The 71,281-nt window shown below is 35.7% G+C and overlaps 3 protein-coding genes across 3 annotated transcripts; 2 read left to right on the forward strand and 1 right to left on the reverse strand.

Annotated features, from left to right (window-relative positions):
- The first annotated feature begins 9,776 nt into the window (after positions 1-9,776).
- Positions 9,777-24,147, forward strand: LOC100915598 (vomeronasal type-2 receptor 26-like). Its single transcript, XM_003766989.2, has 6 exons — positions 9,777-10,000; positions 12,442-12,730; positions 13,249-14,052; positions 16,165-16,392; positions 20,678-20,801; positions 23,243-24,147. Exons 1-6 carry the CDS (start codon positions 9,777-9,779, stop codon positions 24,145-24,147), a joined length of 2,574 nt encoding a protein of 857 aa, XP_003767037.2.
- Positions 24,148-28,837: 4,690 nt separating this feature from the next.
- Positions 28,838-29,815, reverse strand: LOC100932363 (vomeronasal type-1 receptor 4-like). Its single transcript, XM_023501353.2, has one exon. The coding sequence runs from the start codon at positions 29,813-29,815 to the stop codon at positions 28,838-28,840; it is 978 nt and encodes a 325-aa protein (XP_023357121.2).
- Positions 29,816-48,005: 18,190 nt separating this feature from the next.
- Positions 48,006-52,375, forward strand: LOC100921345 (vomeronasal type-1 receptor 3-like). Its single transcript, XM_031961705.1, has 2 exons — positions 48,006-48,086; positions 51,392-52,375. The coding sequence occupies exons 1-2, from the start codon at positions 48,006-48,008 to the stop codon at positions 52,373-52,375; spliced, it is 1,065 nt and encodes a 354-aa protein (XP_031817565.1).
- Positions 52,376-71,281: the final 18,906 nt, after the last annotated feature.

The following is a 71,281-nucleotide window of genomic DNA, read 5'->3' on the forward strand; positions in this document are numbered from 1 at the left end:
CTAATTGAGTATGATTGATTTAATCTTACAACAAATAGTGGTTCCTTAGTAATATAATGATTGGTTTATACTTAGTAAACTGTAATGATGTAATTGTAATAGAGTACATAAACTGAGGACAAAGTTAGGCACAGACATTCCATCCTTGATCAGCTTTGTGGTGGCTCTCTTGCCTCCTGCACTTGGAGAGACTGGTTCAGACTGTAAGACAGACTCAGATATAGACAGAGAAGACAGAGGACTGGAGGCTGGAGACAGACTTCAAGATAGAGACCATCCTGGTGGCTCTCCTGCCTCCTGTATTTACTCCACTGAAACCAAGACCCATCTGGAGAGCTTCCAAAAATCTAGCTGGGCCCAGGGTGAAGAAGACAGACTGTAAAGGAGATAATAAAGACTTTGGAATTTATCCCTGACTATTCTCATGGTGATTGTTCCCTTGAAACTAAGGCTGGTCCCGAGTTTTCCAGAAAGCTAATCAGAACATCACAATTTATGTGGATTTATTTTGTATCCTGCAACTTTGCTAAAGTTGTGGATTATTTCTAATAGCTAACCTGGGCCCCACACAGGGAGACAATAAAGAATTTGGACTTTAACATCTGGCTATTCTTGTGGTGATTAATCTGCTGAAAAGAAGGCTGCTCCAAGACTTCCAGAAAACCAACAAGAACACTATAGTCCCATAGTTCTAAAATTTAGCCACAATGTTGCTTGGAATTTTAATTTTGGGATCTCTTTAAGGAGATGCTCAATGATTTCTTTCAATGGTGGTTTTACCTACTGAGTCTATGACATCTGGGCAGTTCTCTTTGATCATTTCCTGAAAAAGAGTCTCTAGGCTCTTTTTTTCATCATGGTTTTGAGGAAGTCCAGGAATTCTTAGATTATATCTTCTAGATCTATTTTTAGGTCAGTTGTTTTCCCGAGTAGGTATTTTACATTTTTTCCTATGTTTTTCATTTCATTTTGTTTTTCTTGACTGATTCTTGATGTCTCATTGAGTCATTCATTTCCATTTGTTCAGTTCTGATTTTTAATGAATTATTTTATTTATTTACTTTTGAAAATTTCGTCATCAGGCGATCATGGGTGTCTTCAACAAGAACAACCAAAGACTAGTTTCATTTGAGTAATGAGGTCAAAAACTAGACTGCAACAAGTTAAAAAAAATGAGAAGGAAAGAAAGCACTGAATTTAATATAATGATTTTATGTCATAAGAGTGTCTAGGCATGTAATGGGCTGAGGCTTGAACTGATGCACTGAGGTCCCAAGCACGTGTGGCTAAATAGTAATTGGACTATACTCTATTAATATATATGCTTGGAGACAGAATGACCCTGCCTCACCTCTCTGTGCAAGTCCTGATGTGTATAGAAATGAAATTTGGTGGGTGGAGGCAGAGGGGCAGGAAGAGAGGTGGAGAGAGACTGCTGTTGGGTTCTGCTCTGTGGCTGCTGGTCTGTGGCTTCTGGTCTGGCTAGCTTCTTGACTCAGCTACACATTGCTATTGCCAATTCCCTTTACCTGACCCTTCTTTACCTCTATGAAAATAAAGATTAAAGGTTTTCCTTAACCTGAATTCCTGACTCCAGCTGATTTTAAATACTGGTCATCACATTTAGGGCCCAAGTGTGGGAACCAAGGACCCTACTTTCACTGAAGAAGTCTCTGGTGACCAGGAACTTGGGTGAGTATTGTTAATAGACAAACAGGGAACTTATTTTCTTAAAAACTAAACTAGTAATCTTTTTTTGGTTGCAATGGGACAGATACTAGCTAAAGATTCTCCATCCCCGCCCCCAACCCCTTCAACCACACCCAGGAATGGCGCTATAGAAAGCATGCTTAAGCTGATAGAGGACAAGGGGTACTTATAACTTAGGAACAGATAGCTAGACTTAGTACATTAAACCACACCTCCCTTGGTTAGTAGAGGAAGACAAATCTCTCGAGATAATTGGACATTAATTGGTCAACAGTATCCACATATTACAACGAAAACGGTCCTCATTCAATTTCCATGAGGCATTCTATTTATACAATATAATACAGTTAGGCCTAAGAAATCCTATAGATTCCTAAAAGAAAGAAAATAAGTGCTAAAAATACAAATGTGGAAGCCTGAGATTAAGGAGGAAGACAATGAAGAGATTAATGACCATATCCCCACAGGGCATGGAGACTTAAGTGAGGCTCACTGGTGTGGTGAATCTGAGGCAGCTTCACCTGAGGAACAGGTAATTGACTCTCCTCGTCAACTCCACCCCGGATACAGGGAAGAGGGTAGTGGGGAAGAGGCAATGACAGCACCAGCTCTCTTTCCTCCCCCAGCATCCAACTACTCCTAGACTAGATTGCAAAAGGGACTAATGAAGGCCAAAGTGGAAGGGATTGATGTAGCAGAAACAACACCATATTTTCCGTAATACAACAGTTTAATTCTTCAGGTCAAGAAAGTCGAATATACGCTCCTTTTAACATAGAAATCCTCAAAGATCTGAAAAAGCCTTGCACTCTTTATGGGGATACATTAGCTTATGTTAAGATGTTATTACAGAATTTGGCTTTTGAAATCTTGACCCCTAATGACTGGAAATCTATAGCAAGGGTATGCCTAAAACCTGGACAAAAGTACTTGTGGCTTTCTGAATATAGTGAGCTCTGTAGGATACAAGCCCAACAAAACAGTCAAAGTGCAGTTCATGCTGCAGTCACCTATGACCCATTAACAGGTGTAGGTCCCTATGCAGATGTTGTAGTACAGATTAATTATTCCATAGCAGCATATGAGCAAATTTGAATGTATCAAAGCGTGGGCTTTGCTCCACAATAAAGATGACAAGGGTGAGGCCTTTACAAAAATAACACAAGGGCCAAATGAATTCTTTGCTGACTTTGAGGACATTTTCAGACATCTATCACAAGAACTAATGGTGAAAATGCATCAACAGAAGTTTGGATAAGGCAACTTGCTAAGGAAAATGCTAATGAGGTTTGCAGAAGAATTATACTAGGACTGCGCAAGGATGCTCCTTTAGAGGAGTTCATAAGGCGCTGTGCCACAGTGGGCACAAATGTCTTTTATAGCCAGGCTATGATGCAGACTTCCCAAGATCCCAACATGGGAAGACAGGGTTCCTTAAGGCAAGGGACTTCCAGAGAGACTTGTCAATGCTTTCAGTGTGGTAAAGTAGGGCATCTGAAAGCTCAATGTTGGTATAGAGACAGAGTGAGAAAACAGGGTGAGAGAACAAGACCCAATACCCCATGTCCAAAATGCAACAGAGGCTTCCATTGGGCCTCAGAATATAGACAGCTTCAGGGAAACAGGATGAGAGGCCCAGCCCCAGGGCCCCAGGCAAAAAACGCTTGGGGCATGATGGCAGCTAATGGTGCACCCAGAGAGTGCCTAGAAGTCCAATACCCCGATATGTCCAATCAGCCAGGAAGCCATATGATGGGAGAAAGGGATTACACAATCAATCAGCCAGGAAGCAACCTAATGGGAGAAAGGGATTACAATTAGGGAGAATAGAGTTGTATGCAGCTGGGACAACTGAGATACCCCCTGGAGAGATGAAATCTGTTCCTCTCCAGCCTATGGATCCCTTGCCTCCAGGCACAGTAGGCTTGACCATTTCACCTCCTTTTTGTACATACAAAATAGTGTCCATCCATACCCTGATGTGGGAAACTGGAGAATATGTAGATAATATCCCAGTCACAATACAGGCAGACAATGTGTGACTTATCACCCAGAGATAGTAGCATCAGGTTTACTCATACAGAATCCTAATAGCAACCTGGTGAAAGTCACCCAGATTCTGATTCCAGACCACAAAATCAGCAATATACTGGACAGCAGCTGTAACAACTGACCGACCTATGCTCACGATCTATATAAATGGCCTACCATTAGAAGGATTGGTAGACACAGGTGCAGATCATGGTCATTAGAGTGCCATGGCCCAGTCACTGGCAAAGATTAAAGCAGACACCTACATGTCTGGTGTAGGAGGATCAATAGCAGCTGAAGCTAGTGCTGCCCCTATGAAATGGACTTTTGAAGGCAAACAGGAGTTTTTACTCCTTTTATAGTTGAAAAATCCCCATCAATCTGTGGGGAAGAGACGTTTACAGCAATTAGGGTTAAAATGAGTACTTTGGTTTTTTAAGCAGGGCTGCTGTTGAAGGCCTGCCAACACTTTCACCTGCTCCTGTCCAATGGAAAACTGATACACCAGTGTGGATAGAACAGTGGCCCTTAGATAATGATAAAATTCAGGCCTTATTAGATATAGTACAGGAGCAGCTTGACCAAGGACACTTACAACCTTCTCTAAGTCCTGGAATTCCCCAGTGTTTGTTGTAAAAAGAAATCTGGAAATGGAGGATGTTAACTGGATTTAAGAAAAGTGAATGAACAGATGGAAACTATGGAACTCTTCAGCCTGGACTTCCATCTCCTACTCAATTGCCTAGAGATGGCCTCTTTGGGTCATAGATATTAAGGATTGTTTCTATTCTATCCCTCTGGATAAGGAGGATATGAAAAGATTTGCCTTTTCAGTGCCCAGCGTTAACTTAGCTGAGCCTTACAAAAGATATGAATGGACAGTTTGCCACAGGGAATGAAAAACAGCCCTACTATGTGTCAAATGTATGTTGCTGCTGCTCTTGCTCCAGTAAGAAAAGCATTCCCAAAAGTTATGCTATTACATTATATGTATGATATATTGGGACTGTGCACCTGAGGAACATATGTTAGAAGCATGTCTACAAAAGACCATAGAAACACTAAGGAATTACAAATTATACATAGCACCAGAAAAAATTCAAAGACATACTCCTTTTCAGTATTTAGGATATGAAGTATACCCTAAGGTGCTTACAGTACAAAAACTGTCCTTAAGAACAGAGAAGCTAAACACATTGAATGATTTTCAGAAATTGATAGGAGATATCCAATGGATGCGGCCAGTGTTAGGCCTGACTACCTATCAATTGCAACCATTATATGATATTTTAAGGGGATACGGTGCTTTAAATTCACCATGCCAGCTTACAAAAGAAGATCAAGAGGCTTTGAGAAAAGTTGAACTGGCTTTATCGAATGTGGTTGAAAGAGTCACTCAAAAACCCTTGGAAATATCAGTTTTTGCCACACAAGAGGCACCCACAGCAGTCCTTCATCAAAGAGACAGTGTGATAGAGTGGGTGAATCTCCCGGCACAATCAGAACAAAGTGTTACTCCCTACCCAGTACTTGTGGCTAGAATTTTATTAAAGGCCATTAAGCGAGCAGTACAATTATCTGGGACAAGACCTGACAAGATATATACCTTTTATACCAATACACAAATTAATGTGTGTTGTGAGACCATCCAGAGTGGCAAATTTATTAGCCATGGCTCCAAATTTTACACATGGGTCTCCATTAAAGATAACCAGACTATTACATAATTGGCAATGGATTCTTGAAGAAAAAGTTTCTAAAGTTCCTCTTAAGAGGATCAACTATCTTCACAGATGCATCCAAACATAATATTTGTGCTGTGTACTCTCATGATCTAACTATAAAGAGAGTAGTCAGAACTCCTTTTCAATCCACTCAGCAGAATGAATTGTACGCAATCATTCTAGCTCTTACTTATTATCCAGGAGACATAAATATAATATCTGATTCGGCCTATTCAGTAGGTATGGTACAAAGAATTACCACAGCCCAAATAAAATTTGCAGCCTCTAATATATATCAGCTCTTTAAGAAACTTCAAGAACAAGTGAGAAAGCATCGAGGTAAGATCTATATCTTGCATGTCCACTCTCATAGTGGTCTTGCGTCCCATTTTTGATGGCAATTCAAAGGCAGATAGCCTTCTAACTATGTTGGTCAATACTCCTTTATTCCAAGAAGCCCAGGAATCTCACTCGAAATATCATCAGGCTGCTCGAGCTTTACATTTACAATTTGGAATAACAAGAGAGGAAGCTAGGAGCATAGTAAAAGCCTGTATGGCGTACCTTCGTTTCCATGATCCTACACTGCCTCCAGGGAAGAACCCTTGTTGTTTGAGACCCAATAAAATCTGGCAAGTGGATGTGACCCATTATAAATTTTTTGGTTGTCTGTCTTTTATCCACGTTGTGGTAGACACCTTTTTGGGATTCACTTTTGCAATACCAGCAGCAAAAGAAACAGCCTGAGTAGTCACTGAATTCCTCACATAAGCATTTGCCATTATGGATGTGCCACAAGCAATAAAAATAGACAATGGTCCTGCTTATACTTCAAAACATTTTGCAAACTTTTGTGCACAGTATAAGATTTTACACACCACTGGCATACCTTTTAATCCTCAAGGACAGGCAATAGTGGAGAGGAGAAACAGAGCTATTAAGACGCTCCTCCAAAAACAAAAGAAAGGGGAAGCCACCGGTAACCCTAGAGAACTTCTAAATCTAACCCTTTATACTATTAACTTCTTGATTTTTGACAAAGACGCACTGGCTCCAGCAGACAGGTTTTATAACCCACCATAAGGTCAGTGTCCAGTGCGAGCGGCTCCACTATCTTTAGATAATCACCAGGTGATGTGGAGAGACCCAGAAAGTGGTGAATGGAAAGGACCAAATAGACTAATTGCTTGGGGGAGAGGGTTTGCTTGTATCTCTACAGGTGGAGAAAGAATCAGATGGGTGCCAACGAGCCGTATTTGCCTTGTCCATTGCAGAGAGATGGAGCAGACCCTTGAAACGAAGGAGAAGACCCAAGAAATATCGGGTGGTTCTGTTGCTGATTGTACTCACCATTGAAAGAGCATGGCAGTTATGGCGTTTGACTCATGGACATCAAAGATTGTTGGACTTCAAAACCCTCAGGAATCATTGGATTCTCTGAGAAATAAGACTGTTACAGGACTTCAAAATCTGCTGGAATCATTGGATTCCCTAACACATAAAAAGACTTTTGCAGGACTTCAAAAACTCAGGGGAATCATTGGATTCCCTGACATGTAAAGCAATGGACAATAGATTGGTTTTGGACTATCTCTTGGCTGCTGAAGAAGGCGTACGTGTGACTGTTGTTTACATACCCTCCTTCTAGGACTTCTGGTGATCTTTTACAACACCATGTTGATTTATATTGTTTGTTATTCCGCTACTTGTATGTACAATTCATGTTTGTTACACCACATCAAGCCTGCACTGACTGAGGGGAGGGTCATCCCTAATAGCCTCTGCTATGTGCTTATTGCTATGTGCTTGTGTAATACCTCCTATGTTGATGTATTTGTGCATACTAAGGCCCTTCAGCCCAGAAACCTGCTAGTAACCCCCACTTCCCTTTGGTGCTTTTCATTTCCCTTCCTGAGATGTCAGGGAGGGCATGATCATCTCCTTTTTAGTGCTTTCACCTCCTTTCCTGAGAAGTCAGGGAGGGTGTGATCACCTCCCCTTGGGGGTTCTGACCTCCCTGAGGAGTCAGGGATGGCATGACCACCTGTGTTCTAAAACAAAAGAAAGTGTGAGATGTAATGGGCTGAGGCTTGAGTTGATGCACTGAGGTCCCAAGCATGTGAGGCTAAATAGTAATTGGACTATACTCTATTAATATACATGCTTGGATAAAGAATGGCCCCCGCCCATTCTCTGTGCAAGTCTTGATGTGTTGTATAGGAAATGACGATTTTGGTGGGTGGAGGCAGAGAGACAGGAAGAGAGGCTGGGAGAGATTGGGCCTGGGTTCTACTCTGGTGGTGCTGGTCTCGTGGCTTCTGTTCCAGCTAGCTTCTTGGCTCAGCTGCACACATTGCTACTGCCAATTCTCTCCCACCTCTGATCTTTCTTCACTGAGAATAAAGATTGATGATTTTCCCCTAACCTGAATTCCTGACTCCAGCTGATTTTAAAACACATGGTCATCACATTCTGGGCCATAGGAAAAAAAAAAGATATAATTGAGGAATATGATGATAACCCCATGGTGACACAGCCCCAGTAAGAAAAAAAAATTGTGTTTATTTTTAATACTGTTGAGATTGGACAAAATTAGGTTAGAGGGAGTCAGTAAAAGGCTATATAGAATACTGAAGTTTCCTGAATCTGGGCCAAATAATGATGCAAAGATATAGATAAATATTTCAACAAGGCATTAGCTATAAGAAAAGATTGTCTCTATACTCTTCAAAAGCAGGAAAATGAAAATGTTGCCAACTAGAATTCTCCACCAATAACTCTCATTGTCAATCTATCCAAAACAATGGAACAACAATTTAGTTCTCTTGAGATGGTAGTTAAATTCTCTCTTTTCCTCAAAAATTTTCTTCAGAAAGTTCTCATCAAAATCAGAGTTGTTTCTGGCTACAAGAAGTACACAATTCCTCATTGAAATTATGCTAAGACATGACTCCAGAGTCTGTATATTAGTAGACTTTAGTAGAAGAGAATGCCAAACTCAATATGGCGGGTAAAGACATGAAACAACTCAATGTGAATCAAGTTCAAAGCATCCTCACTGATTAAAAAGAAAAGTATTTCTTCTTAAAACTTTGTTCACACTAGAATGAAAACTATTTTTGTGGAGGGACTATGTAGATTTTAGTTTTTAGATCCCCAGAACCCTGCATATACAATTTAGGATTAGAAACTAGACTTAGAATTTCCTTGGTATAAAGTCTTCCCCATGACAAAATTCTATCTGCCTTTGTAATAGTAAATTGTTAATGAATTTTCAATTTAACTCTTTCACAAGTTTAAATTACTTATTTAATTGTATCACTGATCTTTTAAGTATAAACATTTATGTAAGTAAAGTGATATTATATGGTCTTTTGTTATACAGAATTGAGATATAGTTCAAAATGAGGTAGACATTAAACTGAGAGATTAAGTATCGAGTGACTGTAGAAAACAAAGATGGAAAATGGGTTCTTCTGCAATAGAATTTGTTAGAAACCATGCTCACATCACCACTTAGGGATCTTTGTCAGGCAATAAGTGCAGGAAAAATTTCAATGTGCTTATGGAAGAATTCGTAAAAAGATACTTGGAATAAGACCCATGTTTAAGAACATTATTTAGAGAATAACCCCACAGTCTATAAGACTTCCTGAATTGTGTGTATGGGGGACAGGAAGCTGAGATTATCTTAATCTTGGTCACCCAATCACTCCCATTTTCTGACTTTGTCACTTCTCATAGACTCTACTCTGATGCACCAGACCAGAATTATGCAGTTTCCTACACAGAATCTCATATGGTATGAAATTCCCTTGTCTATGGAAAGGTCATTGGGGCTCCAACTCACTTGATGAGAAAAACAAGTTTTTTTTTTATTTTTTTCACTCAGATACAGGAACACAGGTGGAGAGCTGCAAGCAACAAGAGTCCCTCATGGACTAAGCTCCATCTCTCAGGAGTGGGGGGAAAATACAAACACAGGATCCTATCTACATATAATAACATGGCTTTTTCATGATCTTTTAGGCAGAGCAAATTCTTATACATTCATTCTGGAGTATCCAGTAATACCTCTGCCTTGGTTATGGGCCACAGTTCATATTATGGTCTGTATCCACAAGTATGAGAATCAGAGCAAAACTTGAGCAGATGTTCAAGAAAGAAACCATTAACTTGAAGAAGAGTTTTCTCTTCCCAAGAAACCTGAAGCTGCTACAGTGGCTGTTGTTCTGCTTCCTCCACAGCACATCACAAACTTGGCTAAAAGGCTGATGGACTTTGGTTGGGAGGTGGAGAGCAGTCTCCTTGATGTTCTCCCTGCTTTTCTTCTTCCTGCTTTTGCAGCTGCTATTCTCTGTGGGCAGGGAGCAAGGGACTCCATGCTGCCTAAAAAGGACTTTCAGCCCAACATATTACAGAGATGGAGATCTTGTTGTTGGAGGATTTTTTCCTTTATTTATTCATAAAGTAAGCACATTTAAATATTGGAAAATGTTTTGGTTTCACCCTCAAAACAATATCAAAGACTCTCAGTAAGTACTTTTTCTGTTTTATTTTTTTATCTCTTTATCAAGAGATTTTTTTTTTCTTTATCACTTCCAAACTCCCATTGGAAAAAAAGAAAAAAACAACTTGTAATAATTGAGGATAATCAAGCAAAACATATTCTCATATTGGCTAAATAAAAAATGAATATCTTTTTTTTGTTTGGAGTTTTTAAATGCTTTAATCTGTATTCAGACATAATCAGTTCCTTCTCTGAGTGTAGACTAGATTTTTTATCATAAATCCTTCAGAGTAGTCATGGATCACTGTACTGCTGAGAATAGCAAAAAACATTTACAGCTTATCATCCTAGAACACTGCTATTACTTTGTGTAAAGTACATTTCACTTTACTTGAGTTCATGACTTTCCAGCTTTTTTTAAAGCATCCTGATCATCATTTTCCATAGAAAAATAATATTCTATCATAATTTGCTTGCCACAATTTATTCTACCATTTTCAAATTAGTGAGCATCCCCTCAAATTCCACATACTTTTTTTGTCCTGAGAAGAGAACTGCTATACTTATTTTTATACATATAAGTCCCTTTTCTTTTTAAAAATCTTTTTCAGATACATGGCTAGAAGTGGTATTGTTAGATTATCGTATGCATGAATTTAAAGCCCTTTCAGCATAAATCATATCTTTTGATCATTTATCAATTGGGAATGGCTCTTATATTTTGTAAATTTCACTTAGTTGCTTCTGTTTGAGAAATGAGATCTTATCAGAGAAACTTGCTTTAAAATTCTTTTTACAATAGTTGTTGCTAACTGTATTTCCCCCATTTATTCTATTCTCTCTCTTTTCACCCTGTCCATCTTCAAAAGTGTTTTGCTAGTGGCCACTCCCTCCTTCAATATGCCCTCTCTTTTATCACCCTCCCCACTTTCTGTATCGCACTCCCCTCCTACTTTGCTGCAAGTAAGATAAATTTCTATACCCATGCTGAGAGCATATGTTATTCCCTCTTTGAGCCAATTTTGATAAGAATAAGGTTTACTCACTCACCCTCTCCTTCCCCTCTTTCCCTATAAAAAGCTTTATTTTGTCTTTTTATGGCAGATAATTAACATCATTGCACTTCTCTCTTTCCCTTTCTCCCAGTGCATTCTTCTCACCCCTTAATTTCTTTTTTTTTTTTAGATATTATCCCTTTATTTTCAACTCACACCTGTGTACTCTGTCTGTGTATATTCCTGCTAACTGCCATAATGATGAGAAAATTCTAATGAGTTACAAGTATCATCTTTCCATTTAGGAATGCAAACAGATAAACCTTATTATCAATACTTTATATCACTTCTCCTGATATGCTTCTCCTGAGTCCTGTATTTGAAAATCAAATTTTATATTCCGTTCCAGTTTTTTTTCATCATAAATGCCTGAAAATCCTCTATTTTTGAATTTCCACCTTTTCCCTGAAGGGTTGAGTTTTGCTGGGAGGTGATTCTTGGTTATAATCCCAGCTTTATTGCTCTCCAGAATATTATATTCCAAGTCCTCTGGTCTTTTAAAGTAAAGCTACTAAATTTTGTGTTATACTGACTGTTGCTCTACTGTACTTGAATTGTTTCTTTCTGGGTGCTTGCAATATTTTCTCCTTGAGCTGACTGTTCCAGAATTTGGCTATAATATTCCTGGGAGTTTTTACTTTGGGATATCTTTCAGGAGGTGATCCATGGATTCTTTCAATTTCTGTTTTGTCGTCCAGTTCTATAATATCAGGACAGTTTTCCTTGATAATTTCTTGAAAAAATGATGTCCAAGTTGTTGTTTTTTTTTTTATCTGACTTTCAGGTAGACTTTTCTCAATTATCAAAGTTTTTTATCATGCCCAATCTCTTGCTGAAAAGAAAGAAAAGAAAACTGTAACAATTAAGCAAAAGAATTCTCATTATGGACAAATAAAACAAAATGAGTCTTTTCTTGCACATCAGTCCATCACCTTTCTATGATGATGTGAATATATATTTCAGAATCAAACATTTGCAATTATTGTAGATCATTGTATACCTCGGGTTGCTGACATCTTTTGGAATTATTTGTTTTTATAATATTGCTGTTAAATTATAAATTGTTTTCCTTATTATTCTATCTTCAAACTACTTCAGTTCTTACAAGTCTAATGGTTTTATGAAATAATGATTCATTTTCAACAACATAATAACATTCAGTTACACTGGTATGAGATAATTTCTTCAATCATTCCTTAATCAATGGCCAACTCCTTCCTGTCCAAATCTTTACCACTGGATATAAATTCATATATAGAATTTTAAAAGTAGCTGTGGCCAGACATTGTGGACCTACAATTGTACTTTCAAATGACTAAGGAAATTCTTCTAATGAAAGTTTCAGTTTCAATTCAGGATTAGGTAGAACCAGAAATATTCCTTATGCCTAACAATCTCTCTCCCACTACAGATGGCTGCCCAAAAACTATTATCAGGTTCTAGCCTTCATGTTTGCTGTAAAAGAGATCAATAGGAACCCTAGTCTATTACCCAACATTACTCTGGGATTCCACATCTACAATGCCTATCACAGTGATGAGAGGACCTTGGAGAGTTCCCTCATGTGGCTGTCAGGCCAGGGACAGACCATTCCAAATTATAGCTGTGAGAAGGGGAAGTCGGTGGTGGTCATTGGAGGAGCCACTTCTCATTTAACTATCTCCATGGGAAGCCTACTGGAGCTCTATAAGTTCCCACAGGTAGGAAAGCATAGGTTCAATTTATCCTATACTAGTTGGAGGGCAGAATAGGGTCTTTAAGGGTCTGCAACTTGAAATATAAACTTCAAAAAGTTTGGGGAGAATTGTAATGCTTGATTTATCTTTCAAGTGATCCTCACAGAAGAAAAAGGAAACACAGAGATCTGAGATCAGAATAAATTCTTTCATCTTGTCTTGTAGTAAGCAGCATATTTTGACCTACAGAGTTTTTGAAATTATATAATTGAATCTTGCAAATATTTAGTAAACATCTGTTTGCAATCCCCTGTGTTTCACTAACATTAACATGTGTTTCAGCTAATGCATGTATATGAAGGAGATGAGATGCCCTCTGGATGGAGGTCTCAGTGATAAGAAAAGCTTTATCAGTCAGAGATAAAGATGAATCCATTCTAAGTAGACTGGGATGGAAAATAATTTCAGATTTAAAATGGTGGAGTGGGTTACTATAATAAATTCATTACACTGAAAAAGGCTCATATTTGCTTTCTATTCAGATCAGCTATGGTCTCTTTGATCCACTCCTAAGTGACCCACTTCAGTTTCCTTCTGTTTATCAGATGGCCCTGACAGACACCTCTCTTGTACATGGCATGGTCCGATTAATGCTGCATTTCAAATGGACCTGGGTGGGTCTTGTTGCCTCAGATGATTCAAGAGGTGAGAAATTCCTCAGGAACCTTCAAGAAGAAATGGCCAGAAATGATGTCTGTGTGGCCTTTATAGAAAAGATCATCACTGGTCAGTCATTAAATATTGGCTTATATCAAAGTTTTGTCAGCAGAATATTATATTCTACTGCCAAAGTGATTGTTATTTCTGGAGATACAAATTCACTTCTGAGTCTGATGTTTACGCCAGATCCTTATATCTTTGTAAGAAGAGTGTGGATCACTACCAGTCACTGGGATATTGACAAAAAACCCGGTTATATCTATTTTGATAATTTCCATGGGGCTCTGATATTTTCAGACCAGACAAGTAAGATTCCTGGATTCAAACATTTTTTGAAAACCATTCATCCTGCCAAATACCCAGAGGATCTCTTCCTTAAAAACTTCTGGAACTCGGCTTTTGGGTGTACATATAAACATGGAGAGGCAGATGAAGGGGTCTGTTCACCAAATGCTTCTTTAGACACTCTACGTTTGAGCTATTTAGACATCACAATGTCTGATCAAAGTTATACTGTCTACAAAGCTGTGTATGCTGTGGCCTGGGCCCTTCATGAAATGTTCTTTGTGAAATCAGAAATGGAATCCAATATAGATGGAGATAAAAGAGTTTTTCACCCCTGGAAGGTAAGATCACCTTCCCCCTAAGCACTGATGTCCAAATTTTTTATTGTGGGAACTGCCTTATTCAGAAAAGAAATAAGGGATTAGTATCTCAGCTCACCTCTTTTTGCAATGAGTAAACCCTGTACAAGCAGATTGATGGCATTAGACCTCATTTCTGATTATTTCAGAGTTATGTTCATTTCAGACCCCTGTGATGGGGTGTAGAAGTAAGAATTCAGATGAACTTGTTCCTGAGGGTCTTTGATGAGGATATTAGGGAAGGGTAGGAGGATGGATACTATAACCCACCAGAGGCTGAGGAAATCAGAATCAGGCATCTTTTCTTATCCTGGCAGTTCAGTTACTCCCCTACAGCATAGCACAATGGACATGGTAATTGTTCTGATGTCACAGAAACTGGGATCAAATCATTCCTCCAAAACTTATCCCCTCACTGCCATTGAACAAGTTACCTAATTTTCCTGGGCTTGATCTGTTAATAAAGTTGAATGAAATAGCCTCTGAGGTCCCTTCTAGCTCTAGATCTAACTTTTATTCTTTTTTTGTAAGACAGTCCAAATGAAGTGACTTTTCTAGGTTTACACATCAGTAAGTGTCAAGTGCCTGAGGCCAGATTTTAATTTAAGTCTTCAAAACTCGAGGGGCAATACTCTATCTACTTTGCTACCTGACTGTTCCTTTCAATGTCAATCTTAACATGGGATGTTAAATCTCAAAACAAAAATTTATATATTAGCTTTTCTAAAATATAAGCTCTTTCAGAACAAGGATTGCTCTTAGTTTGTATTTAGTTTCCAGCTGTAGCATGATGCCTAAACTATTTGGGAGCACTTAATAAGACATGTTGAATAAAAAAAGTATCTTAACTATTCTTTTAGATTCTCATTTCTTCTATGTCCAACTCACCATTTCCAGAGCTACCATTCAATTAATAGACGTGTATAAAAGTTCTGATAAGATAAAAGTAAAATAATATGCAATAGAAATATGAAAACATAGATAAAACAAAAATCTCTCTCAAGAACTTAAAAATGGGGCAGCTAGGTAGTGCAGTGGATAGAGCACCAGTCCTGAAGTCAGGATGACCTGAGTTCAAATCTGAACTCAGACGCTTAACATGTGTGACCAGGGCAAATCACTTAACCCAATTGCATTAGCTAAAAAAAAAAAAAATAACTTGAAAATGAGAGAGGCAACATAAATATATGCATATTTGATATAGATATAGCTATGTAAATTTATACTTATTGTGAACATAGAAACAAAATTAATATAAAATGTTTACATATTAACATTACATATTATGTATTTGTATCATATGTTATATGTAATATATATTTTATAAATTATATAGATTCATCATATTTATGTACATATACAAAATAAGTATGAAATACATAATGCAAGACTAAAAATACCAAAAAATACAAGATCCATGAGTCAAAGAAGTCTAAGATCAACAAGATAATGTTCCCTTAGAACATCTGAACATGTCACTCTCCTGACCCAATACGATAATATACTCTTTGTCAGGAGCCATAAATGGCACCCTAAAAGTCTAAAAGAAAATTAAAAGTCCTCAGAAATTAAAATTCCTGCACTCTCTGGTTCCAGCTTTCCAAGCTAATTTCATATTATATCTTTTAACATAATTTATGTTTCAGCAAAACTACCTTACTAGATGTATTCTGAATTAGGATTACATCACCCAACTATACACGCAAGTGCACAGGTACTTAAGATTAAGACATATTGCTACCTCACATCTGGCTCCTAGAATTTCTAGATTCTTTATAGTCTGAAGTTCTTTGCTGCCACTTTAAAAATACTTCCTGATTTCTCTTATCAAATGAAATAATATTGGTTTTTAGAACGTATTTAGCACAGTGCATTGAATGCTAAATTGCAAAATAGATGTGGAGTCTTGAGAACTTGAATTAAAATCCAATTTATTAGCAATCCATGCCAATTCTGTGACAATTGGAAAATCTTAGGAATGTACAATCCATCCTCATTCCAAGACATTGAAGAAAATGTAAACAGCAAAGGAACTAGAAAACATCCCTTAGAGAATCTACTGGTGAACTTCCAACTAATTTTCTTCACTTTCAGCTCCATCCCTTTCTGAAGAACCTTCAGTTTAATGATAGTGCTGGGAATCTGGTGGTCTTGGATAAGAAGAGGAACTCTGTGGCAAACTATGATATTCTCAACTATGTGATCTTTGGTAATGATACCGAAGTCCTGGTGAAAGTGGGAGAGTTTATACCTCAGGCTCCACTTGGCCAAGATTTCATCATTCAAGAGAAGGCAGTAGTGTGGTCCACAGAGCAGAGAAAGGTGAAGTATGATTAAAATATTGGTTTTATGAAAAATATAAACATAAGAATATAGGCCATCAAAATAGCAGCATTTTCAAACTTGGGGTAAATGTCACAAAACCTACTTGGAGGAAACAATGTGCAAATTAAATTTTTATGTCCGATTCACTTGAGCAAAGGTAAAGACAAAAAGCCTAGAACACATGCAAATTTCGGTGAAAAACCCAAGAATAGTGAGATTTATAGCTGAAAGAAGCAGGAGAATCTCTGATCCATGATATCCAAAGGAGAAGGAACTGGCTGTTAGAGTTATTGATGCGTGGTCATTTGTTACTAAACCCAGTAAAATTGCTGTGCTGCTACAATGGCCTGATTGACATCTGGGTTCTCAATATTCTGAACACTGAAACAAAATCCTAGATTATCTAATGTCTAGCTTTAAACCCCATTCACAGAAATAATATTTTCCCATGTTACGCCATGCCATGTCACACAATTATAAATATACCAATTCTACCTGGTATATGGATCCCTTGCCTTCTACAAGTAATAACTCAATTAAAATACAAAAATAAAAAAACAAAAATACAAAAGACACAGGAAATTTAACCAATCTATAAGAACATGGAATAGACCAAAATACTTAATCAAGTCAGTATAAACAGCTTAATCAAATACATAGTTTATGTTGAATGTATACAATTCAGAAAATGTAATTTAGCTGAAAATCAGATTACCTACAGGGATTTGGGAAATATTGATCTTTTTGGTTATAAGGCACAATTCCTTTTTCTCTTATTCATTTATTATTGTATTCATTCAAATAGAATTTGTTAAGTTCTGGGTTGGATGTTTGGGGAGATACAAGAATAAACATCAACATTCTTCACATATGGTTCCTTTTCCTTCACTTTAGACATAAAGTCATGAGTTCAGAGTATAACTGCTCTGAACTCATGGTTAGGAAAATTGAAAACCTCATGCTTCATTTTGGTTCTCTGCTTAACTTTATTTTGCCTCACTGGCCTTTTCATGGTTGAGGCAAAATTCAGATTCCAGAAACATTAGGATAATCAAACAGCATATGTATTTATACTCTCTTTTAATACACAGGGGCTATAGGAATTTGGAGGAACAGTTGATGTTTTCTCAAGATTTCCCTGAGTATAGGGCTTCAACTCTAAAAAGTGAAGAGCTGATGATCCTCTTGACTTTTCCTTTCTCTGACACAACTCAGTCTTGCCAGTGTTCCTAAGAAGGATGCTCGAATATCAAGTTTGCTCTTTCTCTCAAGTTTCTCCACTTTCAGACCCTCTGAATCATTATTTCTGAAAAAGTTGTTGCCTTTTATATAAATTTCTTTTGTTATTACCAAGTCTCTCAAATGATGGCTTTCAATAATTGTAGAAAAGAGATATGTACTATTCACACTAGTTTCTATATATAGTATATAGTCTCAAAAATCAAATAGTTTTTTAAGTGAGTTCTTTTCCAATGCATTGTACTAAAGAATCTTAGAAAAAAACTTCTGTTGGTAATAAATTCTAATTATTAACATCCCCCCCAGGAGATTTTAAAATTCTCTTGCTGTGGAAAAAAGCTCCAAGTTCCATTGTTGTTATTGTTGTTCAGTCATTCATTCTTATCCAATTATTTGTGACCCCATGGAATATAGTACATCAGATCCTTCAATCCTCCCCAATCATTTGAAGTTAGACTAATTCTATTGTTGGAATCTTTACAAAGTGTTAAGCCATTAGAATTGATAGAGACAATAATTATCTAATTTAGCATGGTTCAATATGATTGATTTGATCTTAGAAGGAAATATTTTGGGCCAGAACTTGAAACAAAATACTAAGTACAACTGATAGAAATGATGCTTGTGTTTACACCTTTAGAGAGCTCATAAGTATCTAAGTACTCAATGGAGTTCACACGTTTGGGAGATTTCAGGTTTAGTATGAGATATCCGAATTCACACCTCCCTTAGGGCCAGAGAGAACTCTGGGAGAAAACCCAGAATCCCTCTCTCTCCAGAAGGAGGAGTTAACCTTTGGGAGATCACATATATACAGGTAGCTCTTAGAGATGGATAGTTACTTAGGAACATTCCCAGGAGTCCGAGAGGAGTACTCTGGGAGGAAGCCTACAAGCCCTATCTCCGAGGCAAGAGAGATTTCATTGCATCTTCTACCTTGGTGCTGGCTGGAGTTGGAAGGACAAACCTTTGGATTTGGAGACATTCGGAGGGAGCTCTTGGAACCAAGCAGAGAGATAGGCCTGAGCTAACCGAGCTATATTGAAGGACACAATAAAAGATCTGAACTTTTATCACTTGGCTGTGTTTGGAAAAAGAACACCCACATTCTATGATCATTTTTCATGTTATTACCTATACATCTAAGCCTTTGCAATCCTTTTCCTTTTTTCTTTAATCTTTTGCAAGTCTTTTCCAATGAGTACAATCTTCTCACTATGTGGCCAAAGTATTTAGGCTTCAGCTTCATTATTTGACCTTCCAAATGAATATCCTTAATTAATTTTTAACTATTGGCCAAGTTGATCTTTTTGCTGTCCCAGTGACTCTCAGAAATCTTTTCCAGCACCACAATTCAAAAATGTCAATTCTGCAATATTCAGCTTTCTTTATAGTCCAACTCTTACAACCATATGTTGGTTGGATAAATCACATCTTTATGTATACATTCTTTTGCTGACAAAGTAATACCTCTGTTTTTTAGTGTCCTGTCTAGATTTTCCTTAGATTCCCTTCCAAGAAGTAAGCATCTTTTAATTTCATGATTACAGTCACCATCTGCAGTGATCTTTGAGCCAAAAAATCTAAAATATCATAGTGCTTCCATTTTTTCTCCCCCTATTTGCAAGGAATTAATGAGACCAGTGGTCAAGATTTTAGCTTTGTTGTTGTCGTTGTTGTTGCTGTTGAGCTTCAAGACAAGTTTTTCAATTTAATCAAGAAGCTTTAGTTTTTCTTCTCTTTCTACCATCAGAAAAGTATTATCTCCATATCTGAGATTGTTGATGATATGTTGATATTTCTTCTGGAAAATTTAAGTCCAGCTTTTATTTCATTGAGCCTGGAATTTTCTCATGATGCACTCTGCATTTAACTTAGATAAGGAGATGATATACAGCCTTGTAATATTCCTTTTCAAATAGATAAGGATAGATAAGGAGATAATAGCCCTGTCACTTCTTTTCAAATATGAAACCAATTAGTTCAGTTATATGTTCAGTTCTATAATTTCTTGATCCACATGTTCCTCAAGAAGGAAATAAAATGATCTGGTATTCCCATATTTTTAAAGTATTTGCAAGATTTGTTGTGAGTCACAGGGCCAATACGTTTTCAATGAAGCTGAGTTTTTCTTTCCTAGAACTTCCTTTAATTCTCCATAATCCAGTGAATGTGGGCAATTTGCTTTCTAATATCTCTACCTCTTTGAAAAAGCAGAATGGCATGCTTTTCTTGTAATTCTGGGTACACTTATTATTGAAGCATAGCTTAAAAATTGTAAATATAATCTTATTAGCATGTGACATGAGTGCAATTTCGCAGTGATTTAAACATTCCTTGGGATTGTCCTTCTTTAAAATGGGCATGTAAACTGATCCTTCTAATCCAATGGCCACTGTTGGCTTTCCAATTTAGCTGGCATATTGAGGGCAGTATTTTAATAGCATCATCTTCTAGATTTTTAATAAATTCAACTGGAATTCCATTACTTCCACTAGCTTTCTCATTAGCAATGCTTCCTAAAGCATACTTGATTTCATTCTCCAGCATATCCACCTTCTTGAAAGTAACCATACCACTATAGTTATTGGTAACGTTGAGTTTTCTTGAATAGCTCCTTTGATTTTCTTCCCAACTCTTCAGATTATGTTCTGTTTCTATTAAATCATTAACATTTTGTCTTTTATCATGCCCATTTTTTGATGAAACATTCCCTTGATGTTCCTAATTTTAAAGAGGAGAAATTGTATTCTGTTCTATTGTTTTCTTCTATTTCTTTGCATTGCTTATTTAAGAAAACCACAGCTATCTAATAGCATCTTCACTTCAACTGGGAAGAAATGAAATTCCTTACCCTTTCATAAGGAAACTAATCTAAGCTTTGAAGGAATTTCTGGTGTGCTCATGTGAAAATAGCATTGATAGGCTTTGCAGATTAATCAGATTGTGTATATATTGCTACAAACAAACCAGACATGGGCTAACAAACTACTAATTCTTAAATGATGATGTCTCAAAAGTCTTTGATTACTTCCCTATATAGCCTCCTCAGTCCAGATGCAGCATAATCTGTGGTCCTGGATTACAAATGAAAGCCCAGGAGGGAAAGCCTAGATGCTGTTTTGATTGTACCCCTTGCCCAGAGGGGCACATTTCCAACCAGACAGGTAAATCTGTGAGAATGTTTTTGACCTCCCTCAAGAAACACAGACCCAGGATAACCAAAAAAATCTGAATGAGTTTCCCAGATGGCAATCAGGCAATGGAAACATGTTACTAATAGAACATGGGATTGAGAGACCAAGAAAAAACTAGAAGAAGGCCCAATGTGAGCAATATCAGGGAGAGTTTATGGGTTTGAGGTGTACAAAACTGGGTTTTTTTTAATTAGTTTCTCTGTGACTCAATTGCTCATTCTCTATGGCTCTTCCATTGACTTAGGGCTTTAGAGTTTTAATTAAATCTTTCTCATCAACACAGCAGTGACTAAATGCAAGTATTTTGTACTAGTTTTAGTGAAGAGAACTGACTATTTATGGTAACACAACTATTCAAGAGAGCTAAGACTCCAGCCAGGATATTAGAATACAATCCATTCCATTTTTTCCAATTCATCTCCTACCTCTACTGATGCGTACCCATATGTTCCACAATGGGTGCCAAGAAAGCACCACTCTATCCAAACTGACCGCTTTTTTCTTTAACTCAGAAAATCCCTTGGATTCTGCTTGACAGTGACCTGTTTTAAGCCCTGTCTCACTCAACACAAAATTATGATTTGGGGGGAAATGCAAATGTACTTTGCAGATAGTTTAAACTGATAAATTTGTGTAAATAGGCAGAAATCTAGCAAATTACTGCCAATATGAGGAAAAGAAAAATAATATATAATGATGAAATAGTCTACTTAGAGTAATACCTCTAGGAACAAGATCTCTGTGAAGGAAATTCTTGCAGTAGTCATTGATGAGGAAAGGAAAGTGTTTGGGAGGATAGTGTCTTCTCAGCAAGAGGTCAATGAAAGTGGTAGCTTAGGAAGGGTGTCCATTTTACCTCTCTCAATGGGATAAAGGACATTTTTCACTTTGCTGGATATAAAAGGAATAGAGCAGGGACAAGCCTACTACACATCAGGAAGAAAGTGTATATCTTAGAACTAAAACAAACTCCTTAGCCTCCTTCATTATTCTTTTAGTAAAAAGATTTCATTAGAATGTGGCCTTTCCTTGAAAGGAATTATGGTTGCATGTTTATGAGTTAAAGGGCCCTGAGAATCTTTACATTTGACAATTAGAAGGCCCTTAACAGCCAAAAGGTCTACTGTGGAACACATCCTAAAATTGGACATAAAGATGCCCAAGAAGGAGATCCTCTTAATTGAACCCAAGGCATTTTTAGACCACTCTCATTATTGAAGAATTCTCCCTTATGTGGAACCTCAATTGTCTCATTTTAATTCCCAGGCTGCTTTGGGCTTTATCCTTTAACACCAAACAGAGAAAGTCTAGTCCCTCCTCCATCTATAAGTGCTTCATCACAGCTTCAGAAGCTTTTCTTCTTCAGACAAACCATGCTCAGATCATTTGATTCATATTCCTAGAGCATTTTCAGCAAAGAAACTTAAGAAAGTAAAGCTCACAAAACATTATCTCAGGAAATACTTAAATGTGGACAGATCAGGGAGAAGCTGACCATCAATAGGAAAGAAAAATACACCAAGATCTTCAAAATTGTAGGACAGGCATCTCTACCCACATTCCAGAAGCAATCTAGAAAGATTCATATATCCAGGACAATGGAATCATTTTCCTCTAAAAAGAAACTACAAAGAACAGAGAGTCTTAAAAAGATTATAGTCCAAGTCCAGGAAATAAACAGAGCAATAAATTGATTTCATTATGCTGTGACATACAGCTGTCACATTTATTTTTATTATTTTTTATTACTAAGAATACTTATTATTACTAAGAATAATACTTCAAAAATTAAACAAGTACTCTTTCAATATTATTCATATAAGAATTAGCATTTATGTAGCAGCTGTTTGGTAGATGGAGAAGGGATCTGTATAGGTCCTGCATTCAGGAAGACTCAGCTTCCCGATGCCAGACATTTATATGTTGAAGGATTCTGAGCAAGTGATTTAAGCCTGTTTACCTCAACTTTCTCATTGGAAAAAAATAGGCTGGAGGAGAAAATACCAAATATCAATATCCTTGCCAAGAAAATCTCAGAGTCACAAAGAATTAGACATAACTCAAAATTACGAAAATCTATATAGTACTGTAAGTATGCAAAACTCTTTCCGTTTATTATAGGATTTGATCCTTATAAGAGCTCTGTAAGATAAGCACAAGTCTTTTTCCCTTTTTACAAATGATGAAATTGAAGTAGAAAAAAGGTAATTGATTAAGCCAGCATCACAAAGTCACAAAACTATCTGAAGCTATCAGATCTTCCAAGTCCAAATGTTCTATCCACTACCACTAGATTCTGATCCCCATGGAATTAAATGGAGCAATTTGTATTATTTTTACAATGATTATTGGTCCACTGAAAGGGAATTTTTGCTGAGGCTAAAATATTGAGACTTGTTTGTTTTCTTTAGATGCAGATCGATGTGTAAAATGCCCTGAAGATCAACATCCCAATCAGGAGAGGAATCAGTGCCTCTCCAAAGTGGTGACCTTCCTGGCCTATGAAGAGCCCTTGGGGATGGCTTTGGCTTCTGTAGCTGCTGGCTTGTCTCTCCTCACAGCTCTGGTTCTCTGGGTCTTTGTGAGACACAAAAACACCCCCATAGTCAGAGCCAATAACCGGGATCTCAGCTACATCCTCCTCATCTCCCTTATTCTCTGCTTCCTCTGCTCTCTGCTCTTCATTGGCCGCCCAACTGCAGCCCATTGCCTTCTCCGACAAACAACCTTTGGAGTCATGTTCACAGTGGCCGTCTCCTCGGTTTTGGCCAAAACGATCATTGTGGTTCTAGCCTTCAGAGCCACCAGACCAGGCAGCAGGGGCAGAAAATGGATGGGAAGCAGAGCCCCCATTTCTGTTATTCTCTTTTGCACTTTGATACAAGGTATGCTCTGTGGAGTCTGGCTGCTGCTTTCTCCCCCTTTCCTAGAAGCAGATACACACTCTGACCATGAGCACATCATCCTGGGATGCAATGAGGGCTCTCTCATTGCCTTCTATTTTGTCCTGGGCTACATAGGAGTCTTGGCCCTGGCAAGCTTCGCCATGGCCTTTTTTGTCAGAAATCTCCCTGACACGTTCAACGAAGCCAAGTTCATCACCTTCAGCATGCTGGTGTTCTGCAGTGTCTGGGTCTCCTTCCTCCCCACGTACCAGAGCACCAAGGGGAAGATGATGGCAGCCATGGAGATCTTCTCCATCTTAAGTTCCAGTACTGGATTACTAGGCTGCATCTTCATCCCCAAATGCTATGTGATCCTTCTGCAGCCCCACAAGAACACCAAGAAAACTTTAAAGAATAACTTCAGTTCCTAAATCAATAATCATTCTGAAATGTCCTACATGACTCTCTCTAATAGCCTGAAGATTGCAAACAATTAACACAAATTAGTCTTGCTTCTAAATATCCCAATGAAACCTATATGGAAGCTACATTCACTAAACAAGAACTTCTTAGCTGTCCCACACTGTTCCAAAACCTGCTAAAGGTTCATCAGGTCCCCAACTTCATAAACCTGATAATACCATATCTAATATTCATTTCTTCTTTTTCCCATTCAATCCATCTTACAGTTGGAGAATTCTTCCATGATATCTGCATGAACACCTGCTTCCTTTACATTTCTTCTATCACAACATGTGCAATCTTCCTTGTACTTTGTACTTTGTTACTTTGTTGTACTTTGTTAGTCCACTTTTTGTTTTTGCTTTTATTCTCCCCACAATTTCTCACTAATGTGAAAGAAAGAATAAAGAGATCTTTGCATTTAATATACTTTGCAACACATACTTCATTTGTCTTATACTCATGATTGATGTACAACGTCTTTTTGTATCCATTGACATAAGGGATGTAAAAGATAGAGTAAGAGACAGAGATACAGATGATAAATATATGCAAATATGTGTATGCATATATCTGTACATTATATATAGATACACTTGTATCTGTGTATGAAAAGTTAATTACTCAAAAAGCTTACAGACAAGCTAGGCACTTATTTGTGGCCTCCAAAAAGCAGACAAGGTGGTGGACTATATAGAGTACCAAGCCTGGAGTCTGATAGACCTAAATTCAAATCTGGACTCAGATACTATTAGCTGTGTGACCCTGTGTGTGTCACTTAAGCCTATTTGCTTCAGTTTTGTCACCTGTAAAATAAGCCAGAGGGGGGAAAATGGTAAATTACAATATACTTTCCAAAAAAAAAAAACTCAAATGAGTTCACAAAGAGTCATCCAGAAATGAAATGATGGCACCACAATAAAATGCCTACTTTTCAAATAGTCACAAGAATGATCAATACATGTAAAGAAGTCATCTCTAATTAAGTCATGAAAAGGATTCATTCAGTCAATAAGCATTTAATATAGAAAGCATTTTTACATAGAGAATTTTTATGCAGAGAATTATTTGAAAGAAATAGGCAAGATTTCACTTTTTAAAATCGTGTGGGATACTATATCTTTACAATTATTTAATTAACTTAATGATATTGAGAATACAAGATCAAAGATATATTTTGTTGTTTGTGAATTATTCAAAAGCATTCAATGGAGCAAGACATTTTCTTAAAGATTCCCCACCAAAAAGATGATTGTCAACAAGATTATGTGACAATCTACTCTGATGGATTTGGCTCTTTTCAACAGTGAGGTGATTCAGACCAATTCCAGTAGACTTTTGATGGGAGATCCATCTGCATCCTGAAAGAGGACTGCAAAGATTAAATGTGGATCATAAGTACATAAGTACTTTCACCTTTTTGTTGCTATTTACTTGCTTTTTTCTCATTTTTCCCTTTGTGATTTTTCTTGTGCAGCATGAGAATTATAGAAATATATATGGAAGAACTGCATGTTTAACATATATTGGATTACTTGCTGTCTAGGGGAAGGGATTGGGAAAAGGAAGGAAGAAAAATTTGGAACACAAGGTTTTGCAATGTTAAATGTTGAAAACTATCTTTGCATACATTTTGAAAATAGAAGGCTATTATATAAAAAATATAAAACCAAAAAGCAGGGTTACTGATAGAACCTATCATCCTATTATTACCAGTATAAAATGAGATGAAATTTATAAAATCCTTTGCAATCCTGAAAGTGCTATATAATTACTAGCTAGCCCTCAATAGATAAAAACAAGCTTATATTGAATTGCTCACAAACAGTATTTAGAGTATGGACCCAAGACAAGAGAGAGTTTTAAAACAACTATTTTAACCCTGTCAAAAAAAAATCATAACTTTCTATGTACTACCGGTTGTTGTTAGGAAGATGTTGACCAAAAAAGAGAAGATGCTCTCTATCCTTCCTGGCCAATAAGAGGAATAAGGAATAAAGAAGCAATGTTAGACTTGCTATTGAGACTTTCTTCCCAGATGGATCAGATGAAACAGAACTTACTTTCTGTTATGATTTCTTACTGAGAACAGAAGGCAAAGAGTACTTTATTTCCAAAAGGCAGAAGAGAAGAATCCTACCAGGAAGCCTGGTTGAAAAGGCTTTTGTTGATCTTAAGGTGGTGGTTGATGTTATTGTCTGTCTTTTGTTCTGAAAGAGGACCATGACATCAGGGAGGCAATGTCATACCCTGCAAGTGAGTTGGATTCAAGTGAGGGAGGATTGTGCCTTACATTCCCTTCCACAGTCATCTGGGTCCAGTGGCCAGACAAAAATCAAAATTACTAGAGATTACTCTGGATGAAATAGTAGATTTTGGCTTTTTTAAGCTAAGGTCTTCAACAGGTCTTAGTTTGACTGAAGCTGTATCCATTCAGTGATTAAGGCTATGTAGCAACCTACTCCAAAAAAAAAAAACTAAATAAATAAATTAATCTAGGAGGGAAAGACCCTCAGGGTTTCTGGCAAAAACAGAAATGACTATTTACATTCAAGATGAGTCAATCAGGACCCAAACAATGACCAAATGATGTATTGGGGCAGAACTCTAATAAGGTATACTTAAGATATTGATAGCAGGGTGCTTTTCTTTAAGCATTATTTAATTATTTTATTTAAGCATTGATCACTCATTGTGATCAATGAAATAATGATTCTCTAATTAAGCACATACTTAGTGTGATGTAATCATGTCATCACTCTAGTTAAGCACATACTTATTGTGATATGGTGATGTAAAGGCTCTCCTAACAGTTGTAGCATGCTCAATGTGCTGTAGTGATGTAATCATACCTAGGCATTTAAGGGAGTCTCAGATACAGAAGATTTGCGCTCAGACATGGATAACTAATAAATTTGCTGTCTCCTTGGAAAAGATAAAAATTCCTAACTATATACAAGCAGGAACAAGTAGATATCCATCAGGAATCCTAGAATAGTGGAATGAGAGATAGCAAGGTTTCTTTTAAACTAAATTATCTTTGAGTTAACTGAACTGGATTTCTGAGTTCAGATCTATCTATCTTCCTGAGTTTAATCCAAGCCATATGGATATAGAACCAGTCATAAAATTAATATGCCATAAAATCAGTTATATTGTAGAATCAACATAGTAGAAATCAATAGAGAAGAAATTTAAAATTTTTCATAATAGATATACGAAAAAGGCGCATGCATGTGTGACTGTTGTTTACATACCCTCCTTCTAGGACCCAAATGTGATGACTGTGTATTTTAAAATCAGCCAGAGTCAGGAATTCAGGTTAAGGGAAAATCTTCAGTCTTTATTCTCAGTGGAGGTGAAGAAGGATCGAAGGTGAAGGGGGATCAGAGGTGAAGGGGGGATCGTGATAACAGTGTGTGCAGCTGAGTCAAGAAGCCAGCCAGACCAGAAGCCAGCCTTCTCTTCCACTCCTCTCTTCACCCCTCTGCCTCCACCCATCAAAATTGTCATTTCCTATACAAAACATCAGGACTTGCACAAAGAGTGGGCGGGGGCCATTCTTTCTCCAAGCATATATATTAATGGAGTATGGTCCAATTACTATTTATTTAGCCTCATGTACTTGGGATCTCAGTGCATCAACTCAAGCTTCAGCCCATTACAGATATAGATAAATACCGAAGTAAATACATATTTATAATGTGTGCATGTATTATTTATATATGGTACCTAGATAAATAGATAAGCATATATTTTATAATTTTGCATTTGGAGTCTACCTATTGTCAGTCAAAAACTGGAAAACACGATTCTTGCTAATCTACAACATGAGGCTGAAATTGTAACAGAATAATGCGTGAATTTAAGGAAAATTGAAGATGTAAGAGTAAAATCAAATTATTTTATTTTTAATAAAAAGCCTTTTTTGACTTCAAAAATAACTTTGCAAGATATTACAACAAATATTATCATTACAATTATACAGATGAGAAAATTGAGACTCAGGGGAATTTCAAATCTAAAAAAATCTTATGGTACTCCTAAATAAGAGAGAGAGTAAACTTCAAGCCTTTCTAATTCAAAAATCAGTACCTTACCTTCTGTGTCACATTGCATCACAAAATACTTGGAAAACTTTTCAACCAAGAGCGCTCAAGATGGAGAGGAAAGGAGAAATGTACTTCATACAACACGAGTACAGTTATGGTTTAATGCAGAGGTGTCAACCACACTGCCAGGGGCCATGTTGTCATACATGACATTTCTTAGTTTGACTTATACTACACTAAATTTAACTGCGAAATATTTAACAAATTTAACAAAAATTCAATAAAATCCATTTATATTTTAAAACAAAGACATATGTGACTCACAGAGAACTTGAATGTATATATGGTCTTTACTTCTATTTGAATCTAATAGAATAAAAGTGGATTTATAATCAGGAGACAGGTGTTCAAGAACTGACTAATACACTTGCAATCTGTGTTATAAAGTTCAGGACATACAATCTGTAATACAACAATATGTTCTAATAGAGGAAAGTGTTTGAATGCATGATCAAAAAGGGTTTTTTTTTCTAGTATTAGGTCCCACAATTCTTAGAATCCCATGTTCTTGCTCCTTTCCCCACCAGCTTCTGAAATTATTTGCTTGCTATTTTGATAGGGCAGAATTCTGGGAGGGGGTGTAAATGGATTTAATGTGGCAAAGGAGATAGAAAGGTGTTCTATGCCACAAAGCATCCCAATATTTGAGGATTTGGGAGTCACAGAAGATCAGCACAAAAGGGCTAATGGCTGGGAACCATGCTGCCATGAGGTCTGAAATGGCCAGGATCCATTGATTAGATTTGTCACTTTTAAAGAGATAAAATGACAAACCAGAATTAATAGAATAAAAGGAGGCATATATGCTCACTAGTAAGAGAATACCACGAGTGGCTCTTTTTTCAGGGAAAGTTCTGGGAGAGAGATGTGAACTATGAATATGTTGGACTTGCTGATGGTGTCTGTGTAGGAGAAGCACTAAAAAGGCATTAGCCCAGATCATGAATCCCACACATATAATATCAGGAATAGAAAAGACAATTGCAAAAAGTGAGACATTAAAAGAGATAGGAGAAAACATTGAACAGTATCCCAGATACCACATCCTTGTGTCATTAGTCATATATCTTGCTTTATGCATAGTTCCAAGCAAAGTAAAATTTACCAGCAGGGAGAAGCACCAGCAGAAGAAGCAAGAAGGGACAATATACTTTGGGGCTTGGGTTTTGAGTTCTGCCCACCTGGAATTACTGGGACTGATAGTGATTACCTGAAAACCACTCAAAAGGCAGGTGATGTTGAGGGAAACACTCCGGGCTATATTATAAAGATAAACAATTAGTTTACATCCAAAAGGACCCAAGAAATTTTTGACACCCAAACAAATAATCATTAGAGGGATTCCCTTGGAGAGAAGCACTTTTGAGTTGGCCAAGGCTAAGTGGGCAAAAAGGCACTCTATGGTCCTCAGCTTGTGACCAGTAAGGAAAGTGAAGGTGAAAAGACTCAGAAGGAAAAAATTGCCAAGAATCCCAACTGCCATCTGAATAAGGAAGACACTGCCCAATACCAAATCACTATGCATTCTTTTCTTCAAATATTGGGAAATATTGGGGAAATCCTACAGGAAAATGAAGAGATTTATTTAATTTTTAAAGAGTATTACTGAAGAGACTGTGGATTCTTTTAGGGAAGCAAAGAGTAAATTGTGGATTTGGTTGAATTTTGATATAATTGTACTTAAACCACTGAGTTTAAACCAGTGGTTGTATTTTCTGTGTTTTTCCTTGATTTCAAGGATATGAAAGTTAGCAAATTATTTTGAAATAACATAGATAAGACACCAGGAGTCCATCTTGCATTCCAAATCCTTCTTTTATCCTTTGGTGCTTTTGACCCTGGTGCTAGAAGAAGGAATTCACAAATTCAATTCCAAAATCTAATATTGTAGAAATGTTTTCACAATGCATTATTAAAATGTGAAAATTTTGAATAAAATAATTAATTAGAGCTTAAATGAAAAATTACCACAAAAAGTCAACACAATGCACATCTGATAATGTCAGACACATCTTGCTTTAAATCACATGACAATAGTAGCTATTTTACAATGTTTTGATGTGGATTAAATGAGAAAATATGACAATTGGTTGGCAACCTTTAAAATGCTATAAATTATACTATTAATAAGAATCTATCAACTTAATCTTAAAAGATGATGAAATTTATCACCTGGCATGTATATGTGTATCTATGTATATGTGTATAAATATTTTATGACATTTTAAAAATTTCAATAAAAACATATGAAAAATGTTTTTAATTTCAAGTTGAAAATAGCTTTGACATTATAAAATGTATCCAACCAAATAAAATCACTTTAAACAGAGGAAAAGTTCTTGTCTGTCCCCAGAATAGTAATCGCTGATTGATTTTAATTAAATCCCAAAGCAACCAAAATACATCAATTTAATAATCTATAAATTTTGGTATATTAGTCTAAAAGAAAATCACAGTTTTATTTTAAAAATACAAACATGAAGAACAATTAGTTAATAGACAAGCATTTGTTAAATGCAAATTATATACCAGGTGCTAGGGATGTAAATTTTTAAAAAAAGATAATTCTTGCCCTCAATTAGGTTAAGATCTATTAAGAATAGAAGAATATTTCAAAAGCAATGTACAAAGGAATCATGACAGTATACATATTTTCTACATTTTAAAAAGAGGAAAATAGAATGACAGAAGATATGGAAAAGCAATAATGGAAATAATAATGCATTGGCAGGAACAACAGTAATAATTAATAACAATAATAGGAGCTAGAATTCACATAGTATCTGCCATTTTCCAATCACTGTGCTAAATGCCTCACAAAAAGAATCTCTCATCAAATAGTAACATGAAGGAAATGCAAAGATTATACATACATAACATTCTATTATTTTTTTCTTTATGATTACTCATTTTTATTGAGATGAAGAAGTAATTCTGGGTTCTCTTCATCTTTGGGAGCTGAACACATCTTCTAGTTGATTGAATTCTCTGACCAATCTTCAGATAAGGTTCTTTCTTTGGTCATGGCAAGCCACAGAATAAAGAAAATACAAAATGTCCCTCATCATTGTCCAATAACTTCTGTTTCTATGATGAGAACAAAAAAAAGATGAACAATGGAGCCAAATGTTCTAAAATCTGGAAAGGTTTTAGAAAACCAGGAAGTATAAATTTATGCCCTATTACTCTAAATGTGGGACACTTATGAAATAATGAGTAGAGGGGTCAATACTGATAGAAATGAATTGTATCAACCTTGACTTTCTTGCTACAAATTAAATCACAATACCAAAAAAAAAAAAAAAAAGGAAATAGGAGCTAGAAGAAAGACTGAATCAAAGGTTTTCTGTGAAGGTATAAATTAAGTAGGTAACAAAATGTTTCCTGGGACAATATATCATCACATATGTTATAATCTTGCATTATGGTACTTGTAATATGAATTAGCAACAAGACCACCATGATAAATAATAGAAACATGTATCCCAATTATGAGGATTATCTTATTGGTTTAGAAGTAGAATGTATCTTAGAAACAATTTTGTCAGTGAGTCATTCAATTAATACTTTTCTCAGCACTTAGTGTGTAAGAGACACTTTGCTAAGAGTTGGGAATGTGAAGAAAAGCAAAAAGCAATTCTTGCCCTCAAGGAGCTAAAAGTCTAATAAGGGAGATGCAAACAATTATATGGTATGAAAAAAAAAAGAAGAAAGAAAGAAAGAAAGAAAGAAAGAAAGAAAGAAAGAAAGAAAGAAAGAAAGAAAGAAAAGAAAAGAAAGAGAAAAAAGAAAAAAACTTCCTATAGGATGAATGACAGACATTCAACAAAGGGAAGAGACCAAAATTAAGGGAGATCAGGAAAGACATCAGATAATTCTGGTACATTTCCATCTGATAGTGGGATTTTATTTAGAATTTGAAGGAATTGAGTGAAGGAATAAGGCACAGATGAGAAGAAATAATAACCCCAGGAATGGGGATCATATGGTAAAAATGCCCAAAGTCAGGAAATTAAAAGTTTGTCTTCTTTGAAAAAGTGTCAGGTGCCCAATACGGCAGAATCATAGAATACCTGTAAAAGGATGCACCATAAGGTGCAAGAAGACTGGAATAGCAATAAAGGGAAAATAAAATGGACTTGAAATGAAAAAGAGGAGATTTCATATTTGATCCAGAAGATCTTAGGAAATATCTAGATTCTATTGAGTAGGAGAGAGCCATGGTAAGACTTGTGCTTTAGGAAGAAAACATTACTAACTGATTGGAAGATGAACTAGAGTGGAGAAAGACCAAGTAGCCACATTATTATATTGATCGAAGTATAAGGTGATTAGGATGTTGGCAGTGTTAGAAGGAAAGGGGTTTGTAGAGAACAGATGTTATAAAAGCAAAGCCTGTTGGTCTCATCTGGACTGAAATTTGGATATGGGGGCTGAGAGAATATTGCTACTGAGAGAAAAGATTATTTTTCTATTATATTAATAATCCATTATTAAATTAGAATGGAGGTTTTCCTTTATATTTCATCATTTAGGGACCAGTTCTTACAGATCTTTCAGTCAATCTCTGAGGGAAATTGCTGATAGAAGAGATTACTTAAATCCTCAGGATACATGCTCCTCAATTTTGTGCATGATTCCGCCTAATTAAAAGAGCTTACTTTTTATTTCAAATGAAACACTAGGTGTCTTTTTGCATCAGGGAAATGATCTTCTATCCTTGAAATTGTCCATTACAATTTAGGGTGACCTACTTATGAAAGGGAAAAATTTTTCTGGGTAGAGATGGATTTCTTTTTTCCAGATTTCTGGAGACAGCTGAATCTCGTGGATAAATATAAGGAGGAGAAGCTGAAGACTTTTAGCCCACTTCATTAATATATCCATTCCCTTATTAACTGTTAACTAATCTGGATTGATATTTATCACCTGTCACTGAAATAGCTCCTTTTTCAAACTCTATAAGCCATTCTGGGATCTTCATAATTTTGTCTTTGGTTACTAAGAGAAATCACTGACCATCAATCTATTGTTTTTTTTTTTTTTGTCAGTCTAATTAATAAATTAATTATTAATTACCCAGAAACGCTGTCTTCAGAGTTTTTCATTCATAACAGTACAGAGCATGCAACCTAAATTTTGAACTTGAGTAACTAGAAAAATGCTGGTATCCTCAAAAATAATATGGAAGTTTGGAAGAGGGAAAGGTATTGAGGGGAAAATAATAGGTCCAGTTTGGAACATGTCAAATTTAAGATGTCAACTGGGCATTCTCTCCTACAGGCAAGTGGAAATGTGAGACTAGCAGGAAGTAGAGGAGTTAGGGTTAGATAAGTATCTTTAAAAATCATCAGCATGCAGATGGTAAGAACTATAGTAGCTGATGACATTACCAAGTGAAATATTAAAAAGGGAGAAAAGAAGAGGGGTTATGAGATACATATAGAATAGCAAGGTTTCCTAGGCATAGTCTGAATAAAGATTCATCAAAGGACACTGAGAACTAACTAGTCAGGTAGGTAGGAGCAATACTAGGAAGCTATCAGTCATAAAAACATAAAGATTATCAAGGAGAAGTTCATATACAGTGTCAAAAGTTTACAGATATCAATAATGATTGAGGAAAGTCCATCCAATATGCTAGTTAGGAAATTGTTAGCATTCCTTCTGCCCAAAAGCGCAAAGAGAAAATCATTTTTGTAATATAGACTCTTACTCAAACCAGTCTACCAAGTGTTCCCAGACAAGGACCCCAGATTAATGAAAAGAAAGTCAATTAGGAAAGAGAACCCTTGTTAATGCAAAAGAACTCAATCCTAACCTAGGATTCCAGACTCCCAGTTTCATCCACAAACTGAATTTTGTTTTGCACCCTGAGTCCTTCTCTGTAAAAGGGGAGAAATGCCCTTACTTAGTAAAAGGAAAAGTCTGGGAAAGAACTAAGGAGTTCCCTTTCCCTGAATGTAGCTCAAGATTTTGAGGCTCATGACAGAGAATGTAATAAATACTCACAGGAAGTCTAACACTGGGACTGGAGAACAGTAAAAACCAGTCCTTTCTGTCTCCCTTTCTATTGTACTCCTTGGGCCAACCCAGCTTCAAGAACACAAAGAAGGATGAGGAGAAAGGAAACCTTAAGAGCAAGCAAGGAAGTAAGAGGAAAGAAAGGAAAACTCAGAAGATGCCCCAATATGGAAACAGGGATCTCATAAAAAGGAAAAGAATAGTTAGAAAAAAAAATCTCATATATACATATATATGCATATAAATACATATATATACCACATAAATATATATATTAATATCATTGTATTAATTATATAATGTAATTAATATATAATAATAATAAAGGTGAAGGAAAAAAGCTTCCATCTGTGAAGAAAGAAAATTGTCAATATAATAGTCAGATTATTGAAAAAGATAGAAAAAGAAAATCTAAAAGAAAAAAAAAATACCAGATAAGTGATATCAGGAGAATGGGATTTGGGAAAATGTCCTTCACAACATGTACTGAATAAATATTTAAGGAGCACTCAAGGCAGGGCAACAGTTAAGGAATATTGAAACCTTACCTATGATAGGTGGTGATCCATGGAATCGGAGAATCTCAGAAAATTCAGAGATACACTAAGATACCAAGGCAAAGTTCCAAGGCCTCTTCACGATCCTTCAAAGTCCTTTTCATATCTCTAGGCAGATGTCCCTGAACAACATTTTTGTCTTCTGGAACAGATTCTCTCCTAGATATGAAACTAGCATATAAGAAGATGCTCACCTGATTGTTCTCTGCTTCTGATAACGTGCTGCCCCAACCAGAATGCGTCCCTTTGCACGTGTGTGTGGGTGTCTGTGTGTGCATAGGTGAGACCATAAGCAGGTCCTAGTTATAACCATTGGATTGTCTGAACCCCTCTGCCTCGGGAGCTGTGATTTACAATGTCATGAGCAGTTCCAATGACATTAGCCTGCCAAGGGAAAAAAGGATGTGTCTAAAAGATGTAACTGCTGTCCCAAATGAAAATGTCTTCAAGGGTTCCCACTGAGGAATAAATCCCAATAGGCAATTGCTAATGAATCGTGATAATGGCCAAATTATCAATTAAGCAGAGAAACTTTCTAGGTTCCATGAGATTAGAGGTGCAGCTTTTAAAGAAGTTATTACTATCAGGGGTAGAAGAACTAACACCTCTTTATAGGTACTTTCATTAATAATCCTGGATTGTCCCAAGAGATCCTCAGGCATTGCACTGACAGTTTTTAGCATTCAAGTTTCCAGCCTCCTAATGAGGTCTTTAAATATGAATTCCTACTTAAAGGTATTATTCCTAATATGAATATGGTATTTTTTCCTCTATTTTACATTTTTTTTTTCTATACAATGACCACCAGTAAGAAATTTGACTTTATTGTCAGTAAGAAAAGTTACACACACCTCAATTAGGACCCAATTTGCTTCATTGTCTGATGAAGTGCTCATTTTTGGAAGATAATCATAATTCAGTCAAAAGAGTAATGCAGTTTTGGTCTCTGTATTACATTATCTTTTATGTAATGTGGTATATGCATGTTTGTGTGTGTGTGCATTTTGTGGTTGAGTTATTTTGCCATGAAGATTATCTTGTGCCACAGTTCCCTTTTATTGTCCTGCCTCAGTTTCCCTGAATTGTTCTGCCTCAATTCCTAATTGTTCTGTTCAATCCTGCAACACCACCCTTCCCTCTTAATCATCAGAATGTGTGATAGGATAAAGATCTTATAGCTTACAATATCAGGTGCCTCTCCCCATTATGTCATCATTCTTGTTACCCTATAAAAGAATCTTTGTATGCATATTCATGATAGATTCTTGGAGACAATAGTTTCATTCAGCCCTGGGACCAAACCATAAATCCATTTTGTTGGTCCCAGTAAATCTCTCCCTTTTAAAAAAAACATTAAAAACTCCCTAATCTCTATCTTGCCTCAGTTTCTCTGCACACAAGTCAAAATGTGATCTGCAGGGAAGCAAGAATACAAATCTCTAATGACCTTCTTCCATCCTTCTCTAAGAAGACTTTGATTTCCTTCTTACAGTGCAACAAGAGTTTGGAAGCTAAAAGTTGGCCACTCTGCTTTATTCAGAGAGAGGGGATACTGGTTTGGAATTAAATCTATCTTCTTCCTAAAAGATTATTATTTTAGGGGAAACAATTTTTAGATTTAAGTTGTTCTCCTAATTGTTATCCCTCATTAAAGAGAAACTGCCCAAGTTACTTATCAGAGTTTGAACTCCCTTCCTACCAGATATGTTTCATAATGAATATGAATAATAAACAGCAAAGCAATGGATATATCCCAATTAATACCAAAAGAAAAATCAGAGAAAGTATCTATTGCCTACAGAATATCAGACAATGCAGAATAGATTGTCTCATTGGGAATGAGACAACTTAAATTCAACTGAGAGGAAAGGGAGTCTTCTTAGCTCTTTTTTCTGGGAATGTACTTTTCCAATGCAATAAGTTTAAAATGCACTTTTCTCCAGCTTATAAGTAGATTATTTTACAATTAAAGAGTGTGTCACACAGTCAGCTGTAGAGTCAGGAAGATTCATCATCCTAAATTCAAATCTGATCTCAGACAATTACTTGTGTGATCCTAGGCAAATCACTTAATCTTCTTTGCCTCATTTTCCTCAACTATAAAATAAGCAAGAAAAGGAAGTGGCAAACCATCTCCATTTCATTGCTATGCAAAAGTCAAATGGGATCACAAAATTGAACACAACTGAAATGACTGAAGAACTGAAACATAAGTAAAGTCCTTATGTGTGTATGTGTTGGAGAACACTGTCAAAGATCAATAAAGCCTATGGAAAATAAAACATATTTTCAAATGTGTAACATAAAATATATAGAGTTCAAGGGAAATGCATTATATCAAAATACAATGATATAAGTTAATTAAAGTTACATATAGGTATGTGTGTGTCAATGTTTATGTATAGATCCCATATTAAGGAGCCTAAAGCAAAGATAATGAGATTAGAGGAAGAGAATTGTGAACTAGAAAGAACACGGTTTCAAATTTAATATATCATTTGAAAAACTCTATGTAATAGTAGTTCACACTTTCACATACAATCCTACTTTAAAATTTTAATGTTCCATTCTCAAGTTCAAAATAAAAGACCCAAATATTTTTGAAAGAATCAAGACAGATTTTTTAAATGGAAAGAGTGAATACACTATTAATGAAGATGAAATCAGAGCAACTAAAAAGGGTTATTTGCTACAATTATATGCCAATAAATTTAACAATTTAAGTGAAATGGAAGAATATGTACAAGAATATAAATTGCCTAGATTAAAAGGAAAGGAAATAAAATACTTAAATAAACCAATTTTTGAAAAAGAAATTTAACAGACTTGAGTTTCCTAAGGAAAAATAATTATGATCAGACTAATGTAGAAATGAATAGTACTAAACATTTAAAAATAAATTCCAATATTAAATGATTTAAATAAATTATTTGGAATAATAAGCAAAGAAGAAGTTCCTCCAAATCCCTATTGTTAAACAGATATGCTACTGATAATTAAACCAGGAAAAACAAAAATGAAAAATTATAGACTAATTTCAGTACTGAATGTGTATGCAAAAATCCTAAACAAAATGCTACCTAGGAAACTACAACAAAATGTTACAAAATTGTACATTGTGATTAGGTGGGATTTATACCAAGAATAAGGGATGGTTTCACATAAGGAAAATTTTAATATAATTGATTATATAAATAACAATAGTAAGAAAAATTGCATCAACAGATGCAGGAAAAAAATTGTTAAAATATAATACTCATGGGACAGCTAGGTGGTGCAGTAAATAGAGCACCAGCCCTGAAGTCAGAAGGATCTGAGTTCAAATCTTATCTCAGACACTTAATACCTCCTAGCAAATTACTTAACCTCAATTGCCTCAGCAAAAAAAAAAAATATATATATATATATATATATATATATATATATATATAACTCATTTTACTAAAAACAAATAAAATTGAAAGCATAGCTATTAAGGGATTTTTTTAATTAAAATGATAAGACTATACCTAAAACCAATAAGATCAGGAGTGAAACTAGGATGTCCATTGTCAACAATATTATTAAATGTATTAGAAATATTAGCAATATCATTGAGAAGAAAAAAACCCCCGAAGGGATGAAAATGAACAATGAGGTAACAAAACACTTTTTTGGTAATTTTTTTTATTTCTAAAATTTTGTATCTAAACTGAAATGCAAAGCAAAAATGGGGAAAAACATTTCTGGTGTATTTGGTATAAAATAATGTTGAGTGGTGAGATACCCAAAAGCTATGGGGATCCCAGACCAGTGTCAGCAGTTTTTGGAAAGAATTTGCAGTCCCAATTCCAAATGAAGTTTGGCAAAATGGGTTTATTTTCACTGAGGAATTCTCTGTCAGTGGGCTACTTCCTGATTAGGAATATAGCAAAAGTTTGGGATACAGAGTGTTGGTTTTTATTTAGCCTTCTGTGGTTTGGGGACAGGGAACTATTGGGGGCTAAATTCCAAATCAATAGGGTGGTGACTGTTTCCCAGATCAAAGTGATTCCCAGATCAATTGGAGGTAGGAGATTCCCTTGGGAACCAGGTAGGGATGCTCCCAGATGGTGGAGGGGTAGAGATTCAGGGTTTTTCCAACCCAGGGCCACCTCACCAAAGATCATGGATCACAGAATCCTATTATAGCAATAATACATTTCCATTAAAAAAAAAAAACTATCTAATAAATAATACATGTTGTTTTCAAAGCTCCTCAGCTTTTCTTTGTTGCTTTCTAGGTTTCTTTGCTCTTTGCTGTGACTTTTTACTTTATTTTTTCCTCTCTCTCCCCTCCTACTAGAGAAGGCTACAAATGTGGCTATATGTGTGTACAGATATAGTGTAGATTCCTACAAATATACATTCATACATATATGCATACATACACATACATTTATGTAAAACCATGCTATATTTGTATTCACTTATCTCTCTGTAGAAGTGAATAGCATCTCCCTTCATTAGTACAAGTCTATGTTATTCTTGTTGTTTTTCTAAGTCAACCATTTCCTTTACTCTAGCGTTCTACACAATCTGATCCTGAAAGATTGTCTATGAAAGTTTTTTTCTGAATTCCTTCTATTCTTACATACATTAATTTTCTTTATATAAAATATTTTAATTTAAAATAATCAAACATCCATTTTACACTTCAAAAATGCCCCCATCATACAATATAGTTTAAACTCGTACACTGCCAAATTGCCTTCCATTACGTTTTTGTTTTTGTTTTTGTTTTTTGATTCTTGGTTTGTTTAAAGTTTCTGACCTTTTGTTCTTTCAAAGTAACTTAGTTACTATAATTTTTTTCCTACCTCAGTGTAAAGTATGGGTTAGCTTCCTGGAGGGCCTTGGGATCAGCCAGAATCAGGATAAATCAAAGTCCTTGGTCTTTAGGAGGAGAAGTGAAGGAGGCAGGCAAGCTGCCACAAGGCTTGCCAAAGATGTATCCTGGATTCTGGAGCCCAGAGTATCCAGCCTCTCTCCTCCTTGTCCTACCACCAAGTGACTCTGACCTCTCTCCCTCTGCCCTCCAATCCTTGCATATGATTATCGCACCACCAAACATTCAAAAAGCACCAATGGTGAGGAGAGGCATCATCCAAACATATGCTAATGGAGCCATTGTCTCACATTGAATAGGTAGCTTTAAGTGCTCTCTTGTATGATTTAGAGTTTCAACCCTCTACAACTCAGTAAAATGATTTTTTAATAACTTAATAAGAATGGTATTGAATAAATGGATTAAATAAAGTTGTATATTTTATTCTATTGACTTTATCTACTACTGAACAATATATTACTCCAATAATTTTAATTTTAATTTATTCATATAAGAAGGTTTTTATATTTATCTTCATATAATTCCTTTATCCATTTTGACAGACATACATCAGGTATCTGATCTACAACACATGTGTTCTGACTTTTGTTTGTTCCTGTGTTAGAAGTTGAAGGGGACTATTCCTGATGTTCTCACTTTTCCTATTTCTGGTGCTGGAACTTCCTCAGTCTATGGGATATAAAGAAGTTCCTTCCTGCTTCCTAAAAAGAGATTTAGATTCCACCCACTACAAGGATGGAGATCATATTGTGGGAGGATTTTTGTCTTTAGTTGTATACAAAATAACCATACTACAGAATTGGAAATATTTTTCAGATTCATCCTAAGAAAATTTTGAATCATTGTCGGTTTTGTTTTTATTTTCATTTTATGAATTATTTTTGCATGTTTGGTAGTTGATAATTAAAAACATACTTTTAAAACATTTGCATGGAGAGAAAATAATTTTCTGTCTTCTTTTCTGCCTTCCATGCTTTTAAGGTCTCAGTTCTCCATATATGTAGACATAGACACACTCTGACCAGAGTAATCAACCTGAATCTTTCTTAATTTGCTCTGTTTCTGGAAAGTTTCCAACAGAAGGAAGATTTGGGAGCTCCCTCCATTCCATCTTTCTTTCCTGTTCTTAGATTACTAACTGCTGACATTCTTGCAGAAGTTGAAAGCCAGATAAATGCTCTGAGTATTTCATTTATTTTCATTTCAGCATCATATGGAACCTATCTGACATGCATTACAAATGCCACTCACTATACCACTTTATTATGCAATAGGGTCTATAATATACACAGAGAGTCACATAGAAATTAATTTATATATTCATGATCTTATGTATGTGTGATTGTGACATTTCCTATATATGAAATATATGATACCTATGATATATATTTATATATAATGCTATATGAATTACAATTATGTGAAATAGGAAGTTCCACATTCTCTTCCTTTTCAGCTAATTTATTTCTTCCTTTATTTGTCCTTGCATTACTTTTAAAGCCTATGGTCTTTTCATCAGAAATGTTCAAAAGTTCTCCATTCCAACACGTCGGCAGTCTACACAATTTATCCTATCCTCAAGATTTTTCAAATCTCTACAAAACAGAAATTCTCCAAAGATAAAGTAATTTCATTTTTTCCATGATCAAAACCACAAAGAATCCAATAAAAAAAAATAAAAAATAAAAAAACTTCCAGGAACTGATGCTTTGGGGAATATGAAATCACTCAGCATGCCTTCTCCACTTCCAATGCCACTGAAGCAAGGTTTTGCTTTAATGACAGCTACATGAGACAGGCTTTCATTTCTGCATCAAGTTTTCCCCCTCTTCTTTCCATTGGTATGGTTTTTATATGGTTTTAGGCTGCAGAAATTTGTTTGGACCCCAACAGTCAGTTTGACCAAAGCCCTTCAAGAGCAAAAATCTGTTGAATCTGAATCCTCACCAGCTCTATGCCTTGACCAAATTACTTATCCTGAGTTTGGAACAGTTTCCTCAACTCTATAATGAGAATAATAAGCATTTTTTAATATAACTGTGTGATGTTTAGAATACAAGGATTTAATATTACAATATTATTTATTAATTATAAATTAATATTAATTGATTATGATGCTTCCTGAAACATAATTCTCTATGTGAATGATAGCTATTTTATTATAGGTAATCTTGTATTATTTTAATTATTGCTGATTTATAACTCCATGAAAAATGTATTAATTTTGCTGCTTATCTATAACCTTTCTAACATGTGACTATACTCATAAATGTTCTTTTTATTTTTGGTATTTTTCTGGTTATTCTGTCTGATCTATATGTTCATGTATATATGCTGTTATAGTTTCTATGGTTCTTTCTCTTTATCCCAGTCCTTATTTGGAAAATATTAAATATACAAATTTAGATTTTTTTTTTACTATTTATACTCTTGTGACATATTTATTAGAAATTACCATACATTTCCATATTAAAGAGTTAGTTCTCCTTCCTTTGCCTGTGACACTTTCTTTGACAACTACATCACTGCTCTCCTGGACTCCAAGAAAGTTCCTCTCCTCTTGGAGTTCTGCTAAAGACTTGCTCCTTGCCATTATTCATTAGTAAATGAAGATGGGGAATTCTCAATCAGTGGGAATTCTTGAAGGCATTTTCAGCTGGGGCAAAAGTTTACTTTTTTAGACAAGTCCCTTTTTCCCTTGGCAGACTAATATCACTGGTGCTGCCCATGACATGATAATCACACCTCTGGGGACAGATGGGCTCAGATAATGCAGTCCTTATAACTGGGATCTGCCTGGGGCATCACATATGCACAGACAAGTACAAAGTGACACAATCTGTTTGATTCAGCCCTTTCCTCCATCCTAAAAGCAGAGAACAATCAGGTGAGTGTCTTCTTCTATTCTATCTCAGTTTTACATCTCAGGACTTGGAAGCAGAAATTTTTTTCCAGAAGACAATTATAGAGTTAGTGTGTTGTTCAGACCTTGTGTGCCAGGGACAAGGAAGACACCTTGAAAAGGCTGTGAACCAGGCCTTGGAATTTTCCTTGGAATCTTGGTGCATCCCTGTCTTTATTGACATTCTCTGCCCTATTCCATGATCTCCTCCTCTCTCATAGGTGGTTTTTCAACAGCCCCTAACTGTTGTCTCTGGCTTGAGAGGAACTTAGATGTTTTCTTAAGACATATTGTTAGGAGCATTTTTCTAAAGCTCACTTTCCTGACGTTACTTCTCTGATATTTTGGAGTTTACAGTGGCTATTTCTATCTTCTCTAGATTCTGAGCCTTCTGTCTTTCTACTTAGAATGAAACTTGTTTTTCTTCTGCCTCCATTCTCTGTTCCTTGTCTCCTCTTCCTTCTTCCTTTCCCTCCCCTTTTTCTTTAAGTTTTTCTCTCTCTTCTGAGCTCTTTTGATTGATTTTTATTGTCTGTGTGTTTCCTACTTTGAGAAACCTTTGAAACTTTTGTCTTTGTTCTCTTAATGGTCTCCTTCTTCATCTATTGTTTATCCTACCTTTTGTGATTTAAAAAGGTCTAAGAGTTTCTGGGTAATTTATTCACTTGTTAATAATGCCAATAGGTTACTAATAAAAGGATGGTTATTTGGTGGGCAGACATATTTATATACCCTAGAGAACAGTACAGGGACCATGGACCATCAAACAGCAATCAAATCTTATTGGTCCATGTGATTGGAGGTGGATTATATTAAAATGGAGGTTTAAATATATTTTGCATAGGAAAATATCTTTACAAAATACTACTCATAGCTTAAAGCTATCAGTTCAAAGAACATATACCTCACCCAATTAGGAGCAGAACAATATGGGCTTCCCTACTTTAGATTAATTTTCTTATAAAATTGGGTGTAGTCTGATTAAGATTGAGCAGAGTTAAGGCAATCTCATTATAAGTACCCTCCTGAAGAAGAAGAACTGAACTTTTAAAGGACTTTAGAAGAAGGTGGGAGAAATAACTCCACTGGACTTGGGGAAATGGGAATTTAAAAGTCTTTATTTACAGATGGGTGTCCTATTAAAAAGGAACACTTGGAATGAATACCTGTTCTTTTTTTATACCCCAAATGCAAGTCCTCCTCTAGTTGCCCCATTATCTGAGTACCAGAAATCACAATCTATCAGGTGTGAGTATTCCCCCCATGTGAGTGTGAATCTCTACTTAATTCTATCATTGCTCCTACCTTAGTGTTCATTTTATTTGGACATATTTGAGCTCTTCCCATGATTTCCTATTGGCTGAGTAGTATCTTTTCAATGATTCTAATTCCCTCATGTAAATCTAAATCTTCTCCTTTGATCACATCACTACATCTACACCCCCATGTGTAAGTATTTCCATCTCTGCTTACAATCATTTGCAAGTCTGAGTCCGCAGCCTCAATTACATTTGCCCTTTTTAATTTTTATTTCCTTGGTCACATCCTATCAATCTAACTTCCATTTTCATGTTTCAATTTCTCTAACTCAATTTTCATAACTATGAAAAGTAAACCACCATTCAGTTCTCACAAAGGGAAGAGCTCTGAATCTCTTCTCAAATTATCGGTTATTAATACTTTTTTCTCATACTTTCATGTCATAGTTGTTCCAAGAAGTCTTTCCAGATCGTGTTAATGCCTGTGCTTTCCTTCTATTTACTTTATTTTTTCCTATTTCTGTATCTAATTCTCCTTTTGTAAATTCGTGTTTTTCTATTTTCTTCCTCAGTACTTTGTGACCTTCTTAAAAAACAAGGGCTAGCCTTTAGCTTTGTTATTTCCTTAGAATTTAGTATTAAGTCTGTCACATAGTAATATTACCATCTTCTGGTACTGGTAAAAATGTTTTTTAAGCAAAATTTTTAAAATTGATTTTTAGCATAAAAATTTTCTTTTATGCCTTCTTTTGCCTTATTCTATATGTTACTTCTATAGTTTAGTTTTTTTAATGAGTTGAAGTTTATTTATGGATTTGAGCATGTACATGGCTCCCATTTAAAAGTAAAACTTACTATTAATAGTATATATGGATGAATTTCCTTTCCCTATCTCCATCCCTGCACTCTCCTCCACTCTCTTTCCACAAAGAGAGGGACCTGAGACATTAGGAATGGTCTCTTGCTGGATCCTAGTCAGTAGAAGTTACTTCTCATTTGACAACTTATCGCCCAGCCTGTGTACTGGGAAGTTCCTGTGTACCAAGGCTGTTTTAGGTAATGAGTGAATTCCCCCCTAATCATAAACCACAAAACTAGAATCATCTATCAACCTTTTCATGAGCTTCTAGGCTCCAGGGGATGAACTTCTCTGAATTGTTCAACTTGAATACCACCTGCTACCTGATTCTGAGCCTCAGTACCCCCTGGATGTCACAGCCTCCATCTTCAAGTCATGTGTCTCCCCTCCACAGTCTGGACACTGCTAGATGGGGCCCGCTCTACTCCCTTTATCAACCTGAAAGCACTTCCAGAAGGTGAGACCTTAATCCCTTTGCATCAAATGAATTTGATCTGAACAACTTGAAGGAAAATTAATGTGATTTCTCTCCTAAGGAGGATGTAGCCATAAGCCTAAAGCTACCTGGCCTGGGGAGTGCTGTTGTTCCATAACCAATGCTGGCTATCAGATAATCTGTTGGTCAGTAATAAAAAAGTTTCTGAGACAACAATGCTGTATATATCTCACACCCCTCCTCAACTCCACCTCTAAGCCATAGAATTAATGAATTCTATGTGTACACCAGACCACTTCTCAACTCTTACCTCTAAGATCATTCCTCAATTCTTCCATTAAGTCTGAAAATTAGCATATCAATGTGCTGAGTACCTGATCTATCTTGTTCCTATAAATCTATTTTCTTGCTCCTGGTTCTTTGCTAAATTCTATTTTTTTTTTTGGCTGAGGCAATTGAGGTTAAGTGACTTGCCCAGAGTCACACAGCTAGGAAGTTGTTAAGTGTCTGAGACCAGATTTGAACTCCAGTCCTCCTGACTTCAGGGCTGGTGCCCTACCCACTGTCCCACCTAGCTGCCCTCTTTGCTAAATTCTTTTGGAAATTATACCATTTTAATTGGCATTACAATGACATCAATCTTTGTCCCTTGACTTGGAGATGACTGAGCCTGCAAATTCTTTTAAGACAGCCTGACTTCACCATTCTGGAACCCCAACCTTTTGGGGGTCTCTTTTGAACCTCAACACATTTAGCAAACTGCCTTTTATCAATACTTATGAGACTGGTAAACATTCAGAATTAAAATTTCCATGTTATCTATAAGTGTGGAATTGTGGTCTGGGCCGCCACTGATTGACTTCCCATAATGTCCCCCTCACTCCACTGATACTGATCTACTATCTGGACCTACTCTCAGATAAAAGGGCAGAGACAGAGCTCTGGCTCTTTATTCTCAGTGTGCATCTCACCAGAAATCCTCTCTACCATTTGCACTTGCCCATGGAAGTTAAGGACTGAGAAGCTCCATCCTCACATGGCTTTTGGTAATCCACTGCTGTTGTTGTTGCAACTGTTAATAGGCTGCAAAAAATGTAGAATACTGCATATGGCATATGTAATCTTTTAAGAAAGAATTATATTTTGGGGATGACTTTCTACCTAAAGAAAAAAAAATGCTCAAATTGGACATTCCCTTCCGCTGAGAGGCATCTAAAGTATTTTCAAATAGGCTTGTTCTTTCCTTTTTCAGCTAGTCTCTGCAGTTATTGACTTGCAGTCAACAGATCCAACTGATGTCTCCTGCCTTCTCCTGGGACCAAAATTAATACTTCGCCAACAATTAAGAAATGAGATGACTGCAATTCTGCAGAGATCACATAAGGATGAAAATGGAACCAGCACATCAGAGCTGGACTACCTAAGTAAGGTTGCTTATCCCAGGCAAATTTTCTCACTTCAGTTTAAGCACTTTTGTCCTTTGGAGTAGTTTTTATTTCCTTTTAAAATCTCCTTGCTCACATGATTGTCCTTCAAAAATCTTAAAATGAGTAAAGTAGGGGGCATCTAGGTGACACAGTGGATAGAGCACCAGCCCTGAAGTCAGGAAGACCTGAGTTCAAATTTGACCTCAGACACTTAACACTTCCTAGCTGTGTGGCCCTGGGCAAGTCACTTAACCTCAATTGCCTCACCAAAAGGAGACAGAAACAGAGACAGAATTTATAGGCACATCTTCTGCAAATCAAAGGGAAATAATTGAATTATCATATCATTGATTGGAGTACTTAAGTTCCAAAGGAGAGTTTTAGCCATTAACAAGGTGATAGACTCTGCCTAGGTTCCCTAGTTGTTGGGTTCTTTTTCCAAAACACAGCCAGTTGATTAAAGAGTTCAAATCTTTTATTGTGTCCTACAACATAGTCCGGTTAGCTCAGAGACCTATCTCTCCCAAGAGCTCTTGCAGCTTTGTCCTTGGCTTCTGCCTCTGCTTTCTTCAGCCTCCAGCCAGCACCAAGTTGGAAGATACAATGAATCTCTCTTTCCTCCAAGATAGGGCTTGTAGGCTTTCTTGCAGAGTGCTCCTCTCCGACTCCTGGGAATGCCCCCAAGTACCTCTTTCGAGTAGCCCACTGGAGCTGTATTTGTGCTACTTCTCCAAGAGTGGGATTGTGGCATATCTCCCAGCATGTTCTCTGGCCCTAAGGGAGGTGTGAATTCAGATATCTCTTTCTCAACCCTAATTCTCTCAAACATGTGAACCCATTAGTACTTAGATACTTATGAGCTCTCTAAAGGTGTGAACACAAGCATTGTTTCCATCAGTTGTGCTTAGTACCTTGTTTCAGAGTTCTGGCCCAAAATATTTCTTCTAAGATCAAATCAATCATATTGAAACATGCCAAATTAGACAATTATTATCTCTATCAACTCCAATGTCTTAACACTTTGTAAAGATTCCAATGTCTCCCTTTTCTTTTGATTTAGAACATAGGTGGTCATGACCTCCCTGAATTCTCATGAAGGGAGATGAAAACACCAAAGGAAATAGAAAATCAAATCAGATTAGTCAGGTTTCTAGAGGGCTCACATGAAACAAGGCGTACATAAATCCACCAATATGAGGAGCCATTACACATAGTTACATAAGCACATAGCAATATAACACAGGCTAGTAGTAATGTTAACCAATAACATATCCATCAATATGGGAGGCATTACACATAATTACACAGATTAGATAGTAATCCTTTGGTAGAGCATGAGACTTAATCTCAGGGTCGTGGGTTTGAAACCCATGTTAGGCGCAAAATGTTGACCCACCTGTCCTTCAGACTCTTGTCCCTGTTTGGGCGCCAAAATGTTGATGTTACTTTTCCAAAACATAGCCAGGTGATATAAAGAGTTCAGATCTTTTATTGTGTCCTTCAATATAGCGACCAGTTAGCCCAGAGGCCTATCTCTCCACTTAGTTCTAAGAACTCTGCCCAAATGTCTCCAAATCAAAGGTTTGTCCTTCCGACTCCAGCCAGCACCAAGGTAGAAGATACAATGAATCTCTCTTGCCTCAAAGATAGGGCTTGTGAGCTTTCTTCAAGTGCTCCTCAGTAACTCCTAGGACTGTTCCCAAGTAACTCTCAAGTAAATTCTCTCAAAAACTCCCCCAGCTCTAAGAGGTTCCTGTATATATATATGATCTCCCAAAGGTTAACTCTGCCTTCTGGAGGAGAGAGGATTCTAGGTTATTTCCCAGAGTGCTCTCTGGCCCTAAGGGAGGTGTGAATTCGGATATCTCTTTGTAAACCCTGAACTCTCCCAAACATGTAAACTCCATTGAATACTTAGATACTTATGAGCTCTCTAAAGGTGTGAACACAAGCATTGTTTCCATCAGTTGTACTTAGTACCTTGTTTCAAGTTCTGGCCCAAAATATCTCTTCTAAGATCAAATCAATCATATTGAACCATGCAAAATTAGATATTTATTGCCTCTATCAACTCTAATGGCTTAACACTTTGTAAAGATTCCAACACTGGCAGAACTCACCATTAATAAGGAAGGAGATAAAATTTTAATTAAGTCCTAATGAATTTGCTGTCATAAGTCAGATGGTTTTAGTGAACCCTCAACTCAATAAAGTAGGCTAATTTCCTAAAGAAGTTAGCAGGGGATTGGGCTACAGGTAAGTTCTTTTATAAAAGGGAAATAACCTTGGGTTTGACATCATAACTTGGCTGTCACATTAGGTTTCCAGGGGTTTGTCAGGGAAAGAAAGGAACGAAATATTCAGCCCCACCCAAGTTCAATAAAGGCCTATGCAGGATAACAAAAAGCCTGAACAAAATCTAAAGATAGAGACAATCCATGCTACTTGCTGCTTGTCTCAGAGTAGAACTTGGTGTCCAGAGTGTTTACGTTAATTCCTGCCTCTCTATCAACAACCCTCTCCATGTTCCATCTAGACACTAGGCTAGGAGGAAGGACATGAGTTTTTGTTGAGGTCTTACCCTCACTGGTTCCATTCTACATCAACTGTACAAAATCAAGGCAACCTTTTTATTTGAGGGAGATTTTGGCTTAGTCTGAAGGAAAACTAAGTCCTGAGCAATGGAGAGTAAGACAACTAAGTGTACTTTGGAATTTATGATGAAACATTTTATGGCCAGCCTGGATGGGTCAATCAGCATTATCTGTAAAATTTTAAATTATTTTTTCCTCCTGTTATATGTAGCTTGTAGTTGTTTGTCCTTTATTCACTAAGATCCATGACATCATGGAAGTGGTGCCATGACATGTCGGTGAATTTGATTTAAGTGAGGGAGAGATGACTTAACAATAACATGGATGATTTCATTTAGCAATAAAAATACATAGGGCCATTTGAATTGAATTGAATTGAATTGAGAGAATCATGGGATGTTTTAAATGAAGACGGCCAGCCAAATGTTCATTTAGAGAGATCTTTTATTTGAAACAATTGCATCTCTGTTCCTTTGTGGGGTTTTTTTCTGTTTATGATTTGTGTTGTTTTTGTGTGAATTACATATTAATCCCTGGCCATTGTAACTGAGGATCACATTCAAAGTTTTTCTGCCTTTAGTTGCTAGTGAACACAAAAGGTATCAAGACTATTTCTTTTTATTTTATTTTTCTTTATTTCAGCTAGTTTATAAGCTATTAGCAACTTATGTTTGTGTTGTGGATTGATAATTTTGACAGGATTCCTTTATTTATACTCTACCATCCAAATGCAAAGGATGGAAAGAATGAGAACTCTGCAGATGAATGACTCAACTGTTTCTTATGAAATAATTGTATCTTTCTTCCTGATTCTGGTGTGTGTGTGTGTGTGTGTGTGTGTGTGTGTAGATAGAAAGACTGACAAAAACAGTGAGAAATGAAGGGGTAGAGACAAAGACACATACACACACAGAACACAGACAAGGAGAAACATCTAGAAAGAGACAAAATAAAGATAGGCAGAAACCAACAGAGAGAAACAGGTAGACACAGATGTGCACTCTTTCCTCTTCTCTAGAAATTGATGATATTAAAAACTATCATGACTCTGTTTTCACTTAAGTGTTATTTGTTAAATGTGAATTGTCAAATTATGATACTGTGTTTGCATTGTTTCATAACCTGAAATATCTTAGTGTATTGTTTTATATAGCAATTTTCCTTCCTTAGGCAACCATACTACCAGATCTTTCTCTCTCTCTCTCTCTCTCTCTCTCTCTCTCTCTCTCTCTCTCTCTCTCTCTCTCTTCTCCCTCTCCCTTTCTTTCTGCTTCCTCTCTTTCCCCTATTTCTATTTTTTCTCACTTCTTCTTTGTATGGGTAAAGAGTGATGCTTTGCCTACATGACTTTTTAGGATGTAAGTATCTGCCCTCCGCTCACCACCAAAGGAAAATTCAGGAAATACAATCCAGTTAATCATGATTTGTTTAATTTCTCAACAGAAAATTGTCTCCTAGAAAAATGTGGGAAAACTTTTTTCTTCCTCTCTTTCTCCCTTGCTTCTTTTTTTCTTTCCTCATTCTTCTTCCCTCCCTCTATCTCTCTGTTTCTTTCTTTCTTCTCTCCTTCCTTCCTTCCTTTCCTGCATCTGTCTCTGAGAACTTTTCTTTCTTCCTTATCTCCCTTACTCCCTGCATCCTTTGCTCCCTCACTTTATCTCTTTCTCCTAAAGGTAAATTGAACCCCTTATCTTTGGGGGGGAGGGTTGGAAAGACGCTGATATAAACTGTGTCCCCTTGAATCTTTGGGGGAAGTGTGGTCCTGGGTCTCAAACCTTCCTGGCCTCTGGGAGGGGCCCCACCCTCCTGTTCATAGGAAAAATTCCCAGATAGTAATCTCCTATTTAATTGGAGATCTTGGCCAGGGACATAACCATCACCCTGTATTGAAAGGTCCCAAGCTCCAGGTCAAAGAAACTCAATAAAATCAAGGACTGTTTGCCCAGACCTTTGTAAAAGTCCTAAGAGGAGTTTGCCCACAAGAAAGCTGTTTTCTTCATGTAATAAACCCATTCTTGCCACAAGCCTCAAGCCTGTATTCATTGGGGCTTGTGAATTCTTTTGCAAAGCCTTTGACCAGTTCTGACACCCCAACGTTCCCTCCCTTCCTTCGTTTCTTCCTTCCATTTTTCCTTCTTTTCTTTTTATCTTTCTTGCATCTGTCTCTTCCTCTAAGAACATTTCTACTTCAGTCAGTGAGAAAATTGTTTTCCTTAATTTAGTTCTAGGTATTGTCTCCTTCATCCAGACAGCAGCTGGTACCCTGGGAAACTCCTTTCTCCTTTGTCTTTATACCATCACTTTCCTTAATGGCAACAGGCTGCGGTCCATAGACACCATTTTCTTCTACTTGGCTTTGGCCAACTCCATCGTGCTTATTTCCAAGGGAGTCCCTCAGACAATGGTTCGTTTGGGGCTGAAAAGTTTCTTGGATAATGTTGGCTGTAAAGTCATTCATTTCCTCCACCGAGTTGCCCGTAATGTTTCTCTCACTATCACTTGCTTTCTGAGTGGGTTTCAGATTATCATCATCAGTCCCTTCACCTTTTCCATTTGGTCAAACCTCAAAGCTCAAGCCTCAAATTACATTGCCCCCTTCTGCCTTTTGTGCTGGATCCTACACATTCTAATAAATGTCTATACATTTGTAAATATGCAGAAGTTTACAGACAAAAATAACAACACGAGGATTTGGAATATTGGATTCTGTTCACAGTTTGCTCCACCATCACTCAAAGTCTCTCTGTTTGTAATTTTGTTCTCTATTCCTGATTTCCTGTGTGTGGGATTTATGGTCATAGCCAGCGGCTATCTGGTGCTTCTCCTGCAAAGACACCATAACCAAGTCCAGCATATTCACAGCTCTAGTCATTTGGCAAGAAGGTCTCCTGAGACTAAAGCCACCTACACCATTTTGGTGTTGGTGAGCACCTATGTCTTCTTCTACTCAGCCAATTCTGTTTTGTCTTTTTACCTCTTTATTTTTGATAACTATTATGGGTGGTTGATTCCCACATCAGCCTTCTTGGCTGCATGTTTCCCAGCCATCAGTCCTTTTGTGCTTATCAGTTCTGATTCCCATATTCTCCAGCTTTTCTACTCCCTCTGGAAAAAGAAAAGATCCCAACATTCTCCTTTTCCTGGATGTTCCCTTGACTAACATTCTATTTTCTCCTTCTAAGAGGAGATGTCATTAAGAAGACAATGAGAGCAGGTTAGTACACAATAGAATCAAAGAGTCACATGTTTTACAAATTAGAAGGAACATTAATTATGACAATCATCTTCATCATGAGGACATCATGTCTAGAATTTTTTGGTATCTTTTAATTGTGAACTTCCATATTTTGCATCTCTAAGATTATTTTGAAGTCTCTTTCTGGAAATATGGATTAAATATTCTCCTTTAGAAATTATTTTTGTCATAGAATTGAATAGGATGTTGAGAAAACCAATTTACACTGGTGAAGGGACAGCTGAGAAATGTCCATCAATTTCTTCTATATATGAAATAAAGGAGAAATTGTGTTTTACCTGTGATCTACAAAGACTGGAGAAAATATCTGGAGAAAAGAGAGGAGAAAGTTTTGTGACCCTTACCCCTCATCTGGACTGGCATAAGGGGTATTTCAAGTCACAAGAAGAATTTTTTCTTTTATTCCATATAATTTGTAAAGTCTTAAAATTTCTTGCTACTGTCTATTATAAAATAGATCTCAAAACAAATTGGTATGAAATCTTAAATCTTACTTTAGTACTAGTTAAATTCAGCTCAAACATTATGATTCTGATAGTTTTAGTAATAGAGCTATAAGATGATAATTAAATTACAAACTCATAGTTCCCTTGAAACGTCAGAGAACTTAAGGTTTTAAATATCCATTGCTATTTTTATCTAATCCATGGACTTGTTGAAAACTCTGCTAATAACAAGTTAGAGCAAGATTGTTAAAAAAAAATAAGCAAACCTATAAGAATCTGACATTGTAAAATAATTCATTTTGCTTTAAAGTTGAATATTTACCATAAAAGAGATAAGCATGTCTAAATTATTACTGACTCCATTACAATTAAATTTCTGTGATGCAAGTTAGCAAATTTTCTAATGTTATTGAGGTAATTCAAGTATCAACTGGCAAATAAAAAGCAAATATTTTACAATATCAGGAAAGGCAGAACTCTGTAATCGTTTTTTTCTAAAATTATTTATTCATTTTTTTCCAATTACTTAGAAATCTAAATAATTTTTAAAATTAATTCCATTTTTCTTTTAGAACTCCAATTAATTTTAATTTAATTTAATTTTAAAGGTTTTTTTTTTTTAATTAAAGCTTTTTATCTTTTCAAAATACATGCATGGATAATTTTTCAACATTGACCCTTGCATGGCCTTGTGTTCCATTTTCCCATCTTTCCCCTACCCCCCTCCCTAGATGGAAAGCAATCCAATATATGTTATACATGTTAAAATATATGGTAAATCCAATACATGTAAACATTTTTAGACAATTCTCTTGATGTATAAGAAAAATCAGATGAAAAAGGAAAGAAAAGGAGCGAGAAAACAAAATGCAAGCAAACAATAACAAAAAGAGTGAGTATATTATATTGTGAGCCACACTCAGTTCCCACAGTCATTTTCTGGGTGCAGATGGTTCTCTTCTCACAAGATCATTGGAACTGGCATCAGTCATGTCATTGTTGGAAAGAATATGTCCATCAGAATTGATCGTCTTATAATCTTGTTGTTGCCGTGTATAATGATCTCCTGGTTCTGCTCATTTCACTTAGAATCAGTTCATGTAAGTGTAATGCGCTCAAGTTGAGCAAGCAAATGCACTGAGGTCCCAGCACTTAAGGCTAATTACCAATTGGACAATACTCTATTACTATATGCTTGGAGAAAGAATGGCCCCGCCCACTCTCTGTGCAAGTTTGATGTGTTGTATAGGAGATTGGGTAGAAGATTTGGTGGATGGAGTGTGAGAGCCAGAGGCACTGCTGGCTTCACAATTGCTCTCACTTCATATAGCCATTCCCCTTAACCTCCACAAAGAATAAAGATCAAGGACTTTCACTTATCCAGACTCCAGGTGATTTTAAAATATCCTGGGTGCTAAAGGTGGTCATCACATGTAAGTCTCTCCAGGCTGCTCTGAAATCATCCTGCATTCTTTTTCAAAAGGTTTTTATTTTCAAAACATATGCATAGATAGCTTTCAGCCTTCACCTTTGCAAAACTTTGTGTTCCAGTGTTTTTCTTCCTTCCTTCCCTGAACTCCATCCCCAGATGACAAGTACTCCAATATATATTAAGCATGTGCAATTCTTCTACACAAATTTCCACAATCATCATGCTGCACAAGTTCTCTCTGGGTGTAGATGGCTCTCTTCCTTACAAGACCATTGGCACTGGTCTGAATCATCTCATTGTTGAGGTGAGCCATGTCCATCAGAATTGATCATCATATAGTATTGTTGAAGTATATAATGATCTCTTAGTTCTGCTCATTTCACTCAGCATCAGTTCCTGTAAGTCTCTCCAGGCTGCTCTGAAATCATCCTGCTGGTCATTTCTTACAGAGCAATAATATTTTATAATATTTGTATACCATAACTGATTCAGTCATTCCCCACCTGACAGGCATCCACTCAGTTTCCAGTTCCTTGCCACTACAAAAAATCCGCCACAAACACTTTTTCACATGTGGGTCCTTTTAGCTTTTTTATGATCTCTTTTTTTATGGTCTTTATCCAGTAGACACTCCTAGAACAAAGGGAATGCCAGTTTGATAACCCTTTGGGCCCAGTTTCATATTGGTGTTTGGAATGTTTGGATTAGCTCACAATTCTACCAACAATGTATCAGTGTCCCAGTTTTCACACATCCTCTGCATCGTACTGTTTCCTGTCATCTTAGCCAATCTGAGAGATATGTAGTGGTACCTCAGGACTCCAATTAACTATAATTTAATTCTTCCCTTTAAAGGGATTGAGAATAAGAATCTAATCCTTACAGAAAACATAGGTAACAACACTTCATATATACACACACACATATATTTGTATTTATACACACATGTACATATGTGTGTATATGCATACATATATATGGATTTACGTAAAAATTCTAAATTGTGTGGCAGTAGTAGCAAAAAATGTAAACAAACCTGGGATGGAATGCCCAAGAAATTTGAGTAAATAATTATTGTATAATTGTATAACAGTATATTAAAAAGACCTGCCTTATAGGACATGTTCTACAAATGTGTTGGTCCCAAATTCAATAATAAATCTAAGTAAAATTGACTTTTGTTTGAGTTAACATAAAATATTCCCTACCTTGCTCTCTACTAAGAAACTCTTTTCTTTAAAACAGAAGTAAAGAAGATTCTCTCTTTAACCTAATTAATAAATTTATATTTTGTTACCGCAACATTTTGCATAGTTTCGTTATTCTTACATCATTTTGAATATTTCCAAGGATGATATCTTCTGCACAAATATATAATTATGAACAGGCAGATGACAAGGACAGGTACTTGTCTTCTTAGTTGTCTCGGATAAAGATATGATAGTAATCTCAGACTGAAAATGGTGAGAACTCACTACTTCTAAGTCTATATTTTAACCAATACAGAGATGCTCAAATATAGCAGCAAGATTCATTATAAGACTATTCAAATTGTCTTGGGTAGAGAAATTTGTTATGAAAAGAAGAATCAAACCAAGATATTGAATTAAGGTTCAAACTGACCAGAACTCTACTTAATTCATCTCCAGAAAACTTTGAAGTAATGCCTCAAAATGAATTCTCTAGTAACAAAACTAACAAGAAGACAGGGTGAAAAATGTATCCAACCCAAGGCAACTTAGTAGACTGGTGGGAAAGCTGTATATCACTTGGGTCAAAGAGAAACACCATCTAATTGAGATAAATCAGAAGCAGCCAGTGCCCCAGCAAACTAGGAGAAGACCCCAAACTCTACTACAGGTTGAAGAGCCTATTCCTGACACAGCAGGCAATTAATAAGACAGAAATGAATATACCCTTTTCTCAGCAGTACATGGAACCTATACAAAAATTGACCATTTATCAGTGTGTAAAAATTTATACAAAGACAGAAGACAAAGACTGAAATAGTACAAAGCATTTTTCTCAGATCATGATGCAATAAAAAATATTTTCAGGGGAAAACAGACTAAATTAATTGGAAACTAAATAATCTAATCCTAAAAAATGAGTGGGTGAAACAATGAATCATAGACATAATCAATAATTTCATACAAAAGAATGATGGGACATACCAAAATTTGTGGGATGTAGCTGAAGTAGTAATTAGGGGAAATTTTATATCTCTAGATGCTTATTTGCATAAGATAGAAAAAGAGAAGGTCAAAGTAATGGGCTTACAACTAAAAAGGTAGAAAAAAAATTAAATACCAAATTTGAAATTCTGAAAATAAAAGAAGAGATTAATAAAACTGATAGTAAGAAAACTATTGAATTAATAAATAAAATTGAGTTGGTTTTATGAAAAAACCAACAAAATAGATAAACTTTTAGTTAATTTGATTACAAAAAGGAAAGAAGAAAATCCAATAGTTAGTCTTAAGAATGAAAAGGGAAATATGTGTGTGTATGTATAGTATTGTCAGCTATATATACAACTATTATAAATGAAATTATAATCGACATGAAATTTATCCAAAACGCTGAAAGAAAAACAATTTTACTGGATAATGATGACTATGTCTGCAAGAAAATCACAGAACTATCCTATAAAATGATATAAACCTAAGACTGGAACCTTCTTCTGGGAATGGTAGTTTTCCAGTGTAATAAGTTTAAAATATACTGTTTTGGATCACCTAAGTAGATTATTTTTATAATTAAAGAGTGTACTGTCATAGCCAGGCCTAGAGTCAGGTAGATCCATCTTCCTGAGTACAAATCTGATCTCAGACAATTATTTCCTGTGTGATCCTGGGCAAATCATTTAACCCTGTTGGACTCAATTTCCTCAATTATAAAATGAGCAGGAAAAGGAAATGGCAAACTACGACCATTTTATTGCTAAGCAAAAGTCAAATGAAATCATAGAGTTGGACACAACTTAAATGACTGAAGAACTGAAACATTATAAAGTGAAGTCTGTGTGTGTGTGTGTGTGTGTGTGTGTGTATGTGTGTGTTGTATGGAATATGGGAAATATTTTCAAATAAATAAAGTTACATATGTGTATATGTGTGTCTATGTTTACATATAGAATCCACATTAAGAAGCCTAAGGCAAATAAAATGAAATTATAGAAAGCAGAATTGTGGAGCGGAGAGAACACTTTTAAATTTAATTTATAGTTTAAAAGGCTATTTATAATAGAAGTTCATACTTTTACATACAATCTTATTTTTAAATTTTTATGTTCCATTCTTAAGTTGGTAATAAAAGAAATATTTTTTTAAATGTAGGTTTTTTAAAATGCTAAACATGAATATACTATTAATGAAGATGAAATCAGAGCAATTACAGAGGGTTATATGGTACACTTATATGCCAAAAAATTTCATTTATATATGCTATTATAGTTTCTATTTTTCTTTATCTTTAATCCAGCTCTTATTTAGAAAATATTAAGCATACAAATTTAGATTTTTCCTTTTTCCTGTATTTAATTTATATTAATATTGCTATGACATTACTAATTACCATAAATTTTCATATCGATGAGCTAGTTCTCCTTCCTTTGCCTGTGACAGTTTCTTTGACAACTACATCACTGCTCTCCTGCAGCTCAGGAAAGTTCCTCTCCTCTTGGAGATTTGCTGATGATTTAATCTTTGTCATTATTCATTAGTATTTGAAGATAGGGAATTTTAATCAGTGGGAATACTTGGAGGCATTTTCAGCTGGGGCAAAAGTTTCCTTTTTTAGACAAGTCCCTTTTTCCCTTGGCACACTAATGTCACTGGTGCTGCCCATGACATGATAATCACACCTCTGGAGACAGATGGGCTGGGATAATTCAGTCCTTATAACTGGGATCTGCCTGAGCCATCACATATGCACAGATAAGGACAAAGTGACACAATCTGTTTGATTCAGCTCTTTCCTCCACCCTAAAAACAGAGAACAATCAGGTGAGTGTCTTCTTCTGTTCTATCTCAGTTTTACATCTAGGGACTTAGAAGCAGAAATTTTTTTCCAGAAGACAATTAAAGAGTTAGAGTGTTGCTCAGGCCCTGTGTGCCAGGGACAAGGAAGACACCTTGAAAAGGCTGTGAAGCAGGCCTTGGAATATTCCTTTAAATCTTAGTGCATTCCTGTCTTTATTGACATTCTCTGCCCTATTCCATGATCTTCTCATCTCTCACAGGTGGGTTTTCAACAACGCATAACTGTTGTCTCTTTCTTAAGAGGAACCTAGATGTTTCATTAAGACATATTGTGAGGAGCATTTTTCTAAAGCTCACTCTCCTGACATTACTTCTCTGATATTTTGGGGTATACACTGACTATTTCTGTCATCTCTAGATTCTGAGCCTTCTGTCTTTCTAGTTAGAATGAAACTTGTTTTTCTTCTGCCTCCATTCCCTGTTCTTTGTCTCCTCTTCCTTCTTCCTTTCCCTCCCCCTTTTTCTTTCAGTTATTCTCTCTTCTGAGCTCTTTTGATTGATTTTTATTGTCTGTGTTTTTCCTGCTTTGAGGAACCTTTGAAACTTTTGTCTTTGTCATTAATGGTCTCCATTTTCATCTATTGTTTATCCTACCTTTTGTGACATTTAAAAAGGTCTAAGAGTTTCTGGGTAATTTATTCACTTATTAGTAATGCCAGTAGGTTACTAATAGAGGGATGGTTATTTGGTGAGCAGACAGACTTATACATCCGAGAGAACTGTACAGGGACCATGGACCACCAAATGGCAATCAAATCTTATTGGTCCATATGATTGGAGGTGGATTATATTAAAATGTAAGTTTAAGTATCTTTTGCATAGGAAAAATATCTTTACAAAATACTACTCATCGCTTAAAGCCTGTGATTTCCTTCTATTTACTTTATTTTTTTTTTTATTTCTGTATCTAATTCTCCTTTTGTAAATTTGTGTTTTTATATTTTCTTCCTCGGTAGACTATGACCTTAAAAAACAAGGGCTAGCCTTTACCTTTGCTATTTCCTTAAAATTTAGTATTAAGTCTGCAGTAATATTACCATCTTCTGTTACTGGTAAAAATGTTTTTTAAGCAAAATTTTTGAAATTGATTTTTACTAAAACAACCTTTTAAAAAATTTAATGTTTATTTTTCTTAAGGGGATTTAGGCCTAACAAGCTTTCCCAAAAAAATTACTTTAATTAAAAACCCACCCTCCCTGGGGATTTTTTTTCCACAAAAAGGGCCTGGCATAGGAATTCTTTGTTTGGGTCCAGTAATAAAAGTTTTCTAGACAACTTTATTTCCACACCCTTCCAATTCCATTTAAAGGCCTTTGGAAATTTTGAATTCCCCAATTTAAACCAAAACTTCTTAACCTTCTTTTCCCCTAAGGCTTCCTAATTCTCCCTTAATTGTTAGCAATAATGTCCTGATTACCTAATTCCACTTGTCCCTATTTAAATCATTTTCTTCCTCCCGGTTCCTTTTGCTAAATTCCCTTTTTTTTTTTTTGGGTGAACCCAATTTTTAAATGATTTGCCCGAACAACTTAAAGGAAAATTTTAAGTGTTTCTTTAAAGGATTTGAACCCCAAATCCTCCTTAATTCCAGGGCCTGGGGTGCCCTAACCCAAGCGGCCACCTAACTGGGCCCTTTTTCTAAAAAATTTCTTTTTAAATTATACCATTTGTGAATTCATTTACAATGAACCATTCCAATCTTTCCTCAAGATATTCCTCAAATTCTTTTTAAGCCCTGAAATTACCATTCTGGAACCCTGAACCTTTTGGGGTCCTTAAACCTAAATTTTTGCCCGGCCTTTTTAAATTCAATTTTTTTTTTGGCTGGAAACATTGGGTTAAATTTCCCAGATCCTAAATTGGGAATTGTTGGTTCTGAGCCCAGATTTGAACCCAAAGTCCCCCTACTTCCAGGGCTGGTCCCTACCATCGGACCACCTCCCGCAAAGGGAAAATACCATTTTTTGGCCTCTGGTGACTCAACTTTGGGTCCTTTACCTTTGGGATCTGGCCTGGAAATTTTTAAGGACGGGCCCATTCCTTGGCTTTTTGGGGTCTCCCTTTTGTTTTGCAAACCTTTCTACTTAGGCTGAAAAAAATTAAAATTTCCATTTTATCTATAATTTTAAAAGAGTTCTAATTGGGATGATTTCACCCTAAAGAAAAAAATGCTTGAATTGGACCTTCTTCCGAAAAAGGGCTTGGTTCTTTTTCCAGTTTAGGGTCCTCTTAAATTTTTGCCCTAAGTTAACGGGGGTCCAACCTATTGGCTTCCTCCTTTTTTTGGAACCAAGGTTTAAATTTGCCAACAATTTTTAAAAAAGAGCTTAATTGGGAGACCACCTAAAGAAAAATTGGAAACCGCCTTCCGGCTGGGCCAACTTAAAGTAAAAGGTTCTTTTCCCAGGCCAAATTTTCCCACTTCAGGTTTAAACATTTTGCCTTTTGGAACCTTTTAAATTTCCCTTTAAAATTCTTTTCTTGAGTGGATTAAATTTGGAAAAATTTTGGGTAATTAAAGTAAGGTTGCTTGCCCAGGGCCAAATTTCCAGGAAGGACCTTTGGAGTTCTTTTGAAATTTCAGCACTTAAATCTCCTAGGTATTACCCTTGGGAAAATTTTAAACCCAATTGGGCCTCAACCAAAGAGGAGGAAAGGAAGAAAAAAAGAGAAAGGGGACCCAAGAAGAAAAGAGAGAGAGAGAGAGAGAGAGAGAGAGAGAGAGAGAAAATTTATAGGCTTTTATCTTCTGCAAATCAAAAGAAAATAATTGAATTATCATGTCATTAATTGGAATACTTAAGTTCCAAAGAAGAGTTTTAGCCATTAACAAGGTGATGGACTCTGCCTAGGTTCCCTGGCGGAACTCACCATTAATAAGGAAGGAGATAAAATTTTAATTAAGTGCTAATGAATTTGCTGTCATAAGTCAGATGGTTTTTAGTGAACCCTCAACTCAATAAAGTAGGCTAATTTCCCAAAAGAAGTTAGAGGGGTTGGGCTACAGGTGTTCCTTTTTTAAAGGGAAATAACCGGGTTTGACATATAACGGCTGTCAATTAGATTTGGGATTTGTCAGGGAAAGAAAGGAACGAAATATTCAAACCCCAAGTTCAATTAAAGGCCTTATGCAGGATAACAAAAAGGCCTGAAACAAAAATCTAAAAGATAGAGACAATGATGCTACTTGCTGTTTGGTCCAGGAGTAGAACTTGGTGTCCTCTTATCAACAACCCTCCCATGTTCCTTAGACACTAGGGGGAAGGACATGAAGGTTTTGTTGAGGTCTTCCTCACTGGCCATTCACATCAACTGGCAAAAATCAAAGGCAACCTTTTTTTTGGGGAGTTTTGGCTTGGTTCCGAGGGAAAAACTAAGTCCTGAGAATGGAAGAGAAGACAACCAAGTGTACTTTGGGTTTATGATGGAAACATTTTATGACCACCTGGATGGATTCAATCAAGGTATCTGTAAAATTTTTTAATTATTTTTTCCTCCTGTTATATGTAGCTTGGGTTGTTTGTCCTTTATTCACTAAGATCCATGAAATTATGGAAGTGGTGCCATGACATGTCGGTGAATTTGATTTAATGAGGGAGAATGACTTAACAATAAAATGGATGATTTATTTAGCAATAAAAAATACATAGGGCCATTTTAATTGAATTGAATTGAAGAATTTGGGATTTTTTAAATAAGACGGCCGGAAATGTTCATTTAGAGATCTTTTATTTGAAACAATTACATCTCCTGTTCCTTTGGAGGGTTTTTCTTGTTTATGGTTTGTGTTGTTTTGTGTGGAATTATTAATCCCGGCCATCATAACTGAGGAGCAATTCAAAGTTTTCTGCCTTTAGTTGTTAGTTAAACCAAACGGTTCAAGATATTTCTTTTTTATTTTATTTTTTCTTTATTTCAAACTAGTTTATGTTTATTAAACTTATGTTTTGTGGGGATTTGATAATTTTACGGTTCCTTTTATTTATATCTACCATCCAAATGAAAGGATGGAAAGAATAGGAACTCTGCAGATGAATGGAACTGTTTTCTTATGAAATAAGTATCTTTCTTCCTGATTCTGGGTGTGTGTGTGTGTGTGTGTGTGTGTTTTAGATGAAAGACTGACAAAAACAGTGAGAAATGAAGGGTAGAGACAAAGACACATACACACAGAACACAGACAAGGGAGAAACATCTGAAAGAGACAAAATAAAGATGGCAGAAACCAACAGAGAGAAACAGGAAAACAGATGTGCACTATTTTCTCTTCTTAGAAATTGATGATATTAAAAACTATCATAACTTTTTTCACTTAAGTTTATTTATTAAATTTAATTGTCAAATTATGATACTGTGTTTGCTTGTTTCATAACCTTAAAATATCTTAATGTATTGTTTTATATAGAAATTTTTCCTTCCTTAAGGCAAACCATACTACCAGATGTCTTCTCTCTCTCTCTCTCTCTCTCTCTCTCTCTCTCTCCTCTTTCCTTTCTTTCTTCCTTTTCCTTTCCCTTTTTTTTTTTATTTTATTTTTTCTCACTTTTCTTTGTATGGGTAAAGAGGATGCTTTTGCCTACAGGATTTTTAGGATGTAAGTATCTGCCCTCTTCCACCACTAAAGGAAAGTTCAGGAAATACAATCCGGTTAATAATGATTTGTTTTAATTTCCAACAGAAAATTGTCTCCCTGGAAAACTGGGAAAACTTTTTCTTCCCTTTTCTCCCTTTGCTTCTTTTTTCTTTCCTATTCTTCCCTCCCCTATCTCTTGTTTCTTTCTTTTCTTCTCCCTTCCTTCCTTCCTTTCTTGCATCTGTTTCTGAGAACTTTTCTTTCTTCCTTATCTCCCTTTACCCCTGTTCCTTTGCCCCTCACTTTATCTCTTTCTCCTAAAGGTAAATTAACCCTTATCTTTTGGGGGAGGGTTGGAAAGACGGAAAACCTGTTCCCCCTTGAATCTTTTGGGGGAAGGTGGGTCTGGGTTTCAAACCTTCCTGGGCCTCTGGGAGGCCCCACCCTCCCTGTTCATAGGAAAAACTCCCAGATAGTAACCCTATTTAATTGGAGATCTTGGGGGACAAACCATCACCCTCTATTGAAAGGTCCCAAGCTCCAGGTCAAAGAAACTCAATAAAATCGGACTGTTTGCCCAGACCTTTGTAAAAAGTCCCTAAGAGGAGTTTGCCCACCAAAAAGCTGCTTCATGTATAAACCCATTCCCACAAGCCTCAAGCCTGTAATTTCAATGGGGCTTTGTGGAATTTTTAAAAGCCTTTGACCAGTTCCTGACACCTAACGTTCCCTCCTTCCTTTCGTTCCTTCCATTTTCCTTCTTTTTTTTCTTTCTTCCATCTGTCTCTTCCTCAAGAACATTTCATTCAGTCAGTGAAAAATTTTTTTCCTTAATTTAGTTCTTTAGGTATTGTCTCCTTCATCCAGACAGCAGCTGGTACCCTAAACTCCTTTTCCTTTGTCATTATACCATCCACTTTCCTTAATGGCAACAGGCTGCAAGTCCATAGACACCATTTTCTTCTACTTGGCTTTGGCCAACCCATCGTGCTTATTTCCAAGGGAGTCCCTCAGACAATGGTTCGTTTGGGGTGAAAAGTTTTTTTGGTAATGTTTTGTAAAGTCATTCATTTCCTCCACCGGAGTTGCCCGTAATGTTTCCCTAACACTTGCTTTCTGAGGGGTTTCAGATTATCATCATCAGTCCCTTCACCCTTTTCCATTTGGTCAAACCTCAAAGTTAACCCCAAATTACATTAACCCTCTTTCTGTATTTGTGTTGGATTTACACATTCTAATAAATGTTCATACATTTGTTTATGAAGTAAAAGACGAAATAAAACACGAGGATATGGAATATTGAATTTGGTTCCAAATTTGCTGCAACATCATTCAAAACCTTGTATTTAAATTTTGTTTCTTATTCCCGATTTCCTGTGTGTGGGATTTATGGTCATAGCCAGCGGCCGTCTGGTGCTTCTCCTGCAAAGACAATTAAACCAAGTCCAGCATATTCCGCTCCAGCCATTTGGCAAGAAGGTTCCTGAGGACAAAAGCCACCACACCTTTGGTTTTGGGAAGCCCATTTCTTCCTCAGCTAATTCTTTTTGCCCTTTTTACCTCTTTATTTTTGATAAATTTATGGGTAGTTGATTCCCACATCAGCCTTCTTGGCTGCATGTTTCCCAACCATCATCCTTTGTTGCTTATCAGTTCTGATTCCCATATTCCCCAGTTTTTCTACTCCCTCTGAAAAAAGAAAAGATCCCAAATTCCCTTTTCCGGATTTCCTTTGCTAAATTCTATTTTCCTTGTAAGAGGAGATGTCATTAAGAAGACTTGAGTGCGGGTTGGTACACAATAGAATCAAATATTCATTGTTTTCAAATTAGAAGGAACATTAATTATGACAATATCTTCATCAAGGAGGACATCATGTCTAAATTTTTGGTATCTTTTAATTTGGAACTTCCATATTTTACATCTTTAAGATTATTTTGAAGTTCTTTCTGGAAATATAAGATTAAATATTCTCCTTTAAAATTATTTTTTAAATAAAATTGAATAGGGGTTGAGAAACCAAAGTTCCATTGCTGAAGGGACATGAAAATGTCCATCAATTTCTTTTATATGAAATAAAGGAGGAAATTGTGTTTTCCTTGATCTACAAAGACTGCAGAAAATATCTGAAAAAGAGAGGAGAAAGTTTTGTGACCCTTACCCTCATCTGGACTGGCATAAGGGGTATTGCAAGTCCAAAAAAATTTTTCTTTTATTCCATAAATTTGTAAAGTCTTAAAATTTCTTCTACTGTCTATTATAAAAATAGATCTCAAAAACAAATTTAATGAAATCTTAAATTCTTTAGTACTAGTTAAATTCAAGTTTAAAATTGGATTCTGATAGTTTTAGTAATAGAGCTATAAGATGATAATTAAATTCAAACCTTATAGTTCCTTTTGGCTTCAGAGAAACTTAAGGTTTTAAAATATCCATTGCTATTTTTATCTGGTCCATGGACTTGTTGAAAACTCTGATAATAATCATTTAGGCAAGATTGGTTAAAAAAATAAACAAACCTATAAGAATCTGTTGTTAAAAATAATTCATTTTGCTTTAAATTTGAATATTTACCAAAAGAGATAACATGTCTAAATTATTAATGAATCCATTACAATTAAATTTCTGTGATCCAAGTTTAGCAAATTTTCTAATTTATTGAGGTAATTTAAGTATCAACGACAAATAAAAAGCAAATATTTTAAATACGGAAAGGCGAACCTGTAATCTTTTTTTGTAAAATTATTCATTTTTTTCTCCAATTACTTAGAAATCTAAATAATTTTTTAAAGTTAATTTCATTTTCTTTTTAGAACTCCAAAATTAATTTTAATTTAATTTAATTTTAAAGTTTTTTTAATTTGCTTTTTATTTTCAAAATACATGCATGGATAATTTTTCAACATTGACCCTTGCATGGCCTTGTGTTCCATTTTCCCATCTTTCCCTCCCTCCAGATGGATAGCAACCATTATATTTATACTGTTAAGATATTGGTAAATCTAATACTTAAACATTTTTAACAATTCTCTTGATGTATGAAAATCAGATGAAAAGGAAAGAAAAAGGGGAAAAACAAAATGCAAGCAAACAATAACAAAAAGAGTGGTATATTATATTGTGAGCCACACCTAAATTCCAACCAGTCATTTTCTTGGGTGCAGATGGTTTCTCTTCCTCCAAGATCATTGGAACTAGCATCAGTCATGTCATTGTTGGAAAGAATAAATTCCATCAGAATTGATCGTCTTATAATCTTGTTGTTGCCTGTAATAATGATTCCTGTTTCATCATTTCATTAGAATCAGTTGATGGGATAATTGGGCTGAAGCTGAGCAAGCAGATGCACGGGTCCAGCCTTAAGGTAAAACAAGTTGGACAATTACCTTTACTATATGGAGAAAAGAATGGCCCCACCCACTCTTGTGCAAGTTTGATGTTGATAGGACAAGGGTAGAAGATTTGGTCAATGGAGTGAGAGCCAGGGCACCTGGGAATTTGTGTCCCCAATTGCTCTCACTTCATATAGCCATTCCTTCAACTCCAACAAAGAATAAAGATCAAGGACTTTCCTTTTATCCAGAAAATTGATTTTAAAAATATCCTGGGTGCAAAGTTGGTCATCACCGTCTTCCCCAGGCTGCCTGAAATCATCCTGGGCATTCCTTTTTCAAAAAGGTTTTTATTTTCAAAACCTCTGTCTGCATAGATAACTTTCAGCCTTCACCTTTGCAAAACCTTTGTGTTCCAGTGTTTTTCTTCCTTCCCTTCCCTGAACTCCATCCCCAGATGAAAAGTAATTCCAAATATATTAAATTTGAATTCTTCCACAATTTCCTAAATCATGTTGGTTCTCTTTGGGTGTGGATGACTTTTCCTTAAAGACCATTTTTCTGGTCTGAATCATCTCATTGCAAGAGGGCCAACCATCAGAATTGATCAACATAAGTTTTTATTGAAGATATAATATTCCTGGTTTTGCCTATTTCCCTTAGCATCAGTTCCCAAAGCCTTCGGCTGCTCTAAATCCTCCCTGCTGGTCATTTCACGAGCAATAATATTTTTAAATATTTTATAATATAACTGATTCAGTTTCCCCACCGACAGGCATCCCTCGTTTCCAGTTCCTTGCCACTACAAAAAATCCTTCCACAAACACTTTTTCACATGTGGGTCCTTTTAGCTTTTTTATGATCTCTTTTTTTATGGTCTTTTTTATTTATACACACATGTATGTATATTTGTATTTATGTACGTATACATATATATGAATTTATGTAAAAATTATAAATTGTGTGTGATTAGTAGCAAAAAAATAAACAAACCTCTAAATTATATAATAGTTTACATTAAAAAGAGTTGCCCTATAGGACATGTTCTACAAAAATGTTTCCCAAATTAATAAAAATCTAAGTAAAATTGATTTTTGTTTGAGTTAAATAAAATATTCCCTTAACCTTTCTTTACTTAGAAACTCTTTTCTTTAAAAAAGAAGGAAGAAGTTTCTTTTTAACCTAATTAATTAAATTTATTTTATTGCAAATTTTTTAGTTTCGTTATTCTTACATCATTTTGAATATTTCCCAAGGATGATATCTTTGCACAAATATAAATTATGAAAGGGATGACAAGGACAGGTACTTGTTTCTTAGTTGTCTTGGAATATGAATTGGATAATAATCTCAAACTGAAAATGGTGAGGAATTCAAAATTCCTAAATTTATTTTAAACCAAACAAGGAGGTGCCCAAATATAGCAGTAAAGATTCATCATAAGACTATTCAAATTGTCTTGGAGAATTTGTTAGAAAAGAAGAATCAAACCAAATGTTGAATTAAGGCAAATCCCCTGAATTCTACCTAATTCATTTCCAAAACTTTGAAGAATTAAAATGAATTTTCTCTAGTGACACCAAAAGAAGACAAAGGTGAAAAATGTATCCAACCCAAGACAACTAAAGTAGGCGGTGGGAAAGATCATTCACTTGGGTCAAAGAGAAACACCATCTAATTGAGATAAGTCAGAAGCAGCCAGTGGCCCAGCAAACTAAGAGAAGACCCCAAACTCTAATACAGGTTGAAGAGCAACTGCTTGCTCAGCTTCAGCCAATTATACTTACATCAACTGATTCTAAGTGAAATGAGCAGAACCAGGAGATCATTATACACGGCAACAACAAGAAGATTTCTGACACAACAGGCAACTAATAAGACAGAAATGAATATACCCTTTTCTCGGCAGTATATGAAACCTATACAAAAATTGACCATTTTTTAGTGCATAAAAATTTGTACAAACAGAGAAGACAAAGACAGAAGTAGTACAAACATTTTCTCAGATCTTGATGCAAAAAAAGCCAAGGGAAAATAGACCAAAAAATTAATTGGAAACTAAAAATCTAATCCTTGAAAAATGGTGGGTGAAACAATGAATCATGGACCCAATCAATAATTTCCTTTAAAAAGAATGAGAACATTGCAAAATTTGTGGGATGTAACAAAGGTAATAATTAGGGGAAATTTTATATCTCGATGTTAATTGCATAAGATAGAAAGAAAGGTCCACATATTACCATCTAAAAAGCTTTAAAAAAAAAACAAATTAAATACCAAATTTGAAATTCTAAAAATAAAAGGGAAGTTAATAAAACCGTAAGAAAACATTGAATTAAAAATAAATTGAGTTGGTGTTATAAGTCTTTAGTTAATTTGATTACAAAAAGGAAAGAAGAAAATCCAATTGTTAGTCTTAAAAATGAAAAGGGAAATATGTGTGTATGTATACATACATATGTACCTAAATATATATGTGTATGTATAGTATTGTCAGTTATATATACAACTATATAAATGAAATTATAATCAACATGAAATTTATCCAAAACCCTGAAAGAAAAACAATTTACTGGGTAATGATGACTGTGTCTGAAAAAACACAGAACTATATAAAAAGGATATAAACCTAAGACTGGAACCTTCTTTAGGAATTTGGGGTTTTCCAAAAAGTTTAAAATGTACTGTTTTGGATCAAATAAGTAGATTATTTTTACAATTAAAGGTTCTGTCAAGCCAGGCCTAGAGTCAAGGAATGCATCTTCCTGAGTACAAATCGATCCTCAGACAATTATTTCTTGTGTGATCCTGGGAAATATTTAACCCTGTTTGCCTCAGTTTCCCAATTATAAAAATGAGCAGGAGAAGGAAATGGAAACTATGACCATTTTATTGCTAAGCAAAAGTCAAAATGAGACCACAGGGTTGGAAACTTAAATGACTGAAGAACTGAAACATTATAAAATTAAGTGTGTGTGGGTGTGTGTGTGTTTACAGATCTTTAAAATTTAGTGAAGTGTATGGAATATGGGAAAATATTTTCAAAATAAAATAAGTTTAATATGTTATTGTGTGTCTATGTTTATATATGGAACCCATTTTGGGCCCAAAGCAAGTATAATGAGATTACAGAAAGCAGAATTGTGGGTGGAGAGAACACTTTAAATTTAAATTTATAGTTTTAAAAGTTATATAAATAGAAGTTCACACTTTTACATACAATCTTAATTTTAAATTTTTATGTTCAATTCAAGTTGGTAATAAAAGAAATATTTTTTAATGGTATTTTTAAAATCTAAGCGTGAATATACTATTAATTAAAGGGGAAATCAGAGCAATTACAGAGGGTTATTTACAATTATATGCCAAAATTTCATTTATATATGCTATTATGGTTTCTATTTTTCTTTATCTTAACCCAACTCTTATTTAGAAAAAATTAAAGCAACAAATTTAGATTTTTTCCTTTTTTCCTGTATTTATTTTATATTCATATTGGTGAAACTTAATTACCATAAATCTTCATATCGATTTTGGTTTCCTTCCTTTGCCTGTGAAATTTCTTTGAAACTACGTCACTGCTCTCCTGGGAGCCTAGGAAAGGGCTTTCTCCTCTTTGGAGATTTTCAACATTTAATCTTTGTCATTATTCCTTAGTTTTGAAGATAGGAATTCTCAATCAGTGGGAATACTTAAAGGCTTTTCACCCTGGGGCAAAAAGTTTACTTTTTGGAACAAATTCCCTTTTTCCCTTGGCAGGCGAATTACTGGTGCTGCCCAGACATGATAATCCCTTTGGGACAGATGGGCTCAGATAAGGAGTCCTTATAACTGGGATCGCCTGGGGCATCCATGCAAGACAAGTACAAAGTGACACAACCTGTTTTGATTCAGCCCTTTCCCCATCCTAAAAGCAGGTGAGTGTCTTTCTTTTCTTCTCAGTTTTACATCTAGGGACTTGAAGGAAATTTTTTCCCAGAAGACATTTACAGGTTAAGAGTGTTGTTCAGGCCCTGGTTGCCAGGGACAAGGAAGACAATTTTGAAAAAGGCTGTGAAGCAGGCCTTGGAATATTCCTTTAAATCTTGGGCATTCCTGGGCTTTTGGCATTCTTCCCTTTTGATCTCCTCATCTCTCACAGGTGGGTTTTTCAACAGCCTTCAACTTGTTGTTCCTTTAAAGAGGAACCTTAGAATTTTCATTGGAAACATATTGTGAGAAACATTTATTCAAATCCACCTCCTATTTTACTTCTATATTTTTGGGGTTTTAATTGACTATTTCTATCATCTCTAGATTCTGAGCCCTTCTGTCTTTGTATTTAGAATGAAACTTGTTTTTCTTCTGCCCATTCCTTTTGTTCCTTTCATTCTTCCTTTCCTCCCCTTTTTCTTTATTTTCTCTTCTGAGCTCTTTTGATTGTTTTTATTGTCCTGTGCTTTTTCCTGCTTTGAGGAACCGTTGAAACTTTTGTCTTTGTTCTGTTAATGGTCTCCTTCTTCCATCTATTGTTATCCTACCTTTGGACATTTAAAAAGGTCTAAGAGTTTCTGGGTAATTTATTCATTTATTAGTAATGCCAGTTGGTTTTAAAAAGGGATGGTTATTTGGTGGGCAAGACAGACTTATACATCCAGAGAAAATATAAGGACCATGGACCAATAAAAACAATCAAACTTTTTGGTCCATTGTGGATTGGGGTGGATTATATTAAAAATGAAAGTTTAATCTTTTCCATAGGAAAAATATCTTTACAAAATACTACTCATCGCTGAAAGCCTGTGATTTCCTCCTATTTACTTTATTTTTCCTATTTCTGTATCTAATTCTCCTTGTGTAAATTTGTGTTTTTATATTTTCAACCTTTAGCTTGTTATTTCCTTAGAATTTAGTACTAAGTCTGTCACATAGTAATATTACCTTCTTTCTGGATTGGTAAATTTTTTAACAAAATTTTTAAATTGGTTTTAGCATAAAAAAAATT

This window comes from Sarcophilus harrisii, chromosome 3 (assembly GCF_902635505.1).
Source record: "Sarcophilus harrisii chromosome 3, mSarHar1.11, whole genome shotgun sequence".
Lineage (NCBI taxonomy): Eukaryota > Metazoa > Chordata > Mammalia > Dasyuromorphia > Dasyuridae > Sarcophilus > Sarcophilus harrisii.

Excerpts from the sequence above, each read along its gene's own strand:
- LOC100921345 (XM_031961705.1), top strand. The coding sequence starts at position 48,006 with ATGTTGACCCACCTGTCCTTCAGACTCTTGTCCCTGTTTGGGCGCCAA. Across the intron at positions 48,087-51,391 it reads CTTTTCCAAAACATAGCCAG|AACATTTCTACTTCAGTCAG; the intron begins GTGATATAAAGA and ends TCTTCCTCTAAG.
- LOC100915598 (XM_003766989.2), top strand. The coding sequence starts at position 9,777 with ATGTTCTCCCTGCTTTTCTTCTTCCTGCTTTTGCAGCTGCTATTCTCT. Across the intron at positions 10,001-12,441 it reads AACAATATCAAAGACTCTCA|ATGGCTGCCCAAAAACTATT; the intron begins GTAAGTACTTTT and ends CTCCCACTACAG. Across the intron at positions 20,802-23,242 it reads GCACATTTCCAACCAGACAG|ATGCAGATCGATGTGTAAAA; the intron begins GTAAATCTGTGA and ends TGTTTTCTTTAG.
- LOC100932363 (XM_023501353.2), bottom strand. The coding sequence starts at position 29,815 with ATGCATAGTGATTTGGTATTGGGCAGTGTCTTCCTTATTCAGATGGCA.